Raw genomic sequence first — 72,089 nt, 5'->3', positions numbered from 1 at the left:
AGTGTAAAATGCATCTATATGAGAGTTATTTTGGGAATTTAATTGTAGCCGATTTTATCAAAAGGACCTATTGATTCAGGATGTGTATCACTTTTTAATCTACTGAGTGTTTAACGTTGTTTTTAAGCATTGGAAGATAAAACTTGATTTTTAACAATGTAGTCTGGTATTAAGAATATAATCCTTAAGAGAAAACCGGATCAGGAGCATCTTTGCTGTATTTATTCTGTAAGGATCAACTGAATGTTATGACATGGATAGAGAAGCAAACACAATAACCCACTCAATACACTCAGTTAAAGTGCTGTCCTTTCCCAGCAGCAAGGATTTTCATATCAGAACCAGACCAGATTTCATTATCAATCACATTCCTCTCTGGCTCCTGGACAATAGTCAGTTTTTTTGCCTAAGCCTATCCAGTGATTAAGATGAAACATGTTGCTGAAAGTTGATCCTTTGGCTGTTTGTATTTTTGTTACAGGCTTTGTTAAATCCTATTTCTGCTTCATGTGCTTTACCCTACTTACAGCAGGTCCCCAAGTGGAGGCTTATCGCTTTATTGCTGTTAATGTATTACTATGAGTTTGTAGCCCAGATAAATTGTTGATGTGCTATATTTTAGAGGCTGTTTGTCCCACCCTATTTTTCAGAGCGCAGTGTTCAGTCTCAGCTGTTTGAACTGACAGTGACTTTGCATGTGTGTCCACTGTGATTTGTTTGGAAGACAAAGCAGTGACCCTGAGTTCATACATACTGCATTGTCAGCTGAGTGTTATGCGGCAGAAAAATGTACTTTTCAACCTTGACCATAGTCCTTTTTTTGGACTTGAGTTAGTGATTTCATAATGTCAGGTGAGGCTGCAACACATTATTATTTTAATTATTGACTCAATCTGTCATTTTTCAAAAATTACCCGTTGACGTCAATAAAATAACAGTTGAAAACTGTTTATCAAGCACTGTTTGCTTTGTTGAACCAACACTGTAAAAAAAAAACATTGATATTCAATTTCCAAAGATGTAGAAAAGCAGCAAATCATCACATTTTTGATGATGTAACCAGTAAATCTTTTAATTTTTCCTTGATAAACTACTTAAACCATGAATTATTAATAAACATGCTCAGTAATATTCCTGTTGATCATATAACTGATGAATGGAGGTATTGTTTGAGCATTGTTGACAGGCAGGTAATGTCATTTTCTCTATAGTTACAGTACCTGTAAACCTGAAACACTGAAATAAGTGGAAAATCAATTGTTGATTGACAGAATATAAATGCATTATATTATATTTTACATTATATTCTAATATGTTATAAGAATATAATATTATGAGGATTTGCTGCATTTGAAGTTTTAGACTGACTAGGCTTTGGGTTTTAGACTGTTGTTGAAGATGTTGCCTTGGGTTATTTTCCACACTTTTCCAACATTTAAAGGACAAACAATCAGTCAGTAGTTTAGAACAGGTAAACTGTATATTTTAAAACCAGTTCCTTCATCAGAAATGTATCGCATACTAATCCGGATCTCACTACTGCCCCCTCCAGGTGGGTTTGCGTCAGCAGGACATGTCCCTGCTGTGCCAGCTTTGGTCGCTCCACGAGTCCATCCAGGAGTACAAGGGCAGCTGCCAGGACCTGAGCGCAGCCTCCAGCCTCAGCATGATGGAGAACGGCTACTTTGACGAGGATGACGAGTTTTACCCCGAGCCGGGCGCCACTCCCACCGGGGAACAGCCAGACGGGGAAGTTGGAGACGGGACGGCAGCAATGGCAGGAGCCAAGAACGGGAGCGGCAAGGACGACAGCTGGGACTCCTTTCACGTCACCATCTGAGGCCTCGTTCCCAACATTTCCTCTGTACACAGATGCATATTATGAGGGTAAAAGACCGAGTTAAGCTGGAGGAAGAAATGACTGGCTCCGTATACTTTTTGGACCCTGAGAAGGGAGTGGTTGGTTAGAGATAGCAGCTTATGGTGTCTCGTTACTGTAATCGACTATACATTTAAATCTCCAGCTTAACTCCAACTCCTCCTCAGGTGAAACATATACCTGCTTGTGCTGCAGAATGTTTTTTTTTCTTTTTTGCAGCGTAATCAGGAGCTTCATTAGACTGCGGGGGCGTTTTTTTGACAAATGGCGTCCTTAACACCCTGTGAAACACTCAGGAGTTGAGATGGATTGTACTCAAAGACTCCAAGACTCTGTATACTCAAAATTTGGCAATATATTAGTTCTTTTTATTACCAGCTCTGCTGCTGCTTCTATATCCAGTGGTTTTGCTAGCCAGTCACCCCTTTTTGGCAGAACTTTTCTACATATTGATGAACAAAGTTTTATTATTTATTATATAATATAAAAAACATGATCTTTGCTTTCCTTTTTCTCTATGGAAGTTTTGTACTGCAACTCTACCCAGGTACAAGGGTACAGCATTTACGGGTTAGAAGTCCAAGGAATTTGAAAGAAGGCGGGATTTCTGAACTCTGCAGGACGATCGACTTTTGTGGACGTGTTGACGGAGATGATGTGAGCATTTCTTCTAAGCATAAATTGTGACTGTTTAGAGAGAAGTAGAAGAGATAACCTCAAGAAAGGAGAAGTCGGTGAAGTGCTCACACCTGAATCCAGTGTAAAAATGTTTGAACGCAGAGATCGACCACTTTTCCGCCTTTTTTCAAGAGAGCAGACATTTGCTCTGAAAATGTGAAATGTTCAAAAATGCTGGAGACAGTTTTCAGCTGTCTGCATAGAATTGAAACCTGGAAGTCCAGTGTACTCGGCTGCAGATAGTCTACTTTAATTAAGCTGACTGCGATGGCGCATCCCAGGCAACTTGGATGTGTCACTGTTTCCTGACTTGTTGGTGTAAAAGGCCCTGATAGCATCCATGTAATGGTTTGAAACTATATAGTTTGTTTCATGTTTTAGTATTGCCTTTTAATTACGATGCATCTACAGAGAAGTTCAAGGATAATTCTTCTTAATTACAACTTGGATCTTATTAGAATTGCTTTGGCCATCACATATTGATAATAACATATACGTGCTTTTTGAAATCTGGAAATATCGATCTCAGCAATATTACCATATTATATTACCATATCCAATAGAAATGACAGCAGTTCCAATAAGTGAGAAATATCCTTTGACGTAGTCGGGTAACAAGTGCTAACCAGCCAGCATAAATAGAAAACAGGAAAAAAACCTGGGTGAAATGAGCTTTATAAAGAGCTTATTATTCAGCCCATTGCTGCAGCCAGCCATTCACCATATTACCAGCTTTTAGACTTTTTATTCTTATAAGTGTTGCAAACAGTTGAGCAACAGTGATCAGCTGTGATCAACTCACACAATTTGCACTTGCTAGTTTGAATGTTCGTTTAATTATAAAGGTCACATTGAGAGAAAAACAACAACAATAAAACTGCATACATTTGATCAGCTGATGACGGTCATTGAGTTTAAAAGGTTCAGTTCTAAAGAGGTCTAACTAATTAGTTGAGTTCATCTAAGCAGCGTGGCCTTCAGATGTTGCTCATTGTGAGAACACGCAGCTGTAGCTCTAAACCTGGTAGCAATGATGAATTACACACAGGGTACTTTCTACTTTTTATTTTTACATGAATCGATCTCTTCCTAGCAACACATACTCTGCTGCATGAGGCGTTTAAACAGGCTAAAGGCCAGTCTGAACATTATGTAACACTGGTCAGGGGGATGTAGTATGTATTATGTCAGTGTTTCAATATACCTGCATACCTTGCAAAAACACATGGTTTTCAAAGTCTGAGACTGTGGGCCTCCCCTCAGACAAAGCTTTGAAAAAGGTGCCCCTTTCCTGGATGCCTCTAGGATCTTGATTGTTATTTGAGCCCATAGACGCTCAACAATTGAGCCAAGATAGCCTCATTTTGTTGTTTGAAATAACTTCAGACTTCACCAAATACATAAAAAGGTCTGTCTGAAGCATTTATTAGTTTCTGACTCTAAAATTCCCCCAAACTATTGTATCTCTGAAGTATTTCATTAATCAAATCACACACATTTAGGGTATTCTGTTTGATCTCTTTTCGATGACGAATATATTTTTTCACTTCCATTCACTGAGCCTCCCCTCAAAGTGTTTGGAGTCCCCCTTCGACCCCCAGGGAGGCCTGCCTCCCACTTTGAAAACCTCTGTTCTTCCAGGGGCTGTAGTTACGAGCTGTAGTAGGTGACCAGTTTTTATTACTCGTCAATACTCGTCACTAACAAGATTGTAGCGTTTTTTAATTCAGGAGAACTTGCCTTCATTATACGCCTGTGAACAAAATCTGGAAAAAAACTTTCTCCTGTACGCCAGTGAATATCTGCTCAATGTTTGAAGGGTGTTTTTTGGTTGAAACATTCGACAAAAACTCTTCTTAAAGGCAGCCTTACTTCCAGCTCTAGGTTGTCTCCGTTGTCCTGCAACAGGCAAAGACGTTTGGATGTGCAATACTCTTAACTTATACTACATATGCTTGGTCTTCTTTAATATCTAAACTTCAAAAACAACTTCAAAGGTCTCTGCTGAACTTGTAGCATGTAAATCCATTACTCTAAACTACAGATAACATTCTGCCAACACCTGCCGTCACTTTGAGAAGGTGTAGACACTTCAATTTCTTTCAGTAGCGTGTTGATTATTGTCTGTATACACCGCGTGACGCCATCTGTTTGTAGACTGCTCGGTGAATTGCGTGCTTGTGAAACACGAACCAAAGAAAGAACAGCACTCAACGAACGAAATGTGTTTGGTTTCAGGCGCCGATCTAAACGGCGTCCTAACCAATGTCTCTAGAATGATTACGTTTTTCGTAAAAGGTACAGCACCCGATGATATCTGATGTCTTGAAGAATGTCTTTACAAGTCAATGTGCAACTGATCAACAGAGTTGGACAGTGACTGTAAGCATATTTGTTCTGTCCTTTGAGGACTGACGGTTCATCGTTGCATTGATAACTACGCCTTTAGCACACTCAAAGAAACCAATGTTTTACAATGGAAAAAACAGTGTTTGATTTCTTATAGCGTTTTTTGTGAAAGTGATGTCAATGACTGACAAGTGAAAGTCTGTTTATTATAAAACACATCTGCAAAATGTTCTGAAGTCACAAGTATAGGAACAGTAGCTATACAAAACCAGTAATTACATGAGGTTGTACAGCAGTGTAACATTAAAGGAATAGTTTGACATTTTGTTCGTTCTTGTTCAGCTGGTTAGCTTAACTCGATTAGCATAAATACTTTTCGGGTGTTTATGCAGGACAAGACGAAATCGACAACACACGAAAGAAGTAGAGCTTTTTCCCCGAAAATGTCAAATTATTCCTTTTTAATCATTTCTTTCCAAAATGTGAGGTAAAATGAATACCTCAAGTGTTCTTGCTTCCCTTTCCCCTCAGTTCAAGTTCTGATCAGTTGCAAGAGGTATTTTACCTTTCACACCTCTCTCAAAAACATAACACACCACTACATTCTGTAATCTCTGCATATCTGTAATGTATTTTTTAGCCTCTAAATAGAACCAGAAAATGACTTGGAGGCATTGTAAAAATATGATGGTATTCGCTCCATCGTCAAATATGTTGAATGTTTGTTATTTACACATTGTTTTGATGAGCCACAACTGATTTGTCTGTACAGTAAACCTGAATCTGAATATTTGTATTTCCGTTATATGGCTGCATCCAATCAACCTGTCCCAAGCTTAAAGCACGTTCAATTGAACCGTTTGCTAATCGATGCCGATAAAAACACACCAGTAAAAACTTTTCATTGGATGTCTTCACAGTTAGTGCCTTTTGTAAAAACTGTCAGCTCGCAGATCTATGGCGTGCTGTTCAAAGATGGGAGAATTTGTTCATAACCGTCGATCATTTGACTTGCTTGACATCGCACTAGGTTTTTAAAGCTGCTACAAGTAGACTTTGAAAGCTGACGACTTTAGCAACCTCCTAAATCCTTTAGTGGTTCAATCAATGCCCCATGTAGCAACTACAAAACCAGAAGTGTCCCAGAAAGATTGGTTCCAGATTTGGATAAATCTAAAACGATTTCTCCTCATGGTTTTATACTCATTCAAAGACTCTTCATTCTCTTGGTTTGATGTCCTCCAGGAACAGCATGCATCAAACATTATCTATAAAGACTCATTTGAGACCAGCATCGTCAGGTACATCTACAAGTAGCAGCTTTGAATTCCAAAACTTGTACCAGCCTTAACATCAGTCATATCGTTTGCAAAATAAGCAACATGGTGCATTCCTCACTTGTACAAACATTCCAAGTGTTCCAGTGATACGTTTGCACTTGTTTGAGGCTGTTCTGTGTGGAAACCTCCCCAAAACTAGCAACTACCTGCTCCTCTTTGAGTTGGTACAATAGTGATACTACTGTAACTGTAAGTCCAGCACAGTTAGAAGATGGTGGAGCTTAAAATCAAAACACCAGCAAATTGTTCCCGAAAAATCCTACATTTCTTACTTATACAATCTAAAAAGATTCCCCTTTTTTCATGTGGTTAGTGGAAATGTAATGTGATGATATCACCTCAGAGGATACTTGGAAAAAGTTCCGTCTTGTGTTGTTCCCTCCTGGTCAGAAAATATCGAGATAAATACACATATGAGGGGAAAGAAATATGCTAAAACGTTTGAACATAGTTATACTTGTAATGTGTAGTTTGGTGGGTTTTTTGTTCATCCATCACATGATATTATGCCTACATACTTCCAGCGACAACAATGGATTTCATGTAAATCAGAAATGTCATGTTTTGGTGCACGTCTCTCCAATTAAAGGGCTTTTCTTTCTGGACCCGCCACTTTGCACCACTGTTGAACAATCACATAGAGAAATCTGTCATTCAGAACAGCAGAGAGACCAATTTTTCAGTTCAAGTGGCCTCAATAGACCGGCTTGCATTGCAACCACAAAAATTTGATGTGTTTTGACTTAAGTGAAGGGTATCTCTGCTATCACGGTCACGCCTCAGCATTTGCACCCATGCTTAAGTGGTTGTTAAAAAGCATTCTGGCATACGTGGGACATATTTGGAAGAGGGTGCACCAAAAAGGCAAATGATAACACTTGATGATATTTAATGATGCGGTTCAGAGGAAAAACTTTCCATATAACATGCTGTGAAATGAACCCACATTTCTGCTACCTAAAACTATCTTTGCTCCCGAAAAACTGAAAAAATGTATAAACACATAAAATGTCATTCTAAGACAAGGATGTTGACCTGTGTTCATACTTGGGTTTTGTCAGTTGAATTTTAGCACATTAATCTGTCATGAAAACAGCCAGTTATTAGTGTTGACATATTGAATATATGTTCAGATTATAATCCACCTTTTCTCGTTACTGGCTTTAGCCGTTTAATTGGTTTGATATCGAAAAAGTGAAATGTCTTAACTTCATATTTATTCTGTATATCATTGATCATAATCATTCATTAAATCACAATTATAGTGGACAGAAGGTTTTAATGTGTTTTGTGTTGCATAGACAAAATGAGAGTTTTCACAGAGAAGATGTGAAGGCTGTCGTTACCGTCCACCATTCCTCCTGTTATTTAATCCGTGAATGACCATACTACTGTTTGTTTGGACAATAGTCTCCATGATCTCTTATCATAGTTACTATACTGATATGAATTTAATAAAGTGATTCCATACATTTCAGGTTTGGACTGAACTTTTTTCATTCTTCTATATGAAGCACAGTTTGGAGAATTGACCTTTGACGAATCACCTCATACAAACCATAACTTAGGCTGGTGGGAATGTTGTTTATTAGTTTTGTATTGGATTTGGACACATTTAGGTTTTGAGCTTATGATGCTACACCAGATGAAAAGTTACAGAATCACAAAAGTTTTTACAATTTAACCTGATAGGAACATGAATGTGTGTACAACTTTCATGGAGATCCAACCAAGAGTAGACGAAGTATTTCACTCAAAACCACAAACGACAACTTCATAGTTACACTAGAAGGAAATTCAGGAGGTCAGCAAGTTATTAGGATGTATCCTCAGTTAACCATGAATGTCCAACAGTTCTCAAGATATTTAACTGAAAACCACATATGTGACCCTCATAGTGACACCAGAGAAAAATTCAGGAGGTCACCAAGTTACTAAGAGGTGCTCTCTGGGACCCATGAATGCTGATCCATCCAACAGTTGTTGAGATATTTCACTCAAAACCTCATATGTGACTCTACAGGAAATTTCAGGAGGTCAGCAATTAGAATATATCCTCAGGGAACCATGAACCATGTCTGTACTACATTTTTGCCATCCTTAGAGCCATCCTACTACTGTGGCTTCTTCTCCCAAAATCCCAACCAACCCCTGTAACCAAACCAGAGTGCAGTCTTGTTCTTCTTCCTCCTCTGTTAAGAATAAAGTGCTGCCCTACTTTATTCTTCTTCCTGAATGCATCCCACTCTGACCTGCATTTCAATGCACCGATCTGCATTTTGGTCTCCGGTTAGCCGCCACGCTGCTGCCTTTTAATTAATCATCACGATGCAGCACGATGTGAAGGCTTTGATGTAGAGGCTTCTCATGCTGCGAGGTTCAGACAAATTACCGATGATGATAACACGGTTTATATTTCCCATATTCACAGACTCCAAAAATGTCTCACAAAAAAGAAAACACCCTGAAAGACTGTAGAAATGGGTCATGCTACTATCACTTCAGCTCCATATGTGCTGCATGTTCTCTGATGGTGTGTTATCACTGTCATGTGTTTTTTGTACAGAAAGATACCTCTTAAATTAAGATACTGTATACTGAACATTGTTACAGCCTGTTGTAATTAAACAATGATGTTTGAAGTATTTCCATTTTGTGCTACTTCATACTCCTATGTACTTTTTACTCGATTACATTTATTGTTGCTAATCACTTTATAGTATATAAATAGTGCATAAAATAGGTAGAATTAGTTCCACCTCAACCAGCTATAACATTAAACGTGTCAATATGAGTCATGGGTCAATAATGGTAATAATATAATACTTCATTATAATAATGTATCATAATAATGTAACCATGAGAGGCCATTTTTCATGCATAATGGAATAAAAGTGCATTTCTCTAATAATACCTAAATTTAAGTCAACTTTTAATGCCGTGCTACTTTTACTTAATTAAAACATTGTGAATATCTAAACACCTCTCCCACTCCTGTAGCCTAATTAATCCACTGTCACCATGGTAACCCTTACATACAGTATGTGGCAGTATTTTTTTATGATGATAATGAGAAAATCCTTCATTAAGTCAGCAAAAACAAATGAAATGTGGGCTTCTTTGTCTCTTTCATTGTTTTTTACTGTACTGCTCGGTGTCTTATTTGTGTCCCTGCAGCACCAGCCAATAAGCTTCAGCCTCAAACTGCCTGCAGCAGCAAATGAAAAGAACAAAAGCAGCCCTTTATATCAGAAAACAAGCATTCATTTAAAAGCTTTCTGAAAAGGGTTTTTTTGAAGTTGATGGCCTTCTGTACAGACAGTTGTGCATCATTTGAAGCTCGTTTGGCTTTTCTCTCTCTCTCTCTCTCTCTCTCTCTGCTATGTGCTCGGGGTCTGTGTTTCCTGTTTGAGCGTCCGTTGGGAGATTAGAGCAGATTAACATAATCTTGACTGAGAGAGCAAATCCAAGGTGCACATCACTCTCTCCACAGGAAGGGAGGGATTGGGACACAGTGCGGCACCCAAAGGCTTGTTTTTCGCAATAACACAGACATGCATGAAAGCTGCGCTGCTGTTGATTTAAGTACAACTCTGATATCTGATTTATGATCTTTTGGCAATAAACTCTCCTGTTGTCTTCCTGTCAACCGTGCAACCCTTGGTTTGACTTTTTATAGAGCATAAAGTATAAATCATCACCCAATTCTGTTAGAACTTTGTAGGGAGCTTCATTCCAACTTACTACCACAGATTTTACTCATATTTTTAGAAATTATACTCAATAGGCCTCATTTAAATCAAATTATACCTCACTTTAGAGTCCTCCTGGGTCAAAATTGACCAGAGGACAACATTAAACGAGTCATGTGTTCCTCTGTCTCATATAGAGGTAGTCACCTAGAAAGACTACTCCTTTAACATGAAGCTTATTGGATTTTCACATTGAATGCCAAGTGTGCCGCTTAATCTAAATGAGGAATGTGACCTGCCTCCTCTCGTCTAACAACACTTTTTGCAACTGTTTTATCAGAGACTGCAGCGATTCATGAAGGATTCCCCTATGTTTATTCATTATCTAGTTATTTTGTGGTTTATGGTGGTAGGAAGTTGTTTTGGTATTGCCCATATGACCCACATTAAGATCTGTATGATTGCAAAGTTGGGTACAGTTTCTTTAAATGTATTAATTTGGGGGGGGGGGGGGACTGTGTTGCCCTGTGATTTTTAGTGAGGCTGCTCTATAATTACAAGCAGCCACTTGCTACACCTGTTGGTAATTGATTGATGCTCATTATTGGTTTAAAGATGAAGTGACCTAACCATGAAATAAAGGGACGACTGCACACTGAAGAAGGCATGAATGATTCCTCCCTGTGCTCAAGTTTGATTAAAGAAGGAAAAAAGGAACAATTTTGGGTGTCCAAAATTTTAACTTTTTTAATTCATATAAAAACCACCAATAAAACAAAAGCATTTCCACTGTGACAGTCGTTCACACAGTAAATCCAACACAAAGCCGAGTTATTTAAACCTACTAATAAAGTGCTGTTTGTGCTGTTTACAACATGCATTATCAACTTTTGAGTGTAGATAATGGAGGATTGATAGATGACACATGGCACCAACTATAACTGCCAGTCTGTACTCACTTGGTAAAACGACGTTCAGTACGAACACAAATGTGTTGAGATGTGTTATACAGGGTTTGCGCAATCTATTAAAATAAAATAGCTGATTTGCACCAGCAGGTTAAACTGACCCTCCGGCCTGCTGCACTCCTCCTTTTCCCGCACTCTAGTCTTCATGGATGTGAGGCGACTGCTGTTACAGTAATCTGATTAGTCAGATTAAACTTCTGCATGCCAGAGTAATTGACCAACACTTTCCAGAAACTGCATTTAGAAAGTCTCTCAGGAGGTTTGTTCACAAAGGTTTGGTCTAGGAGGGAGGGGGGGTGGGGGGGGGGGGTCGGTGGGAACAAGACACACCAGTGTATGTCATAAATGTTGGTTTTGTGCATCGATTTAAGGAGTCTGGAAAAAACTGTGACTAATACAGGAGCTAATAAAATGAATCAGGGATGAGACATGAAAGACAACATCAGTACAAAGCTTGTTGTTTTTCATGCACGTCCACTGACATCATGCAGTAGATCCATAAAAACATTAATGAACCTCGTTCAGGACAGGATCGCTGTTATGTTTTTGGCGGAGTTGGAATTTTAAAAAGTATCCAGACTGCGTTTATCTCCACAGAGACTGAAACAGAGATCCACCCAGTGTAACAACACCTAACAAAACATTCCACACGCGTGAGCTGTCTCCTCTGCTATTCACTCCCCTGCACATACAAATCATTACATACAAATCTGAGCCTTTTAAAAATAAATAGCATTTTATTTTCTCCTCTTTTTCATCCCTCTGTGTGACAGGAAGCTTCAGAGCGTACATGACAGCAATTATCAACAGTGTTTCTCTTGCACTTTGTGTCTCTTCAAGCTTGCTTTACATTATTTATCACACAAAGCTCGTCTGTAATGGAACAACCACATATGATTCAACATTACTGCTTTGACATTTACAACAACAAAAGGCACGTTTAAGACCGTACAAAGGTATGATTCACTTTTAAAAACCGCAGACTATTCATGATCTTCTCCTCAAGAGTCAGAGACAACAAAGCAACAAATATGTGGGCGAGCTACTGGGAGCTTTTCTATCCTAGTAGCTGCTCCTTAAGAGTAGCAGTATAGTATAGTATACTTACACCTGCAACTTATGTCCTGCTGGGTCAACACTGACCCTGTTCTGTTTGACTGGTTATAAAGCCTAAAGTATAAATTAACACCCAATTATATGTGTGTTCTTCATTCCAACAGGTTTTACACATATTTATGGTCAATTATGATCAATAGGCCTCATTTAAATGAAACTATACATCATTTTGTAGTTAGAATCTGTTGTTCTCCTGGGTCAATTTTAAGAAAATATACATATCTTGAATGATAACTTTTTTTAAAACACCCAAAAGAAAGGAGATGGAGCACAATTTTTTAGAAGTAAAAACACTAAGGCAATAACAGTGACATCAGATAGAATAAAACATATGTTTTTGCTGATGAAACCAGTGTCTCACTATTCATTTAGATAATATATTGATGCTCCATGCAGCAGTGAATGTCAGTATCAGTGCTGCAGGGTGAGTTCTCACTCAGCAGATGGTTTTGTTCAGGAGGAATTCTGCCTGTTGTCACGTGCCCGGCTCTGCTCTGCTCTGCTACAGTTCATAATAATGTCACAACTCCTGCAAAGACTCCTGGGGGACCGAGGCTGGTTCAGCTGTGGTGAAAAAATCCACACACACACACACATACACACACACACTGTCTGTCTGCCGTTGGACGTTTGTTTAACTGATTGAACATTGCTCTGTTTACAGACGCGCTCCACATTCCAGAGACCGGCAGGGTTTATCAGCTGCAGTCTGTCAACATGTTGATTATGATAATAAATACCATAAATCATATCAGGTGTGGTTTCATGTAACACAGCTTGTGTTAAAACAGCAAGTAATAACTTCAGTGGTGACTTTCAGCATCCTGAGCTGCTCTAATTGTTATTGCAGCAGCTTCACAGTATCAAAAGTAAATAATGTTGGTACTTTGTAACTGGGCTGTCGTGAGAATGATGAAATCTGATTAGTTGAGATTAGTCAGAAATCGTCAATATAATTGTTTTAATCAATTAGGAAATGACATGTATTGGTTGCAGCTTTTTAAATATGAATATTTGGTCCTAGTTTCTGTTTTATATCAATATAAATTCAATATTCTGGAGTTTTGGACAATCGGTCACATAAAACATGAATCTGAAGCCATCACTTAGAGCTCTGTATGTGTGTGAGGAGCATTTTTCACTTTTTATGACATGTGACAGCCTAAATAATTAATTGACGATGAGAATAATTCAATTTGATAACCTGCAGCTCTAATAATACAAATATCAAAGTAAAATATTGGTCATTAACAACAGTTTTAACACCAGCTTCCTTACTTCTCTCTACCTCTTCTGTCTACGATTGGTCGATTAACTTATTTGTCACCCACTATTAGATAAATCCCCAACTACTGTGATAATTAACTATTAGTTTTGAGTCATCTTTTTAAGAGAAAATATGAAAATTCTGTGATTGCAGCTTCTCAAATGTGAATATTTTCTGGTTTCTTTTGTCTTCTATAACAGTTAACGTAATATCTTTGAGTTGGACAAAAGAAGGTATTTTGAGACAGACATCTTCCTCCTTTTTCTGACACTTTATGGATCAAACAACTAACGGATTAATCAAGACAATAATTTACACATTATTTGAAAATGAAAATAATAGCAAATCCCATTGGCACATACATCTTATAATCTGTTAGCATAGAAATAAAAACAAGGTGAAAAGTCAGTAGTGCTGCACTTATCTCTTCCACCATGTGTGTCTATGTTTATCTGTGTGTGCGTGTGTGTGTGTGTGTGTGTACGCGTGTGAATTAAGGTAAGAATGTGAGCGATGAGCAGAAGAATGCGGAGGGAGTGTTGGGCTGGCTCCTGTCTAAACAGAGAGGTGGTTATTGTCAAATTACGACCTCGGGGTCCGTGTTTGTGTCGTTTTTCTTGGGAGAGCGCGGACGCTGGAATTAGAGCATGTTTAACAGTCATTTAGATCAGCAGATGTTCCCATGGCTGTAGTTGCTCCTCTCTGGGGCTTTCTGTTAAAAAAAAGAAAGTAAGTTCTGCTTTGGAATCTCAGCTCAGGAGCTTGTTTTCCATATTAAAAACCAAAAATATGAAGAAAAAAAAAAAGAAAAAGGACGAGGGCCACTGGCAATTCCTCTGTGTCCTTCCAAACAACAGATGGGATATTTTCTCTTTTCTCTGCTACACAATCTTGTCTTCCTTTCCATGAGTCTTGCAAGTTAACAGAAGAATGTCTAACAATTCTCTTAAGAATAAATATTTGTCATGTCATGAGGCTCCTCAAAAGTTGGTTTCAGCATCCTTCATCATCCTCTTATTTGTCCCTGAGATAATTGACGCGTCTCAATCCGATAAATTGGGACGTTCAGTCAGATGTCAGCATGTCCTGGATGCTCCATGGAAGCCTGGTGATGGCCTGAGCCATGCAGGTCTCCGACAGCAGGCCCACGCACACGGCCGTCAGCGACAGACGCCTGCTGCTGTTCAAAATCACTGGAGAAGAGACGGAGGGGAGAGAAAAACGACAAAATGTGTCACTTTTCATTGGTCGAGCACGCTGATTTGCCAAGACATGAAGCAGGAAATTTTAAACATTCACACGCTCCTCCAGCACACTTGGCATCAGACACTCTCTCTAATTTGTTCTTTATTAAAAATGACGCAGAGAAACTCCTCAGGAGAGCATCAGACCAGAAAATCACTCAACAGCCTCTCATTGTTTGCTGGTTCTCAGGCTAGCTGCCAGACGCGACGAGAGGAGCACATTTATGTTCCTGCTCTCAATTCAAAAGAGTGAAACAGTGAGAAGAAACGTGGAGCTGAAGCTTTTTTGTTATGTAATGCCTTTTATCTTCAATGTGTGTGGGTTCACTGTAGTCTGGAGCAGAGGAGCAAAGAGATGTTGGAACAAAAAAGAAAGGGGGGTTTCACTGCCACCTACTGGTGATTGAAAAGATTGTTTAGAAGAAAGGATAACATTCCTGATGTCTCAACATATATAATGACATATTTGAAATATGTGATGGAAGGTTCATAACAAAAAAGACAGACTGTGGCACTAAGAAGACTACCTTTGAGATATATACACTTGATTTGACCAGTTTGCACAGCTCAAGATTCACAATATTCTCTTAAGACATTTAAAAAATTGCCAAGCAAAAAGAGGGGACACTACATGGAGCCGGTGTCAGGATAAATCCTATATCTGCACAGCACGGTAATCTCAAGTGTAGGTTAAGTACAATGGACAAAATTTCCTACACAGGTATTAATTTAACGCTCCAAAGAAGAACAAACCAGAAACTATTTACTTAAATCAGGTCGGTTGAATCAGTGAAGTCCCCTCTTAAAACATACTTTTATTGGACGGCCTTCCCTAATTATATTTGAGTTATCTCAGTTTGTCTATGCTCAAATTGTTTTTTATTTGTTCTATTTTGAAACGTAATTATTTTAGGATTTGTGTATTGTGCTGCCTTGAGAAGCACTTTGTTACTTGGATTTTGAAAAGTGCTCTATAAATTAAGTTTATTATTATTACTATCATTATTATCATTATTATCATTATTATTATTATTATTATTATTAGAAAGCCTGCCCTCACTCCACCTGCTCAGCCTTCACACCACTGTAGCTGCATTCATTAAACCAGCCAATAGGTGGCAGTAGCACATCTGGGAATACAAACTGCATTAATATTACAACATGTATAGATCAATCAATTCTGAACTTGAATTTCCGAGGTTCCAATTATAGTTCCAGCCTTTCTAACATCATATTTTAAATTATTATTATATTTGTTATGGGGACGTCCAATCAGTTTTCACTTTTTGCCCATTGATGACTTAAGGGAGATCAGTGAGACCTCCTTCACACCTTCAGAGGTGACTGCTGAGTGGTTGAAGAATCTCCAGAGAATTTCCCGGGAACATTGAAAGAGGTTTTGTTGGTGGTAATCATTCCTCCTGTTCATACTGACCAATGGGAGATACACTCCAAATGTGCTTACAGTATTAATGATGTTGGACATAATCCACAGAGCTCTCTTGGGAAAAACTATATCTAAAACTTTATCTGAAGATAATATGAGGCTTCTGCAGTTAGAGTTAGTCAAATCAAATGGATATCTTCCAACTTAAAGTCATTTTACACACAGTGTAACACTCAGTTTCTCAATAGAAAGTAGTCCCAAAGTCAACTGTTCAAAGTGAGCTCATGGATTATCCAGAGTGAGGCAGACTTTGTTTTAGGAAAATATTGAATATCTTAAATGTATTTAGTTGGGTGGACCAAAAACCAGAGCAAAGAAAACAAACAAGTAAAAAAAAGGTATGGGACATGTTCTCTTACCTCTGATAGCCTGTGAGTTTGAGGTGAGCACAAACAGCTTGATGAAGCCCAGGCAGAGCTGGGAGTAGTCATTCTCCCAGATGACTGCGGGGATGAGGAGGACCTTGCCGTAGCAGGACAGCAGCAGGGCTCTGAGGAGCAGGCTGAGCTCTACGGTCCTGCCCTGAAGACGACCCACCACCACCCAAAGGAACCACAGCACGCCGCAGCAGAACGCCGACAGCTCTGCAGGGACGAACACAAGACATTCCTAAAACTCACAAACCACATTAAACAACACAGAGCGATGTGTTCTGTACTGAATGTAAATTACTGGGTACTGCTAATAGAAAATGAATATATTCAAGTCAAATTAATTATAATCAATGAAGCTAATTACACAAGCAAAAATGCTGAGCTTATTCAGGCTCTGGGAACTTATAATTAGCAGTGACTGGAACAGGAGTTTTTAGAAAAATGACCATTATTTGGATTATTACTGCAGATTTAACAAAAAAGTATAAACTGACAAATTCTCTGACATCATCAGTTGTTTTACGGCTTCAATCGACAATTTTTTTTAATTAATTGATTAGTTGTTTGGTCCAGAATATGTCAGAAAATGGAGATAACAGTTTCCTAAAGCCCAATGTGACTTCAATATATTCAGTTTACTGTCATAAAGGACTAAAGAAATTAAAATATTGACATTTGAGACACTGGAATCACAACTTTGGACTTTTTTCTGAAAAAATGACTCAAAACTATTAATCGATAATCAAAATAGTCGGTGATTAATCTAATAATTGGCAACTAATCGAATAATCATCTACACGTTGAAGCTCTATATAGTTTTTCTGAGTAAAATTAAAGGAAATTGGAAATTGTTAAAAATCAATTGTTTTGATAGGCGAGTAAACACACATCTGTTAATGGTAATACTGTCACCACCCGTATGTTTGCATTTGATTGACAGCTCTGGTGCTCCATACAAACAGCAGTATGTCCGATTCTCTTACCGAGGGCGGCCAATCCAAACATGCCGTAGAAGTCCCATTCCTTGGTATACCTGATGATGTCAGCAGGGTCACTGCTCTGCTTCGAGCCATGAAGTGAAGACCACCTGAGGTAAGCCTCACACAGTAGGCAGAACACACACAACTTCCAGTGGATCTGAGGGGGCGGGGGAGAAGAAGTACAATCACAGCAAATGTGTGCGAGTGTGATGCAAACACTGATGGTAAAAGATGTTCTGTGCTTTAGAACACCACTGAGGAAACTTACATCCAAGCTTGTGTTGAACAAAATGTGTCTGAAAGCTTGCGTCTTGCACAAAATGGCATCAATCAGGATGATAACTGGATCATATTCAATGTACTTGTCCACTGGCTTCTGGCAAGACTCCTACAGAGATGAAAAAACACACAGGAGACATCGCTAACAACTCCATCTACTATCATTTTCCTGATTGCTGCTTTGAGATTACACTAGTAGCATTAAAGATATTCAATTATTATATGTCAGCGTACATAACAACACGTGTATTATGATAGAGTCTTCTAATGGTTCTTATGAACAGGGGGAATGATTATGGCAACCCTCATTTATTTGGGCTCCTGAGTGTTGCTATAAGACAGACTTGAAAAATTGTTAACTCGTCCTTTAACTAATGTTGTCAAAGTTGCTGTTTCCTGTAAAGCTACCAAATTTAAATACGCAATATTTTTACAGCCTGGTGACATATGTGAAGAATTTCGTGGGGCAATGTCTACATAAACTGACAAAACGATGCGGACATTAGCTAGTTATATGGGCACTTAGTCATTTAGTTTTAAAACAGGTTTAACAAGAGGTTTCGGCAGGTTGGGTACACGTTAGCTAGCATCACTATCATAAACAGCAACGTAAAACCAAGCAACTTAAACTCACACATATGGTTATCTTCAGGATCCCGTTACTGTAATCTCTGTGCAGCTCCGACGCCTTTTCATTACATTCAACACACCTATAAACTACTTTCCCCATTCTTCCCTCTGTTGACAGCTACGAAAAGCATGCTAACCATGCTAACCAGAGAGAGAGAGGATCGAACAGGAAGCAGAAGTCTACACAGTTCTACGTTCAAAATAAAAGCATAAAATGCTGAACGCTTGCTTCTTTTACTTCTTGCTTGATTTATTGCCAGTAAATATTTATTTGATTGTGTTTATTCATGGTCTCAGTCACTAGTTTCAAGTCTTCCTCCATACAGCATGATTTTCATTTTGTAGAAATATGGTCTTGTTAAGTTTAAATTCCAGGGCATGGCTACATTGTGGTTGACAAGTTGCTGTCATGGCAACCACGTTGATTCGATAACATAACAATGATATATCCCTTGATTCAGTATAACCATAGCCGTTGATATTTCAGTTCATGAAAATTAAATGTAACATTTTGGTCGCTTAAAAAAGTCTTGTTCCATGTTTGGTTGTGATAAAAGGCCCTCTAAGGAGTCTGTTGTTCAGTTTTTCTTGTACATTCTGAGTACATTTTATTTTTTATGGTTTTAGGCCTTTTCATAAGCAAATAGTATCATTAGCAGTAACATTATCACAGTTAACCACAGACTGTAAATGTACTAACCAAGCTAGCAGCTAGCACTAGACTAGGGTCAATTCTTCCCTCTCATCCAAATATGATCATTTCTGGCTCCAAAAGAACAAAATGGTGACGGTCAAATCGCTAAAGTCAAAGCTTCAAAACTGCAGTCCACAAACCAATGGGTGATGTCACAGTCCATTTTTTGACTCTTGAAATGGGATGTCACTGTCTATATTAGCACCAGCATTGATGTGTTTCATCTTTTTAGTGTGTTTTTTCCCTGTATGCTTTGAATGTTGTTTCTTTCTTGCATGCTCTCATTTTCGTTCATCTTTTGTGTTGTATAGCATTTTGTATAATGTTGTAGGTTTTTATAACTATACTGTTTTTCTTTATGGAACTCAGGAAGAGTAGCTATTGCCAAGCGGGATCCTAATAACAAAACAAAAATAAACAAACACTACAGTCATATTAGTTTATTACTCCGAAAACATGTTTTAGTGTGCAGTAACCTATCTCTGTACTGGTCTGTGATAGAGATACTGTATTAACCAAGGTGCGTTATTGGTATAAACATTCTGAATTTGGGACACTGACATGTTTTATTGTATGAGTAAATTCACTAGCCCTTGTGTTCTACTAATATTCATGTTTCACGTGACTGTTTCAATCATTGTTATATTTTGTTGTACACAAATGTGTCTTATCATTATTCAGAGTGAACACAAGAAGTGCTTCTGCCCGATCTCTAACTCCAGCACACTGGATGTTAAGAGCTTTTTTACCATTTGTCACTCTTTAGTTGCAATAGCTTTATTTACCCTCTTCTCCTGTGGTCACTCTGCTCTACTAAATTACACCTAATCAACAATAAATCACAGTGACTGAATCCACTTTAAACGTGATCTCTCAGAGTTGAGAACAATATGTGATGAATCCATCCTGTCATTTAGACACAAGGCCCTGCTGTCAGAGGATAGAGCTGTTTTCCACTGAATAACTCACAGCCTCTGACAGGTTCACACTCACATATGTCCTGTTGAATCCTGGTCAATTAAATAGTTCCACAACCAATTTATACCTTGATTATCAAATGATTTGAACTTTTTATTTATTACTATATTTATGGCTCCTATTTTGTCACTCACTTTGGGCTAGTTTATGATATATAAACACTGTTATGGAATTTCAGTCATAAAAGTGGATTCACAAAGAGTGGTTATCTTCAGTATTTTTATTGAACAGATACATGTATATTCAAACCCAGAGTCTCAATCAGACAATCAGAGCACACAGCTAAGCAGTCAGTCTTGCAGACACGCCCGTCACAGGATTCATCAGCTCATTCTGTTACACACTATATGACTGCACTCTAGTTTATCACATCAGTAACATCAAACCACAAGATTGAGAGTTTTATCCAAAGCACATTTGAGTACAAACCTTCTCACATCATTATACATACATTTAGTTACTCAACAAATGTATCACAAAGTCTTACCAGAGACATGCTGATTTTCCATAACAAGCACATACAGAACATACTTTATGTATGTGCTTTATGTGCTTGTAATGGAAAAATCAAGACATTAATGTTCAAAGGGTTAGAAGTATTGCATTTTGTCACATTTATAATGCGCAATATTGTCTCTGTCATGAAATACAAGTGTGTTTAAGCTGTTTCTATGATTGTAATGACACGCCTCTGTCAGTGCCTCAGGTAGTATAACTGAAACATGATACTTTCAGACACTTTTTTAAGTATCTGCATATCCACAGATAAATGCAACAATTTATTAATGCAGTTTTGAGTTGGCAAAATCTCCTTGCAATATTTTTCCAGAAATGATTATTTTGAATGCCAATCGGAACCAGCTGTAAAAGAAACCGTAAATGAAAGGATTTAGCATTGAATTTGACAATGCGAGCCACATAATTGCTTCAGTCACAGGAACAGAAAATGAATCATAACCAAAATAATGAAATATCAAGTAAGTAAAGAAAGGAGTCCAACAGATTGTAAAAACTCCCATAACAATTGCCAGAGTTCTTGTGGCCTTTCTCTCCATCTTCCTGACATCAGTTCCAGACTTTGTGGCCTGGATGCTGCGTGCCTGTCTCTGTGCAACAAGGAAAATCTTTAAGTAGATAAACAACATTACGATTAGTGGTAGGTAAAATGTTACAATAATTCCCAGTGTGCCATTGATGATTGCTAGTGTGACATCAATTAAACATTTTTCTTTGCATATATGTTGATTTGATCCTAACATTACAAAGACAACTGCAGTAATGACAGAAGCACCCCAGACCCCCAAAATCATAATCATGACAACACGATCATTTATCTTAGTTCTGTATGTCAGAGGCTGACACACTGCATGATATCTGTCAATAGAAATACAACATAAATGCAGAATGGAAGCTGCGGTCAGTGATATCTCAAAGCCATCTCGTAGCCTACAAAATAAACCTCCACTGTACAAACACAAGCTAAAGGATATTGTCATGCTGAGAGGAAAGACTAAAGCACCGACAAGCATGTCCACCACAGCCAGAGAGAGGATGAGGTAGTTAGTCGATGTGTGGAGCTGTTTGAAGTAAATGATGGAGATTATTACAAGAAGGTTTCCACATATTGTGACAACTGATAATAAGCTGCAGAAAACATAGAACAAAACACACATTGTGGAAGGGTTGCTGGTCAGTATATAAGAAACATTATCTATTTCATAGCAGAGATGTACATCATCAACATAAATCCTGTAGACAGTAGATTCAAGTTTCATACTCTGAAGATCCTGAAAATGAAATCAATATAAGTTCAGCAGTATTGTAAAAATACAGACATGATATTTGTTAAGATATAAACAATGATTTTGCTCATGTCAACTCTCCAAAAGGGTTTTTATGGTACCTTGTCCAACCTCAAGATGGTCTGAGTTGCCAATGTGTCTCAATAGGAGCTATGGCACTACAGAATGTAGCCATGACATTTATCAGCACTTTTTACATTACTATGATTAAGACAAACTTTAGTCATCCAATCAGATGTGAGGAAATTGCAGCATGGCAGTAGATTAATAAAGAAGGATGGGTTTTTAAAAGAGATGATGTAAGATTTAATGTACGCACTGCAGTGTGTGCTGTAGTTCAGTACTTTTGTTTGTTTTACACAAACAATATTTGACAATGTCATAATTGCTAGATCATTTTCTGCAAGACATTAGAGGCCTACATGTATATGTACATATGGGGTTTGATTTTGAGCCTGAATTCAAATGAACATGGAAAATAAAGTCAGAACATAGGTTTTGCATAAACACTAAGTCACCACTCGGTGGTGCTAATGTAACAAACTTAAAGGATGTAGGAATAATATCATGTAATTTCCCATTGTGTTATGCTACCCAACAGTAGCTTATAAAAAGTAGCGACGTAGCTCCACTTTGACCAGCCACAAGAGTAAAATGTTGTTTGTGCAAATTATAAGTTAGTTTAACACCCGTCTTTGTATCCTCCTGAGGATGCTTCTCTTCCCTAACTGTAAAGTTTGATTGTCGTCAGGTTTTGTTGTCACACTCTTAAAATCTTTTAGCTCTTCCTACTCTTCCAACATTCAGCATTTTTATACATGTATGTGTGTGTATGTGGGTATTATATATGTATGTATTCTTCTAAGTTAAGTATGCCATATTAAATAGGCACAGTTTCATTTTAAGCCACTTTTGTACTAACTCAAGTACCACACCTAAAGTTATGCTTTTCTGGTTTATGGACCAAATACAGTGTCATCTATGAGTCTTATTGGATACTCCCCTTGCCTCCCTGCCTGTCTGGGATAATGATTGGACTGAGGTCATGTGATTATATACCCAACCCATTTTGCTAGATACCCCATTGGCTGATACAGTCTGGACACAAATAATTGATTATTTTTGGTGTTTTCTCTTACCTTTTTGACATTGTTCTTACCTTTTTAACTAACCCATTTAAATTCTGTTTGTAATGTGTTTTATGATCATCCTGATGATGGCAACAAGCCGAAATGCTTTGGTCTAACAATAACGTTGTTCTATATATTTCAAATGTTCGTGAAGCTTTTGGGATTTTTTTTTCTTCTGCGTGCACCTTGGAAGTAGGGTGTAATTGTGCCAGAAACCTCAACCTGTTCACACAGTCGAAATGATGTGCCCTGCTGTGTGAACTTTATTTTTGTATTAATGTGACACTGGAATGCAGTAAAGCAGGAATATTTATTCCCCAAGTTCTAATTATATTTTACAAGAGTACATATGTTCTTTGGGAGGAGACACTGCCATGACTAAATACAATGTAAAAGAGTCTCCTGTGCACAGTTAATATCACACACTGAAACATGATTGTCTGCAGTTTTTCTCTGTGCAGTGATGCATATCTATGGATATTTTCACTCAGGCATATAGTCTATTGTTCTACACAGAAGTGAGTTTTTTCATAGTACCTGTTTATAGCAACCACTTACAGACTCATCATCATGATTGTCTCTGTGTTGTTTGCGGTCTCTCATTCCTTTACATGTATCAGTTTGAGCCAGTATCAGGCAGTATTTAAATCACACTAACTAACCCTGGAATTAGGCCTATATCATAGTTGAAAGTGAGCTTCACTTTCCCTCAATTCCTATTGTTTCTCTGTTTTGCAATTCATTCAAAAAAAAGCAATAACATATACTTAACTGACTGAAATTGTACCACGCTGTCTCACCTGCATAAAAAAACACCTAAACTGTGTCACTTCACCAGCACAAGCAGGTTCATGAACTGGCTTTAAAGTGGCTTTATAACACACACTTGTGGTACATTGAGTGTGATTAGTTTGAATATCTGCCTTGGGTCAGAGGCCTTTACCATCTCTGCGGTTGCCCTCTGAATGACACAGCAATGGCAGCAATGCACCTAAAATGCTTTGGTGGAAAGTCCCACTCATTAGTGCCTTCCTTATTGCATCTGAACAAGACAGAAACCTGACTACAACAGGAACCCTCCTAACTTCCATGGTGATTTGTGAAAGAAATGTATCCGTGTATCGACCAAAGTAATTTATAGAGTAAAGGGAAGTTAGTGATGCCAGGATCTCACATACCTACATCTCACATGACACTCACAGCACGACAAGTAATAATTCACTCTATTATCTATTATCTAACATATAAACCTGAGACTACACTAGACTAGACTAGCATATAATAGACACACACACACACACACACACACACACACACACACACACACACACACACACACACACACACACAAGCATACAGTAGCATATACTAGACAGCCAGATGCTGCTTGTATTGCACTTGTGTAGCAGTAGATGTATATATGGATATTGCACTTCATAGTAAAAGATTGTCTATGATGCCTTAATTGCAGGATGTCTTTCTTATACAGGGGAAAGTGTAGATGTCATCCAGAGCAGTCAAGCTTGTGTTTGTTAGAGCCTTTTTGTCAGCTACAGAGCGACTGCCATACCAGACCAGGGTCTTGTGTGTCATTATACTCTCCATGGAGCAGGGGTAGAAAGACACCAGCAGCTGTTGAGACAGGTTTGCCTTTCTGAGTGTTCCCAGAAAGTATAGCTGCTGTTGTGCCCTCTTGACTAAGGAGTGTATATTGATGAACAATCTGAATGGGAGTGCCCAGGAATATAAAACTAGAAACTCTCTCCACTGTATCTCCATTTCAGTGCAATGGTGGGTGGTTATCCTGCTTTTTCCTGAAGTCAATAAGCATTTCTTTGTTTTTTTTTAGTGTTGAGAGCCAACCTATTTTCTGTACACCAATTTGTCAGCCTCTGTACGGCCTCTCTGTAAGCAGACTCATGGCCCTCACTCAGTGATCAGTCCCACCACTGTCGTGTCGTCTGCAAATTTTGTGATTGTATTTGTGTAATGGATTGGTGCACAGTCATGTGTGTACAGAGATTAGAGGAAGTGGCTCAGCACTGCCTTCGGCCGGTCCATCTTAAAGCAGACTAAGAGCAAATAGACTTTCTTCATTGTTTCTTCATGTTGTTGTGTGTGTGATGTCACTGTCAGAACTGTTTCTAACACTGCAGAGGTGTGGGGGGGAAAAACATAACAGAAAAAATACAACATGTACATTGTTTTCCTTTCTATGAAAAACCTCTTAGAGCATGTATAATACCACTCGCATTCAAAATGACAGCATTTCTGACAGACCCTACCTCCATTTAAGGTTCAATGGGTTATAGTAGCCGGCCTAACATGTACAGTAACAGCACCAATCTCAAATGACCTTTAGGCCAACATACTTTCATCAGTTATCAGTGTCACTTTATCAGTCATCTTTTACACTGGAACTCCAGTCAGTCATTACTAGAAGTGCCTTTTCCAGCTCAGCTTTGTAATACAAGGTGTTACTTCCTGCTTAACAACTTGACTGAAGCATTGTAGTGTTACAGCATTAAGAGCAGCAATGTGATTGCTAAGTAAGCTTCAAGACAACAAACCCACAGTGACTGCAAATCTGTGAACAGATCAATGTCACTTGAATCAGCAAAGTCATCCATCACCAGGCCTGAAAGTCTAAAGTAAACAAAAGTTAGCTTATTAAAATGACCCAATTGTTGTTTATTATTGAACTGGATCTGTATTGATATGTTATGACTTCACACTATACTTCTCTGACTATTATCACTGTAATAGTTGTTTTGCTTTATCATATATTTCTATATTGGTATTAAAAGCAATATGATTATGTAAAAATCAAAGTAATCTCATTACTTTTTAAAAAAATCAGAAGTTTAATGCACATCATTATGTCTCCAGTTGCAACAGCCTCCAATTAGAGGTGTGGATGTATGGTGTGATTGTTGGGTCCCTAGGCTATGTTTGTCACAAAAACATACAAACACACACACACACACCACACACACGCACACACGCACACACACACACACACACACACACACACACACACACACACACACACACACACACACACCTGCATTATCTCACCTCTTCAACCTGGGTCCTCATTGTTTTCTAGCAGTAACAAAACTAATAGAAGAAAACATATCCAAGTCAATTTAATGAAAAACAAAACACAATACACCCTTTGGTTAACACAGAGACTAATTTAACAAAAAAACAAGAATCAAACAATAAAATCTGAGAACAACAGTCACCAATTTCCACAATATCAGTCAACTTTGATAGTCCAGGTCATAGTTGTGAAAGTAAATGACTAAACTGATGCTGTCTAGTCACATTACAGCATCATTATCCTTTACTAACCAGCTGGCAGAGAAATGGAACTAGTGATAAATAAGAACTAATCAGAGAAACATGTCTATATACAGTAGAAGCCTGGGTTCAGATTGACATCAGCACTATTAAAAAACCCACATTTATTACAGTGAGACTACAGCTATTGTTTCTCTTTAGGTAGGGAATCTTGCCCTTGATTGAGGGTGTGTCTTCTGTAGTATGATTAACTATATTTGGATCAAGTATAAACTTATGTCAAGATTAAGTTCATGTATTGATATACATCTAACTATATCTCAGGAATCAACAATCAGATACAATTCCAAATGAAACTACAGCAGCCAACAAAAATGACCCATATTGTTGCTCCATCCATACCTCCAGCTTTAGATCTTCAGACCTACATAGCATCTATAATAATGTTGTCACAGATCATTTTTCAATGTGTTGAGTGTGTGTATGTAACTATAAACTACACATGCAATTATGTTTTTGCAGGATAGAATGAAAGGCCTTGACAAACAAGTTAAGCACATTTATAATTGATATTAGTATGATGTGAACCAAGAAAGCCCAGACTTTAGCACTATTTTTTATTACTAACAATTACAATACAAATACACCAGATAAGATCCCAAGTGTTTTCCATTAGTTGTCAAGAACAAACCTGCTATTGTGAAATCACTGAGTTATACGTGTGCAGAAGAACATTCCTGAAAGTTAGCCAGATTAGATTTTATCCTTTTCCTTGACTCTTAACTTGTAAGAGGGGAGTTGAATATTTGAATTTACTCTCTGACAACCTCAATGGTTAAAGTCTCAATGCTTAAAGTTTAGGAAACTCAAATTTCTTGGCGAAAAATTGCCTTCACGGCTATTGCCTTCACCAACTATTAGCTAAAGTTTAATGCCAAAACTGGTAAGGACTGCCCAGCTTTGGAATGTTAAACAAGTATTTGAAAAGGATTGTAGTGAGGGTGATAGAGTTTCGAAGGTAGGTAGGTTTTAACATGAAGTAAGTCCCTCCAGGATTGTGATTGTAATAACTAACACAAATTCAAGAGATTCTCACAACACATGTAAAGCTTAGACTTTTGCTAAATTACTGCAACTTTTCAGCATGACATGGGCAAATGAACAGACTACTTGTAATGTGGACTAGTTGTTGCACCTCATGTCATGGTAACTATCATAGACCAAGCAAAACAATGAGGTTTGCATTCAGTTAATCAGAAGATTACAAGATGATTTTATTCAGACAGCAAAGATGGACATAGTCTACCTCATTTTGGAAATGAAACTATCATTTTATGTTACATCACTTTGAGACAATAGTTGTCATGAAAGAAAGTACAAAAATGAAAAATTAGCACTGGAATACAGTTGTTTCTGTTATATGGAATATAGAAGTCATTACATATGATATGATTCTACATTGGTAGTCATTTATTTTTTTATTTTTTTAAAAAAAATCACATTATTTTCTTCTTTTCTATGTTTCCAAATTCCTGCTGTTTTACCCATACAACACTTCAAATTTCAAAATCAGTTTTGAGGAAAATCTCCTGAAAAAATCAGTAAACACAAAAAACTTGTTGAAATCCTGGAGGGACAGTAAAGTAAAGCTCCAAAGTAAGTTAGCATGACCAGCTAACTACCTAGCTTACTACCTACAGCGGTAAGCTACTACCGAGAAGCACGTCAATACATGTATGTAAAATATGTAATAATTGGTTAGTGGTTGAGTTGGAAAAAATAATGCAGTGGTTCCTCATTGTCTGGAAACAAGGAAGTTTTCAGAGTTATTGGTAAATTAGCAGCTGTTCCGCTCTTCATTAGACTTGAGGAAGCTTACCCTCGCTTACACTAACTAGCCAAACTCCATCACAGAAATAGTGTCAGACAGAAAAAAGCTCTATTTCACCATATACACAGCACAAACTGTATATAGGCAGAGCTGTCAACTTTTCAGAAAACCTTGGAGTGAGATTTGAGGGAAGTTGGGCGGGTTTCCAATTTTCTTTTTGCCCCTTTCATTGTCGCCACCATACATCAAAGACATTTTATTCCATTTGTAATTTAAGTAAAGAAATGTGACTATGTACAGCATGGGTGTATGAAGCAACTGAAATGTGGGTGGGACAATATAATGGGAGGGGGGTCCAGGGGTCTCCCCCAGAACGTTTTTACCATAGTAGTCGTCATTTCCTGTATTCTGATGCCTTTAAACAGGTGTTTTGACACTTTGATCTGACTATACTGTGAGAAAACTGATGGGTAGATTTTGTAATAACATCCAGAGGAAGTGTTTGGCCCCAGATCACATGTTAGAGAGACAGAACACACATCTGTGACATAGAGATTAGTTTAATAACTAGAATCATATACAGGTGAGATAGTCTGATTTTTTAGGTGGTCTATGCCTTTACAAATAAATGACAATGAATGTAAGGGTCCATTGTTGATTTACAGTTTGAAAGTGAGTAAAACACAAGATGGTTCACCAGGGAACGGTAGCAGCAGGCCAAAGATTGCTCCTCAAAAACTAGAATAATTGTCAGTTTTATGATCCAGTTTATAAATGAGGCAGCCAGGCTTTTATTAGTCAGCTCCTGTCCATCAGAGACTCAGGTGTAGTTAGCTGAAGTTAACTGATTATTACCAGTGATGACTTACTCTTGTTTATGTCCAAACATCAAATTAAGAGCATGTCAGCCAAAAACAGCCCAGTCCTCTCTATGGTAGCAACCAAATAAAAACCAACCACTCTTTTCATCTTTTCACTATTTACTAACGTAGCATTAGCGCTTCAGCTAACTCAACAGTCTGTGTAGAGACACATTTAATTAATTATTAACAGCAAGTTAATATTGTCCTTAACATGTTATTGTGACAGTGTTTGACCACCTTGAGCGTGCATCAAACGAGCATCAGCAGCACCGTGCGTGTACATGTGCGTTTGTGTGTGTGTGTGTGTGTGTGTGTGTGTGTCGCTATCAGTGAAAACATGGGGTGGACTTTCATTGATTTGGGTTTTCTCTCAATAATGAAGCACTGACACAGCACTCTGCAAACAGTGCTGAGTGGATAGACTAATGTACTGATTATAGACGTGGTAGAAGTGTGGGGGCCCACACTAATCACCTGTTAGCCTCTTTGAGGAACTCTGACTCATACATCTACAGTATACACAAAGAAGGTCATTGCATTCTGTAGTATTCAAGGATGCAATTGACCTGTATATCTGATGACAACAATCAGTTCACTCAACTTGCCAGACAGGTGTGTGACTCAGACCAAGAATACCAGGAAGTTGACTGTCTGACATATCTATTCAAAGCTTATGTTGTGAGACGTTCAGAACGATGTCTGTGCTGTCTTGACAAGAGCTCTTTTGGGAAGACAGAAGCCGTGAGAGGTAAATAAATGCAAATATATTTTACATTGACATTTGTGGGTACACCAGAATAACTGGATACATCATTTTTCAAATGTTCTTTATAAATAGAGAATGTCTTTATAGTAGATTTTGTAATAGAATCTTGAGCACATTTTATTTGAAGTAAAAAAAAAAAAAAGAATGTAGCAAAACACAAAAAATGTTTCTGCTATTGACTAATTGCTCTAGATAAATACAAACAAACATTCATCTGTAAATATGTGTTTTCATTAACTGCAAACAAGAGAACTTTCACTTTGTGCTGTGTTGACTGTAGCTAGGTTCAGTTCAACTCCTCATCCAAGGCCAGTTTAGCACACAAGCCATCAATTAGCATTAGGAGACTTTAGTCTTGAACAGATCTTTAAAGGTGGCTCTGAAACAGCTGCAATCATTTGGTTAAATTGCAGGAATAAAGCCATGAAAACAGTAAAAAAATACAAAAAAGGATTAAAGACTTATGGATGGATTCACAATGGCATGGTTTGTGTTGCCATAATATTTTTTTCTGTTCATACCAACTATTAGAAGATCATTGTAAGTGATTGTGGCAAAATCCACAGTCCGCCTTCTGTGCAAAAACGCATTTAAAAGTCTGAATCTTTCAATGTTACAGTGTTTTTAGTGCCAATGTTCCTCTTTTTGTTAGAATACTTGCATCGCAGCTCAACAGGGAAACACAAAAAAGGGAATTTGATGTCCACTTGATATTACTAACTCAGACTGCTCAAGCCTCATATCAGCTTCATATCTACTTTTACACACTGGATTTTGTCTTCCATCACTTTCACTGAAAACACATTTGAAGGAGATCTTTTAATAGTTAGTATGAACACGAGGAATGATTACAGCGAGGAAAACCTCTTTCACTGTTCATATGATCACCTGCACCTGAAATTTGTGAACCCATCCTTTAATGTGATCAGCAACACGCTCTCATATGCAACGCATTCTATTTTAAATGTTATATTTTCCAGGAACTTGCAAAAAGCAGTACAATATTAAAAGAAAATAATCAGATGGTAATAATTATCCTGTTTTAATGTGACAATTTTCAAAAAACAAAGTGCTTAACAAAAACCTACAATGTGGACAGAGATAAACATAAAACTGTAATCTAATAGAAATTAAATAAATAAAACACATTAAAATGGACAAAGAAAATAGGATATTGGAGGCAGTAAACAGGATTAGGATAAAAAGGGTCAAATATACAACTAAGTCTTATTTAGTCTAAACAAGATTTTAAATTATTAACAGAATCAACTATTCTATAATGATAACCTGTTCCAAGTTTAGGGATTACAATGGCTCTGTCCTCCTGTATAATTTAAGGGCAACAATTCTCAAACAAACTGGTGACTGTCTAGCATGAGAGTTTTAACCAGTTTGACTGGATCAGTTAGAGAAATAAGACCAGGAAAAAAGTAAATTTAGTCTAACCATGACGTGATTAAGACATGAATGAGTTAAAAGGAATTATGACCCAACTCAAGATCATAGGTTTCGTTTGTTTGGAACTTTTTCCATCAGACGGCTGAAATAAGAAACACAAATAAAGAGCCGGATTTCACAAAAAGTCTACTTTATTGAATATATATTTGCTGGCATACATATAAACAAATGTATTGAGATTTTGTCTATGATTTAAGCTGATATGTTACATTTTAATTTAATCATATAAATCTGAGTCTAAAATGAATATTTAAATTTGATATGATATGTTTTAAAATGTAACGACATGTGAGTATGTGCTCTGTTTGAACCGATTATCTGTTGTCAATCAAACACACATTGTAATTCGTGGCTAATTAAATTTATAAATAATGTCCACGTCATAATGATCAATTCAACAATAACTCCACTCATGGAAAAGAGGAAAGGATTGGTTTATATAAATATTTCTCCTAATAAGGTCAAAGAAGATTCAGATTCAGATAATTTTATTTTACCCTTAGGTAAATGTGGTTTACAGTAAGTGAGTCCTCTCATGTCATGTTGTTACGCCCACACACAGACAGCACAGGACAAGAACACGCTAGACAAACTGCTCAGACTAAAGATTGATGTTTGTAGCCTATCAATCACAGAATATTCTTAATTTAATCATATTTTTGCCCACAGTAATTCAATTGTTTAATAAAATGACATATAACAGTCACAATTCAAGCACACCTTAAGCATGACATTTAAATATAAAATCAATTGGGGCAATGCAGCACTTAATCTACTGTTCATACCCAAATCTTTACCTGCGACTGAAGCAGTTTTATGGTATGACTAAAACATCATCCAAACATATCAACATTTAACTTGGATGAAGTCAAGACCTCTGGACTATATAAAACACTGTCTTAATCTATTTTTTTAAATGAGTCTAGAAAGAGGTTTAATCTCAGCCTGCTAAAGCTGTTAGTCCATACACTGTAGACACAGATAAGATCAGTAATGTGATACACCCATGTTTAGCTATCTGCCATCTTTAATGAAAAGTTTCACATTATGTTAACATACACAGATCTAAAAAATAAACAAAAACAGGCACAAATGTCTCACAGAGATAAAGAAACAGTTCCTGGAACTGATAATGAGATTGAAAAATTGATACTATTGTATGCTAGATATCAAGCTAGCACCAGGTGAGGGTTAGCTTGGCATAAAGACTGGAAACAGGTGGACTCAGCTATCCTTGCTCTGTCCAAATGTAACAAAATCCACCTAACAACACATCCAAGTTCACTAATAAACCAGTTATTTATTCAATCTACACAAAAAAACTGTTTGCAGTCTTTATGTAATAAGCTAGCCAGCTGTTAGGGTTAGTTCCACATTTATCACACGGACATTAAAGTGAAAGCAAATTTGTTTCTATGCCGACATGCTAAACAACAAACATGGACAGTGGTAAATGGAATGCCAGCATTCCTTTAAACTTGACAAACAACTACGAGTTTCCACCCCAGTACCTAGGAACATACTATATGTCTTAAATTGCTGGCTTTGGGAGCATTTTGAACAAAGCTACACGCTAAACCTTATAACCTTGTAGATTCAATACATCAAGAAGCTGACCTATAAATCAAGATGTGTTACTATTAATACTACAAGGAACAAATGTATACATTCCCAGCTAGCAATTTTTTGTTCTAAAAATGTTCTGAGAATGTTACCTTTAATGTTCTTACAATGTTTTTAGCGGGTAGTTTTATTTAAGTTCTGAGAACGTTATGGAGGAACGTTCTCTAAAAACATTCTAAAAATGATTTGTGATAACATTCTTAAAATTGTTACAAATGAAAACATGACATCACCTTTCAATTTCAGGATTAATGTTTCCTGAGTGAGCACTGGTCAGTGGGATCACTGATAATTTACTTCAAAATAGAATTGGACTACAAACCCAAAAAATGTTTCACAACATGAATTTATTTATTTTCATGAATTTGAACTGGTGTTCAGCACTGGGAGCCTATGGACTGTGGGTGGGGATGAATGAAAACGAAATGGAGTTTCAGCTGAAAAAGCTGTTGAAGTCTCCCGAAGCTGTGAAAAAGCTGTACTGAACAATCACAGGGTGACAGGCATGGCGGGAAGAAACCGGGAATACGCGGATCCATCCGCAGGGAGACCAGGGAAAAAAAAAACGCTCCGACCTCTCTTCTCTCTCCACACGTCCTTTAAGCATATTAACCTGATTTAGACACAATACCACCGCTATTTCATGACAAATTAACGTGAAGACTGTTTTAACATTACATTACAGCTACAATAACGCTACGTTATCAAGCACATGTACATGATATGCTAAGCTAACTAGCAGGCCGCTAACTAACATCACATAATCATGTTTTTACCACTATAACTGTTAGTTACAGAACAGAATAAAAAGTATACACTTAATTACCTTCTTTCTGGTTATGAAACGAGTTATTATCAGGACCAACGGGTAGTCGACCTTCCAGATAAAACTCATAAAACTCTCCGTTACACTCTGCTCTTCTCTCCCTTCACCACAACAGTACATCTGCGCAGCAAAACACACTACCTTGACCTGCGCCACATGTCCCGCCCCTTTTTTTGGTGAAACGACTTAGATTGGCTGTTAATTTGATAATGACCCAATAACAACACAAAAACAGATTGATTGACATTAAGGTGGTGACAGGTTAGGTTGCACGGCTGATTTTAGATGCAAAAAAATAGCTTTTTTCTCCACAATGGATTTTAAAGGAACATAGCTCAATTCTTTTTAACAATATTTAACATTTTAAGCTGTACATATATTTATGCATTTTAACACATATTTTAACCAGTTTTTAATCTTATGAAATGTATTAATGCTACAACTATTTATGCTGTTATTTATTTTATGCACTGATTTTAGACAGGGCTACACGTGTATACCAAAACATTTGTAATTGCACCACTTCTGGGAGAAATGGTGAATTTTCTGGAGAAGTTCCAGGGGTGCCACTACTTTCATCCATGACTGTAGTTCTGCCTAAACACACAGATTCACTTTACATTTATGTTTGTATTGTATAATCATCAACTTACGAACTACAACTGGGTATAATTTCACGTCCATGAATTTTTTCCCCATAACCTGAAGTATCAACAACATCCTCAAAACATTTTTAGAATATTATTTTGAAAATGTTCTTTGTGTGACATCATATAATATTGTTGGAACATTTTATTGATAACATTCTGTAATCTGTTACCTACACTTTGTTCCTAAAATATCTTCAGAATGCCATAGATAAAATGTTCTTCCTATGTTTCTAAATGACAATCAATAACATTGTGAAAACACTTGTGAAATATTGCTTTAAGAATGTTCCTTCCTAATTTTTGTAGAACATTGTAAGAATGTTTTATAAATAACATATTGCAATCAGAGGCCCTAATAACATACTGAAAATGTTTTTCAATTTTTTTTTTGAGAATGTCTTTCCTTTGTTTTTGTGGAACATTGTGATAATGTTTTATAGGGGAACATTCAATAATTGTACAACACAATTGTAACACAAACATCCTCCAAACATCCCTAAAATGTTACATCTAAAACATTCTATCTTTGTTAACATTTAACAATACAGGAACATTATTTGAAATAATAAACATCATTATGATGTTCTTTGAATATTAGATAAAAACATTTTCTATAAAACATAAACAGAACCTGTAGGGAATGTTTGCCAATGGTGTGGGAATGTTCCCTGCTAGCTGGATTACACCTGATTGTTCTGATATGATATGAGATATTATTGTGTTGATTTCCCCTCTAGTCAGGATGGCGTTACTAAAGGCAGTAGGGTTCATGATTGTCCTTCTGGCTGTGTACTACAGTCTGGAAAAGCAGGGGTACCGAGAATCGCTTAATATGTTCTTTGAGGTAAGAATAAGAGTTTATACCATGAGATTTGACAGCATCACTAAACATATTAAAGACCTTTTGTAGTATGACTGATCAATAGTAAATTCATATATAGTTACAGTTGCTCTATGTAGGTGGCAATGGGCTTTACTGTGAAAATATTGTCTTTGATGAAGTTAATTATGACAAACTAAAATTTAACTAATCAGATACAATTATTTTTCCAGGAATGGATGGATACAAAACTGTCACACGCCAGAGAAAAAAGAGCGAGTGAGTAACATTTTGAAAGTATCAAAAGATAGTATGAACTTTATCAGTGAGTAGCTTATTGCTGAAGATCCCCTATTCACCTAATATGTTTTTGCACACTAAAACAAAATCAGAAAATGAATATGCAGAAAGAAGAATGTCAGACTCTGTGCATATATCATTCACAATGAAGCTTAAATTGATGAACAAGAAGCAACAAGAAGAATTTGTCCTTTTTTGCCACTGAAGTATGAACTATCCATTCATTATACTGAGTTTGTCTGTTTTATCTGTTCACAGCTATCATAAATCAGACTGACTTTGTAATCGAAGTTATTGTATATCTCTCTGACCCTGACCAACTCAAAACGGTTTTGGACACATTGAAACCTCCATTACAAATCAGTGGCTCATCTGTAATAACCAACATTACGGCCACAACAGGTAGGATGTCCTTCCACTTTGGTGCCATATTGCTTGCCACTATCAAATATATCTTATTCTTAATGGTAAACATGTCATTGAATATCAACGATGTGTGCTGCTGTTTGTTCGTACAGTGTGTTCACCAGAGGAAGGTGGATACCAGTGCAGATGTGAGGAGAACTTTGCTTGGTCATATGACAACTGCATTAGCCAAGAACACTGTGATGCCATCATTGGTAACACATGTGGATGCATTAAAAAACAACCAAATGATGGCCAGTACTGTCAGCTAAACACCAGTCAACCAGGTAGGCTTAAGCAGTGTTCTCAGCACAATCAGAAGAGATGATGACTCACTTTACATTTTTTTTATCATGCACTGGGTTAGGGTTAGGGTTAAGGAAAAAACATACATGTGGAATTCAGTGTTCATTCTTTGTGACATACTTTTTTTTGGTACTTTATACTTCTGCTACATACAACTGTAGTAATAGTTACTTACACATTCAGATACCTCCATTCCACCATTCATTATTTGTAATCCTGCTACAATAGAGTCTAACTCTATCAGCCAAAGAACTAACTCTATTTAGGTTGAGTTTAAATAGACCAACAATCATAATGACCATGATTTGTGTTATTTTAAAAATATTTTTCTGGATACTGTTAGTGGACTTAATGTTGCCTATAAATCAGGAACATTTATGAGTAAGTGTGTATTGTCTTCTATCAGGTATTTTAGGGCTATTGCCTCTTTTGGTCATCAAATCCCCTCCAATACTCTGTTTGTGTCTATTTCATCAAGGAAAAGCATTGTAGTGTGAAGATTTAGATTTATTTTTGCTTAAATAAGTGGCCTCCAGTGTTCCTCCATTCTTCCATTTTCAATCTTCCAATTTTTGGTAAGAGGGTGAAAGAGACGCTAACTGACTTTGGCGCTTACAGGCAAGGCATGGAAGTAATTGCTACTATAATCATGTAACAAGGAACCAGTGACAATCAAGTAAATACTCCCTCATGTTCTTTGGCATGAACTGTAATAGCTGCTTTTTGGTATGAGGAAAATCAAGTTTTGCCTTGCATGAATAAAGTACAAGAGATTTGTTAGCTGTAGTGTTAAAAAAAAAAGAACATATAAGAGACATTTAAAAACACCTACTGTTAAGTTCTGGGAGTTATTTTCTATAGAAAAACTGCATTTAATATCCTCCATGGTTTTGCAATTATATACTGTGTGTAATTGAAAATATAATAATGCTTTTTTTCTTTGTTTTTTTTACAGCACCAACATCCCCTACAACAACAATTGGTATGACATATGAACATATTGAAGATAATATTGTAGTATGACTGATCAATAGTAAATGCATATGTTGAGTTGTTCTATGTAGATGGCAATGGGGCTTACTGTGAAAACACTAGCAATGTGTTTGATGTGGCTAATTATGAAAAGTGGTGAAATCGAACTAATCCGATTTTTTTCTTTTCTTTTTTTCAGTGACAACAACACCCTCACTCCCTCCGCCAGGTATGACACATGAACTTTATAGCTATTTCAGTGGTTTGAAATATACACTTTGCTGAAGGCTCACACATCCTCCAGCCACAGATTGCACATAGACCATGGACATTTCCATTTCAAGCACCAACCAAAAAAGTTAACCAAAAAGTTACAATTCATGTCATAATGACTGCAGTTGATGAAAAAGTGTTGTGAATATGTTTCTATGATGATAACATACTTTCCTCTTCGCCCCACAGAACCTGTGGAATTAGATTTATCCCTTGAATTGCGCATCCCAGTCGCCAGTGTGCCATCAAATTTCATTGATCTGTTCAGGAACTTCCTAATAAATTTGGACTATCCACAACTCATCACTAAGTCTTTAAGTGTAATAAGCGTAAATTTTACCACAGGTAAGAATTACTGTACATTTGTATGGCTGATTCAGTGCTGTTTTATAGAATAGTGTATAATCTGACAACTTTCTTTAAAGGCTGCTATCCAAACTCCACCGGAGGACTGTTCTGTCAGTGTGAGGAGCAGTATGGTTGGTCATGTGACCAGTGTACCACCTACGGCACATGCAGCAATACCACCAGTGCAACCTGTAGCTGCATAAATAGCCTTCCTTCTAATGATCAGTTCTGTCAACCACTCACAAGTAAGGATAGAGAGTGTTCAGCTGTTCCTTTGAAAGTATTGAAAAGTGACAAATGAGGCTAAAACAGTATATAAGTATATCTGATGTTGATTATTATCTATATGATACAGTTTTATATGGAAAAAAGTGGTATCAAAATGGAATCTTCAATTTCTCCGCAGGTATCACGCCATGTCCACCACCTGATGGTATGGGAAAAAGTTTGCCTGTATTTTTTCTGGTAACAGAAGATACTTGAGGTCTGTTTCAGGAAGCAAGGAGTCTATCTCTGAACTCTGAGTTGATGAAGTTCTAGATGGGAAAATCTGAGTTTTAGGATCCAGAACAGCTAATCAGAGTCAGTTCAATCAACCCTGACTATGTTTACTGTGGGATAAAGGTGTGCATGGTGAATTAAAAAAACCCCATCATTAATAGCGTTTCATCACCACAATTCATTCATGTTACCTATGACTGTAACCTCACTATCTGATCCAGTAGCCTAACAATGAGTGCAGTTGTTTGCAGTTGAAGTTAGAACTGAGCGTACATCTTAAGTTTGCAGTATTTTAAATCCAGTATCTTGAGTCATCTTAGCTCCCCTGTTGTCTTCCTATCGACCATGCAACTTTTGTCCTCCGGGGTCAAAATTGACCCTGTTTGGTTTGACTGTTTATAAAACAAGGTATACATTTTTACCCAATTCTGTGTTAGACCTTTCTAGCCAACTTCATTCCAACTTATTACCACATGTTTTACACATATATGGAAATTAAAGTCAATTTGAGTTAATGCCTGTCGTCCTCCTGGGTTAAAATCCAACCAGGATAAATCTCCCTCATGATCTGCTAACTAATGCATTCCAAGTATGCACTTTAGTATTGACTCTAACAATGAAGGAAATGAAAGTGCTTGTTTGACAGCTGCGTCAGACTCTGTGGGATAGAGGAAGCAGATAGAAACTCAGAGTTTATCAAAGAATACTTATAATAATAATAAACTTCATGTTTATATAGCACTTAACAATTTTGAAAACAATTTTATCAATCAATCAACCTTCACAGAGAAAATACTCAGTTCAATACAAATTCAAAGTTTAATGCAATCAAGAAATAGAACCATAAAGGTAAGACTAAGAATAAAAGCATGAAACAAAAAGAAAAACACAATTTTTTTGAAAATTGAGTTTTTAGGTTGTCTGATTTACAATGAAAGATTATTCCACTATTGTGGAGTCCTTACAGCAAATGCCTTACTACCCCTTATCTTAAGCATTGGCCTGGGGTTTGAGAGCAGTGGCTGGTCGGCAGGTCAAAGAAAACCTGCCAGAGTTGAAATTATGTCTAAACCTGGAACGGATTCCCACATTCACTCAACTTGCTTTCTGGAATAGACCCGTGTTGGGAAAATAAAAAAGCATTCATTTACCTAAAAGAGCATTTAATGATTTCTATATTTTTATAGCAACAACAACACCAATGCCAACAACAACAACAATGCCAACAACACCAATGACAACAACACCAATGACAACAACAACAACAATGACAACAACACCAATGACAACAACAACAACAATGACAACAACACCAATGACAACAACACCAATGACAACAACACCAATGACAACAACAACACCAATGACAACAACACCAATGACAACAACAACACCAATGACAACAACACCAATGACAACAACAACACCAATGACAACAACACCAATGACAACAACAACACCAATGACAACAACACCAATGACCACCATGAAAACGACACCATTGATTACAACACCACCAATTATGACAACAACGCCAATGGACACAACAACAACAACAACAACAACAACAACAGCAACAACAACAACAACAACAACAACAACAGAGGGTATCACACATTACATGTAGAGTATCAAGTTGTGTATTTCTTGTGATGCTGCTTCTTTGTGATAACAACTGTCTCTGTTGTAGAGAGGAGCTTTTCATTCACCATGGACTTGGATTTTGTACCTGAATATAATGTTCCAACAAACCAAGTTAACATAAACATCAGAAAGGCTGTAAGTCTTAATGTGTCTTCTGTCTGTGTCATTCAGTTTTATCACAGCATTGATGCAATGAATGTATTTAATATTTGATTTAATTGTGCAGCCTATGTAAAGTAGACTATGTTCTGTCTCTAACAGGTTCAAGAACAATGTACTGAACACATTTCAGGTTTCAAATCAGTAACACGACTTAATTTAAGGTAAGCTGATTCTTTTGACTTTACTCTCCTTAAATCCATTTTGGGAATTACATAATTTTCTACTGACAGCTTGACAGTTTTTGAAGTTGGCAGTACACTATATTAGCATAGTGTCAAAGTAATCATTATTATTATTATTATTATTATTATTATTGATAAATAGGTAAAGATTTAGTAGATTTGCTTCACTCACCAACCAGAAAGACAATGGTAATCTATTGAGCGGCTGGTGGAATTTCAACATTCATAAGCCATTTGGTCACTGGACAAAAAAGTGAATTTAGAACCCCCATTTATTTTGAGTAACAGATCTTAACTGAACATAAACCAGTAATCATACAGTATTCAAAACTCGTCTGTATGTAAGTCGTTAACGTCATGTTTCCAGAGCATATATAATGTGGTCTTAAATGGATAACATGATACCTGCTGGTGGCTCACTGGGATTCATTTCTACATTACAGGAGTGGAAGCACCATCGTTGACTATACTGTCGCAGCATCTGCTTTTAATGATGCAGAAATTAATGCAGTAAAATCAGGGATCTTTGGAGATCTGAGAGAAACATACCCTATGATATTTGACAGTAAGACAATTTTACACATTGAAAATAAAAAAAAAATATATATATATATATATAGACGTATACACTAATGTGTAATAACTGTCCGACCTTTGTGTTCATTTTTTAAAGGCACAGAGCCCTTACGCTTTACACCAACTACAGTTATTTCTGGGGAACAGGTGATTGTGACGTGTGGCCCTCCACCAGAGAATCTCAATCTTTCCAGCTTGACTGCAGTGTGGACACGTGACGGCAACCCAATAACCGAAGATTCTTTACATACCTTTTCAATTAATAATGGAGAGGCCAAGCTAACTGTGTCAAAAGCCTTTGACACTGACAGTGGTAAGAAAAGCTTTGGATCTGTTTCACTGCAGTCAATGGGGGAGTTGTACATTATTTACACATTTACAATGCAAGTGCTGTCAAGGACACTTCCCCTAGTGCTCTAACCTGCATGAATGCAGAACTCTGATTGGCTTGAGGGCAAAATGTTATGGTGCAAAGTCAACACTGTCACTACTTTCAGTGTATAGCCTTACCTAACAATGCCAACAAAATGTATGTGCACATGGTATTTATCACATGATAATGCTGATACTGATAATAGGGAGTAAAACAATTCCTATATCAATATATCGACCACAATAGATCTCACAAATACAAATTATATACATAAACGTTGTTATTAAATGCTTGTGAAAAAGATATGTAATGGAGGCATGATATTTTACAGTTGAACTAACTTTACTGTATAAAATGACATCAGTACACTGAAACGGTAAACTTTACAAGAAATGAATCATTGTGAATAACTATGAATATGAATAAAAACAGAACAAAAACATATGTATGTATATATTAAACTTAAGAAAATGGAACAAATATACATAAAATGTTGTCTCTATAACTATATATTTTTTTTTTAATCAGCGCATATCAGACAACATACTTCAATATCAATATACATGTGATAGGCCAATATTGGCCAATAATATCGGCTGATCAATACATCAGTCAGGCTCTAATTGTGACCAGAAAGATATGGTTTTACTCCACCCAGCTACAGTGAAATATAATTCAGTCTCTCTGAATGAAACTGAAAATTAAAAGTGAAAACTTTAGGTGGCGAGAGGTAGAGAAATGATTTTTCTACTGACAGAAGCCTCATTGAATCATGCAGTGCAGCCTGGAGACTTTTGAACAGAGGGACCAATGACAACAAAAAAGTTTAGACACAAAATACGTACAAAATATTTTAAAGCATTTTCTCTCCACTATATAACAAATGATGTACTAACTGAGCTTGGCACCTAAGGCTGGTGTCATCTCATGTATTTTATACTTAAACTGATGATCACCTTTTATTTCAGGAGTTTATGAATGTAGGCTGAAACAAGGCCAAGTGGCTTTCCGACAGAAATCCAACGGACAATTTACTATCCAAGAAAGACCCTTGATCCAAGTGTCGCCGATCCGAAGCACTATTGAGTGTTCGGTTGGGAAACTGGTGACGGTGACAGTGACGTGCTCTGTCCAAAACCCCTACAGGGTTAAGATTATAGGCACACCTGCAGCAGGTAACCCTGAAAAAAAGCACCAAAAGGCAAATCAACAATTGTTAAATAATTTGTGAAATAATTTAGTTCTGTAATAACTATATGAAAAATTGAATGTATATAAATTATTAAACTATTTCTTCTAATTGGAGTGCTGTTTTATGTTTTTATGTTTAGGCTCAAATAGTGTAGTCCATTCGTTCCCAATCCAAAACTGTCCAAGCTCAGCAATCACATTCACTTGTGAAGAGGAAACCCATGGCCAATTTCAAGGCACTATAAACCTGAAGTTCGCAGAGTGTAAGTACTGATCCAGACATTACAAAACATTTGTTACATTTCACTTTTACATTTTTTTTCCTGTACTGTTTCTGAGATCATAATCTATTTCTTTCTATGCAGCCTTTGATTGTCGCAATGATCCAGTCTTTGGTAATGGAACTGATGGTGATGTGGCTGAAGTTCCCTGCCCCAAAGCAGATGAAGCGGGGGAACTGACAGCCGTTTGTAGTGGAACTGAGGGTAAATGGGTCAATCAACAAAACAACTGCATCCTAAAGGCAGTTCAGGATCTGCTCGATCAGTCTCAGGTGACCTGATTCTCCTGTTTCTGAAACAAAATGTTGGTTTTCTCCTGATCTTAAAAGCATTTAGGGATGAGAGAAATCACAAATTTGCGTGAAAATTATGTAAGATAATCATGATTATTTGTTCAAGGTCCACCTAGAAGTTTTTATTTGTCAGTTATTTTGAACTTTCACACTCAAAATTATTAAACAATAGTTTGTACATGATATATGTGAATCTTTGGTAAGGATGATCATGTTTAATAGTTGTAACATGTAACCATTATAATACATACTGCAAAACGCAAGGCTGTCCATTCAGAACAATTCAGTCAAGTTACTACAGATTTATTTATTAATTTATTACTTTGGCACCATCTAGTGGTAATTTCTGTGTATAATTTAAACATAGGTGGCCTGTGAGTGTCAGTAGGTAATCAAATCTCCCAACAATACGCCAGTCAGTCAGGGTCTAACAACAATTGACCTTCCAGTACACAATCAATAACATTGATTGATTGTAATATAAATTACTATGTTTTTGTAGACATTGACATTGTAGAGATCTATCATTCACTGTGTTTAGAAATGTCACTGTTTTCTGAATCATGAATGCACCTAAAGGATACTGTTCGCCAATGACAGCACATTTGGAGTGGCATAGAATATATTAACATTTGGGAGGATGGACAGTACCAGTCAAACATTTGGACAGATTTTCTGATTGTCCTGAATAACAAAGTGTATCCAAACTTTTGAATATTACTGTATATTTGTTTATATTTATTTCAAATGATTTGTCATTATTTAAACTTACCAGTTGATAATGTATTAGTCCTCATAATGAATTCCAAATTGCATCTGCCAATTACCTAATTTCAGCAGGATTGTTTCATTTTTCAACAACCAAAATCTCATGCTGTTTGAATACATTTAAAAAATAGGATAAATGAATAAAAAACATGCACATAGTAGCTTTAATTTGAACCTTTAATTATTGTGTAATTATAATGCTTTTCTTTTCAATCTCACAGGTCTTGACTAGCCAGTCACTGCCAGGATTCTTGAATCGACTTAGCAGTGTTACTCTCAACTCCACAACAGCTGTAGTTGAATCTGCCAATAACATTAACGCCATTGTTCAAGTACTCGACAATGTAGCAGCAGCGTTAGTATCATCACAAATCATAGTATCTCAAAATTCAATGACGGTATGTGTATTAGTCTGCTGAGATTAACACCTGTCCTAAACAATTCATCTTGATGAAAATATGAACTGCATTTCACAACGTCTAATATCTTCTTTCTTTTTAATTTAGGATGTCCTATTTGCTGTTGGTGTCCTCACCACAAATGAGGCAAAGAGTTCATGGGACGATCTAAACAATAACAGAACCAGTTCAGTAACAAGAAGTGGAGTTGAAAGTGCCAGCTCAACATTATTACGTTCTGTTGAGAATATAACAAACGCCCTTACCAGTGACTCTTTTACCATTAACACACCCTTTATTCTCTTGAACAAAACTGCAGTCACAGGGACGTTCAATGAAGACTTTAATTCTACAGTGGTGGTAGACATACCTGATGGTGGAAGCAATAACATCACAGTCATAACATTTGCCTCAATGGATAACGTACTCCCTCCAAGAGTTGAAAACAATTCAACCATCAAACTCATCAATGGGAGAGTGGTTCTTCTTCAGTCCAGTAACACCATCAATAACGTATCATTCACATTCGATATTATAAATGACACTCTGGGAAAACCTCAGTGTGTCTTCTGGAACTTCAGTCTCTTCGATGGTCTCGGAGGATGGGATGATGAGGGCTGTGAGTTGGTATCCAATGTTAACGAAACTGCCACCTGCAATTGCAACCATCTGACCTCATTCTCTATCCTAATGTCACCCAGCAGTCCAAAAGACCCTGTGTTAGATATTATATCCTACATTGGCGTTGGCATATCCATGGCTTCCTTGGTCATATGCCTCATCATTGAAGCTGTCATATGGAGAAAAATAAGAAGGAACAACACATCGTACTTACGCCACGTGTCTATTGTTAACATTGCAGTGTCTCTCCTGATTGCAAATATTTGGTTTATTATTGGGGCTGCCATTTCAGATGCAGACACAGAAAACCCACCAGCATGCACTGCAGCTACATTTTTTATCCATGTTTTCTACTTAGCCCTGTTCTTCTGGATGTTAGCCTCAGGTCTCCTGTTGTTTTACCGCACAGTCAATGTCTTTGACCACGGTTTGACTAAAAAGTCTATGTTGGCCATTGGATTCTCTCTAGGCTATGGAGCACCCTTAATTATTGCAACTATAACTATAGCTGTAACTGCATCCAAAGATGAATACATCAGAGGAGAGGGGGTCTGTTGGCTCAACTGGGACGAGTCCAAAGCTCTGCTGGCGTTCGTGATCCCTGCGCTGCTAATAGTAGTGATAAACTTCCTGATCTTGATCGTGGTGATTTACAAAATGTTGAGGAGAAGGGCAGTAACTGCACAAGCAGATGACAGGCACGTTCTACTGGTCATTATTAGGAGCTTGGCTGTCCTCACACCATTTTTTGGAATAACTTGGGGACTGGGAGTCGGAATCTTGACCAGCCCAAACAACAAAGGAATCCATATAGCATTTGCATTCTTCAATTCGCTGCAGGTACATACATATGATACAGTAATACAGTAGTTACTAATGTATGTTTTGTATGTTATAGTGTGGAACTTTCAATAATTCAATTGGCTTTTGAACTGTTAGTTTGCTTTGCTTACCTGATGTCACTCTGTGTGTCTTTATAAAGGGTTTCTTCATATTGGTTTTTGGAACGCTACTGGACAAAAAGGTATGTATGTCTATTATTATATAGCAAATGTTTGATATGTGAATTTGCTGATGAACAGCAGAAAGCCAGCAAAGAGTCTCCAGAGTGATAAATGAAACAAATCCTGTGACATTACAGCTACCATCATGATTTTACTGAGATATATATAGATTCTTCATTTAGTATCTCAAACAAAAGAGGTCAAATACAATCCAGAAAGACCATTTTGAATGATCCATTCATTTGTTTAAAGGTTTATCAGACACCAAAACATGATTTATAATTCTATGTCACAGGATTTTAAAAATGAACCATATAATAGCAACAAGCATTTAATCCTCAGGCTTGATGAGGGGAGATCAATAGTAGAATTAAGTGATCTACACATGTAATAGATTATCCAGTACAGTTCAAACTCAGCACACATTTTTTTAAACAAGAATGAAGTACAAGTGATCAATAACTGTACCAGTGTAAACTGCATTAATGTTTTTGTAGAACGCTCTCCTACCCAAGTCAATCTTTCACACCTTTCAGTCATAGTTTCCTGTAATAATCATAACCAGTAATAATAAAATGAAAATGTATTTGAACATGCCACTGTCAGAAGCTGGCTTGATAGCTTGAGTATTGGCATATGTTGCTTAGCCACTGCTTTTCTTTGCAAGACCTGTCCTACTCTACCTCTGATTGATTTACATTAATATTCTTACCTAATTCGGACCAACCTAACCAACCCAAATAATGAACAAAGAGCACTAGCCAATTAGAAGCAGTGTAGGGCAGGTCTTGCTATGAAAAGGAGTGGGACTGGGATCCATAATATTACCTCACTGGGCAATTGCTAATGAAAGTAAATTAGTGGCAGTGGCAGGTTTGGAACCCAAAACAATGGTAACAGTTCCTGCCTCAAATAAATAAAATCATACAAATTTAACCTCTTAAACATGTTTTCTTGAAAACAAATTTATTTATATTTTTGGTGAATTGACTTTTCAGGTGCGGTCAGAACTTACATTCAAGTCAGTAAGCTCCAGTGCAACAAAGGTAAGAACAGTTTTCTTATTCATGTAATTTTTTTGTAAGTAACTCACCAGTCCCTTTTCGAATATTATGGCAATTCATGTTTTCACTTTTATTCTTGATTTTAGACCACCAGTGCTGGAAACTCATCATCAAGTGGATTGGGCTTTTTCCGGAACTGGAGAAGAGGAGGAGGAAGAGGTATAACAACAGTTGAGAAAACAGACAAACAAAGAGGGAAATATCTCAACAATAAGTTGATGGCTTATCATTAAGTTTTGCACAGACATTCCTACATCACAGAGAACAAATTCCAACAACTTTGATAACCCTTTATGGTGTCACCATTTTCATAGGCCTCAGCTTTATGGTTAGTGCTAATCAGTGAATGCATGCTAACACACCAAATCAAACGAGCCCTGATTAAGCATTGTACTTCTGTGACATTATCAACCTCAGGATAGACAATTCTTTGAGAATCAGTGTCAAAACCTGGCACCAACAGTTCAGTTGGACATTTAGTTGTGTTGTTGCTATACTTGAGTTGCTAATGTAGCCTTTAGCCACTAGCCAAGGTCAGGTAACCTCACTGCTTCCATACAAGCGCTGTAAGCAGACTTTGGTCATCACAGTTACTCTGTCAATGCAGTCTGACCGTGCCATTTAAAAGCACAGCCTCTTCTTTTAATATCAGTTGTATTGTTTTGCCACAGACTGAATCATATTGTTTTGTCATTGTTTTTTTCAGATGGTTACAATTTGTCGTCCAATCTCTCCGATACGCCTCACTCCACCAGCACTTGATCTGAGCAGACAGCTCCTGTTCATCAGAATGACAACCAAGCAAAAGCAGGTGTTTCACAAACATAATTATTGCACTTTCTTCATCACCACTATCACAAGTTAAATGTGTGAAGGTGAGATCTAAAGGATATTGAAACACATGAGAAGAGACAGTCTTGATTTGGGACCGTCGGACAAAGCATCAATTCTGTCTTTCCAATACTTTATTTTGTTAAAGCACTGCTAATAACAACAGACAGATGTTTATGAATATTACATGCTGCATGTTTGATGTATAGTATTAGTTGTATTGTAGTAGTAATTGCACTTAACATGTAACTACTTTCTTTCTTTGTTTTTGTTTTTGGCAAAAGTCATGAAGAGCACATGCATAGTATAGTATCTGATGTTTATAGAAAAAAGTGAATGGAACCATGATTAATTACTTGTTTTGACATTTGATACATTGAACTGTATCATTTGCAGGTTTTGTAGTTTATGATATATGTGTGCATATCCACAGTGCCACTGTAAATACTTATTCATGCACTGTAAAACTGAATAAGTTCAACAGACTCAAAACCTTTGTTGTGACTGATTACCTAAAAATGTTTAGCTGTAATGATTTTAAGTAAATATTAAGTGAAAAATGATTTCAGTTTTAACTGTTTCTGTTTATTTTATTTTTAAAAAATATTTATCTGAACTTTTAACGTTTAATTTCTGCCTTCTACATTAAATTGATTTAGTGATGCTTGATGAAGTTCAATTCCACTGACTCATCCTTAACCCCACAGGCTACATTTAATATCACTCTGTCAAACTCTTCACAGCAGCAGCACCACCACACACACTACGTTGTCCTGAATATGATCCTGTCTGCCATCACACACAGATCCAGGATCCAGATTCAATGTGTGTTTGCATTACTACTCATATTTATATATTTATTATGATATGTGTCATGTCATTTAAGTTAGTAAAACAAATGGGGCAAACACTTTAGTCTGTTGAAATATAGAATGAATGTAAAAACATGTCACTGTGCCTAAGACATAACCACGTCAGTGTTTAAAAGAACACTAGCTGGCTGACATAGCTGTGTGTATCATTGTTTCTGTCCTCGTTAGTGTAGTGGACAGTATCTCTGCAGGATGGACTGTACCTATGTGGCACTTTACTAGTCTACCACACACAGGGCAGCCACTGGGAGAAATTTGGGGTTAAGTATCTTGCCCATGGACACTTTGACATGCAGACTGGAGGAAACTGGGTATTGAACCACTGACCTTTCAGTTAGTGGACAACCCGCTCTACCTCCTGAGCCACAGCCGCCCATTACATCAGCTACTTTAAGAGAGCTCTTCAGAGTGAGAGAGTCCCCCTTATCCAAAAAAGAGTCTGTGTGACTCAAAATAATTACATCTAACACTTATAATGAAAATGAAGTCAGATTTTTTTAGATGAATTATTTGGAAGCCTAAGATATTTCATCTCGTAGAATGAAAATAAAACCTTATAGAGAGAAAATACATAGGCTATAACAAACCATTCATTTAAAATGTAGTTATGTAAGTGGAATGACCTCCTCCCTCTTTTGTGACATCTGTGGATTCAATTCAGTCACACAGTGAGTGTGTTTCCTCACAACACAATATATAAAAATAGTAAGATTGGCAGCCATTTTACACCTCCTCAGTTACACCTAAAGTAATTAATAAACAGGGGGGAAAACTGTGGAAAGTCACATCAAGAGAACAGATGCAATAAAATGTTTCACTGTCCTGAATTCAAGTATGTTATCAGCAACCACAATAATCAGTACTTAAATAAATACTAAATGATTGACGTGTCTGATGAGTTATTGGTTCAATTCCTCGTTAGTATAGTGGACAGTATCTCCGCCTGTCACGCGGAAGACCGGGGTGAATCCCCAACGGGGAGAATTTGCTTTTCTACCAGCTGTTCATGATTTACCAACACTAACAAAACCAACATATCAACATCATGCATGAGCCTCGCTGTCAAATGCAGTGAATGATAAACCTTTATTATTCACAAGTAATGTTGCAAATATAAGTACTACTAGTATTACTCTAAATAAAATAATACAATTGTTCTAAATATTACATTTAATCTGAGGTATCATGTCAATTAGGAACCATTTACTTTTTTTAATTAAGTAATTATTAGTATAAGTCACTTAAATACACTGTAGGTGGATCAAATATTAGTTTGTGTCTGCATTGTATGAATTTCTACAAAGTTTATCAGCTGTAAGATTTTATCTATTGTACATAGAGAAAACAAGTTTGTTTCCGCCTGGTTTTGAACCGGGGACCTTTCGCGTGTGAGGCGAACGTGATAACCACTACGGAAACTCTTATAAATGACAAAAGAGCTACAGGACAATTTAGGCCATAAGTACATATGGTTTTATTAAATTCTTCGGGTGAGAACAGTGCCAGGCCATGTTTTTCAACCCAAAGCATAACTTGTATGTTAAGCTGTAAAATGCTACAGCAAAAGATATGCAAAATGACGGTGAGCAAACTGTGTGATGGGGGTCCTCTAACAGGTAGGAGGGGCCCTTTACATGTCTGTGACACGGCCCACTGTCAATCCCTCCATCATCATTATTACAGTCCTATGCTCACATGTGACTACATGGCTGGTCGAATAAAGTGATCGGCATTGGCAGATCACAGTTCTCCTCCTCAGATTAACAGTATATCAGAGAAATGTTCTCATCAGGTGTGTCGTCGCTTCAAAAAAGTTTCCAAAAACAGTTTTCAGTTCATTTGTTTTGACTTCATATCTTTATTTCAAGAAAAGTTTAAGTTATGTCACAGATCTACTAGAATTATGACTCAGTCACTGATACTGATATTAAAGCCAGTCTTATTGTGACATTATATAAGGAGATATATAATACCTGGTCTGCAGTACTAGTCCTGTACAAATTCTAATATTCAACTGTAATGTAACTGTAATGGATTCAATGAATGGAATCAGTACATTATTTTAGTCCTTTTTTATTTTATTTTAAGTTTAAACACATGCATACTTTTTAAGATATATAGTTTCCGTAGTGTAGTGGTTATCACGTTCGCCTAACACGCGAAAGGTCCCCGGTTCGAGACCGGTATTCAGTCAGAGTTAATATGAAAATTGATATGAAAATTAATATGAAATTGAGCAAATAGTCATCATTCATATGCAGCAGCGTGTGACGCTGGTTATACTACTTGAGGAAAAACCATAGACTGTATAAAAGAAAACAGGGCAAGAACACCACTGATCACCTGCTTGCACACAGCTGCACTGTGTGGGATCAAATAAGGGTCAAAAACATTCTGTACTTGTCCAATGATGTTCAAATGTGTAATAAAGTTTTGTGGTGGTAAAAAGATTTTGTGCCCGTGTAAAAACACTTTGTGCATGTGTAACACAGTTTTGAAGGTGTAACAATATTTTGTGCACGTGCACTCTACTACCCATGTGCCACCTACCATCCAATGAAAGAGCAGCCGCGATCTGAGCGCTTAACTTCAGTGGGCACACATCATAATAGTTCCATAGCACACATTATGTGGTAGTTAAGAATTTAAAAATAATTTGATTTTCCAGAAACATAATTTTATTCCTTTTCAGCGTTATGCATTGTGTTCCACTTCTTAACACATCATTTATTTAATTGTTATTTCAACTAGATTGCTAAGGTTATTACTGTGGCGAATATGCAGCCAGAGTGTAAATAATAAATAGGTAATGTGTGTTCTTTGTCTGGGTTGATTATGCGTCGATCTACTAGTAATGCCTCAGGGCTTCAGTAGGGGGAATCGCGCTACTTTTCCTCACTCAATACAGACGAGTGAAGGCAAGAGCAGAGTGTGTGTTTCTTCATCTCTCTTCCCTCACTATTTCCCTGTTTAAAGTAATTACCGTACACAAAGCACTATAAATCTAGTGACACACGTTGTTGATACTTGTCATTTTGACATGGTTGTTCATTGTGAGAGAAAGAGGTGAATTTTGTACTTTTATGTTGTCAAATAGTTTCTGGCTAACTTCGTCACCGTGTAAGCTAGCTACTGTTATTGTCTCGCTTTAGCGCCTGACTGTTCCGCCATTTTCTATATTTGAGCTTGTCACAGAGGTATTTTCTGTAAGATGCTTAAAAATGTTATTTTATTACTGTAACAAGTCAGTTCATGTGTCAGTTAAAAGACATAAGTTAAAAAGGTAAATGTATTTCATGTAAGTTGCAGTCTATGCTGGTTAAAAATATAATTTACATTATTTAGAAAACCATAGAGGATAACTTAGTTGTGGAAACTGTGGTCCTGAGACTGATTTTGTTCATACTGGGAAAATGTGTGAATTTGGTTGTACTGTATATAATTAAGACTCAATACAGACGAGTGAAGGCAAGAGCAGAGTGTGTGTGGTGTTTCTTCATCCCTCTTCCCTCACTACTTTCCCTGTTTAAGGGCACAGGTAAGTTCATTAGGGTAGGCATCTAGAGGTATTGGGTCGGCCATTTCGCGATATAGGGGAAGCAACAATTAAGGTGTTGTGTGAGACAAGAGTCAGTAAACCTGGAATTCCGTTAGCGCTTTTAGCACTTCCGGTCCCTCTTCTAAAACTCAGTACGTTTTTTAATGGGATTTTGATTTTTAAAAACGACGTATTAGTAACGTATTTCTAAAGTAGTGTAACAGTTATTAGCTTTCTGATGCTAACGTTAGCTAACTGCTAGTAGTTGAAAATTAACAAGCTGAACATAGTAGCCAAGTTAACAACTTCACTTTGATCATTTATGTTGGATTTTATGAGCACTGCTGGCAAACAGACATTTGGGGTTTTGTGCAATTGTAAAAATATTGACTAAGACGTGTGTTGCTAGTGTAATGTAGCCAGAGTCTGGTTCATCAACTGTCTCTAAGGTAGCTAATGCTAAGTTTGTTCCTTATAATTGTTGCTGCTCTCTTCATAACTGATAGTTTGATTGTATTAAGGGCAGCAGCATCATGTCTGCTGAGGCAGAGGAGCAGTACCAGTAGAGGAGCCGGTGTGAGCTGCTCAGATGAAGAGTAGGAGAGAAGACACAGAGGTTTGTATCCAGCGCTGCAGGTGTCAAACACAGTCACGGGGGAGAGATTTGGACTGGAGTATGTGGAGCCAGGCTGTCGTCCTGTTGTTTTAAATTGGGACAAGCACAAGACACAGGATAGCATCCCAGCTGCTGCAGCCATAGAGACACAGCTGCAGCCCTCTGGCCAGGAGGAAGTGCTTCAATGCCCTGCTGCTGCAGGGGCCCAGGGCACGGACTCTCAGGTAATCCAGACTGATCTCTCAGTGTCATTAACTCGCTGACCAATAGACTGACTCACTAAATCACTTTATTTGATTCTGTATTTCAGAAGAGCAGCGTCACTGTCCAGGACAGTCCACTTCAACCAGTGTTGATCCTGTCTTCCCAGCCGTGCTCTGCAGCAGTTTCACAGTCCCAGCCTCCCTTGACACCAGTGCCTGCCAAAGCCCAGTCTCAGGTCTTCATGAATCAGGTCACTCAAATTAAAGCCCATCTACCACCCCTCATACAAACTTCACAGTTTAAAACAGGCTTGGTCACTTTGGTTGGAATTAATATCATGATAATCATATTAATATTGTTTTCCATTATCAATATTTAAAACAATGTAGCTTGTGCACACACAATGTAAAATAATTTTAAAAAATCTTATTAATGTTCAATAAATTGAGTTAATATGTTATTTGAAACAACTCTTCACACTTGCCAATTATACAATGTGGAACTTGGAAGCTTTTAAATAAATCATCAAATTACTTTTCCTCTTAAATTCAACATTAAACACTATAATAATCATATGCTTTATTTTTCACACCTGCCAGATGTAGCACCGCTGCCTATTTCTTCTTCTCCTTGGGCCATCCGCACTGGACCCATCAAGACAGGGGGCCTTATTCAAGTGCTGGACCACAGCCGGTGGACAGATTCCATGAGAGCAGCCATCGATGGTCTTCTGATTACGCACCACGGATCTAAAGATCTTTTCAAGCGGGTGGATGCAGACTATGCTGCCATGGTGCAGAGGGCATGCACCGACCCCAACAGTCTCCTTCATCCCACCACATGCCAGCATATCTCCAGATATGTGAAGCATCTGGCAAAATTAAAAAACACCAGCTCTTCTCTGAACACCAGCCCAGAGAAAGTTTTGGAGACACAGCAGCTGTGGCAGAGTTTGACCTCAGGCAGCCATACAGTCAGTGTGCCTGTCACAACCCTCCCTCCTGCAGCTTTCAACCCTCCTGCTGTGGCTCCCCCTCAGGAGGAGTCACTGACCCGGGCCACAGTGGAGAAGATTGTGACAGAGATCCTGAGCAAACAGCAGCAACCACAGCAGCAACAACCACAGACAAAAAAAATGACCAGGAACTGTTTAGCCTGTGGTCAGCCCAAGTCTCGGTATCTGGGTGATGGCTCTTCCATTCATTTTTTTTTATCAAACTAAAACTGTTAAGTATTTTTACTGCTCCACAAAGGTTTTTAACACCTATGCAGTTGAAGGCCTCACAAACCCCAGGATGCCTTTTGATGAGTTTACTTCCTCTCCTTTTTTTGAGCGGGAGCTAGAGGCTGCCAGACAGAGGGGGGCAGAGTGGAAGAAGGTGGCAGAGGAGAGGGCAAAGAGGAAGTCAGAAGTGCAGCTGCCAACAGGCCGCCTGTGCAGGTCCTGTCACCAGTCACTGAAGCAGGGTCCCAACAGCCCACACATTCATACCAGCTTCCCCGGAGTGTCAAGGAAATATATCTACTGCCCTTCCAGAGTGTTGTCCCTATACAAAGCACAAGGCATGGTCAAGGAGATGACCTGGATGGGGTTCCAACAGTCTGCCTTTTATAAGGCTGAAAGGGACAGATGGGTTGCAGAGAGAGGGAAGTGACCACCCTCAACCCCACCCATTCACTCACCCACCCACACATACACACACACACACACACACACACACACACACACACACACACACACACACGTAGCACTGTACACTGTATAGTACTACAACTAACAATTGTTTGCACTGTCAATTTATCTGTCGATTGTTTTTTCATCTTAAAATGTCTTGTTTCGTCCACATTCCTGTGGTTGTCCCAATTTAAAACAACAGGACGACAGCCTGGCTCCACATACTCCAGTCCAAATCTCTCCCCCGTGTCTGTGCCTTGAAGAGGAGCACATCATTTGAATCCTTTGCCAGGTGGAAGTGATGTAGGACATCTTCAACCCTCTGCAGCAGTTCTCTGGGCTGTGGTATTTTTGTCCGACAATGTTCTCTGATGTGCTGCTTGGTGGGATTTGCCGGGGAGATTCCGCAGAAGGTGTATGCCTCTTTGAGCTTCTGCAGGTCACTCTGGTCCACAACAACGAAAGCTGCAGAGAGGAACTGGCAGAAGGAGCTGTAGAGAGGATGATGCTCAGAGACACACTCCCTGGTAAAGCGCTGCATGCAGTGGAACAAGTCTAACTTAACAGTTATGTCTCTGTTAAACTTGGTCCTTGAGGCACTGCTGTTAGCCAGGGATCCAGAGGTCGCCTTTGCCACGAGAGCCTCTGTGGTCTTCCAGCAGTCCCAGAAGAGGTGCTCCTGAGCCCCAGCGTCCAGGACCTTGAAGGCAGCACAGCAGTCCCTACAACATTAAAAAGAAATGATGTTACAGCCGGAAAATATCTTACTCACAACATATTTTGTACAAAATGAGACTTGTTGTATGAATTTGTAATTATTTAAAAAGTCTGTGACATGAAAACATTTAAACATTTAATTGAATTGAAACTTGTTATGTATACCTGTCCACCCACTGGTAGCCTGCCTTCTCTATCCCAGCAGCGGAGTACCGTCGAGCCAGACCCTCATACATGGGATGAAGAGACCGATCACACTCGGACTGCAGCATCACCCAGGACAGGATCATTCAGTTCTCGTTCATAATGGCATAAGATGACATGGTGCCGGACGACAAGACGACCTTCCTGGCCACTTTGCGAGTGTGATCCGATCTCAGGGCCTGACCGAAAGTCCCCTGCAGCAGCTGAGTCAGAAGCTGCTCCTGCCGCTTATATTCATGGATCAGACAGTCCACCAGGTAGTGTGAAGAAGTGGATACTCCATACCAGCCATCGGAGTATCCACCAAATGGAGCAGGGGTGTCTGTCTGTCTCAGGAGCCCAGTGATGGTTCTCTGGCCGTATAATCCTGCCTCAGCATCCCTGATGTTCTGCACACTGAGCAGGTAGGCCAGGTGAGCTCTCTCATATTTAAGGTGGAGGACCTCTGTCAGCTGCTTTGCCATGTCCTCAGGTGATCTGCCACTACGCCTCATTTCATCCATCACAGACTTGCAGATGGCCTTTTTATATGTGAGGAGAGCTGGCACAATGTTAGTAAATCTTGTCGGCAGCTTCTCCAGCCATTGGGGCTTGTCAGCATGCCAGTACTTTTTGCAAGCCTTGCAGGTGAGCTGAGAGGCTAAAATATAATACTGGCCGCTGGTGCCAATGACCACTCTGGGCCTTCCAACACCGGAAGAAGCTACCTGAGGGTTGGGACATCCATGGAGACAGGGCAGGATGTAATTGTTCCTCAGCCTCTCCATGACTGAGTGCTCTGGCTTCCAGATGAAAAATGGATGGAGCTGATAATATTTTACTGAAGGCAGCTCAGGGATGGTGTCTATGAGCTCTGGCTGAGGTGGATAACGCCACAGGGACAACATGTTCATGGGGTGGCGTACTGGACGGGACCCTGGCCATAGCCCTAGTGCCTCCAACTCAGTCTTCATCCAGATTTTCTGCTGTTGAGAGCAGTTCCACTGGGCAACATCATTATCATACCCGGGGACAGAGGCTGCAGGTTGCTCGACAGGAGGGACTGGACATGGCAGAGCTGCAAAACAAACAATACAACACAAGAAAACGACTCACAATGAAAAAAGACAGCTCCACATGAATGACAGACAACAAAAAACAAAGCCACAGAAATAAATACCTTCAACAAGGACTGTGTCTTCCTGTGCTTCCACAAAGGCAACAGTCTCAGATGATGCATCTAGGATGGTGAGATACAAACCAGAGAGGCATGTGAAATAAAGACATTACAGTAATGAACATTGCTTAACATAGTTTTTCTCATAGCGCTTAAGCAAATGAAACATCTACCTGCAGGAAGACATGGGGCTGCTGTTATCCCTGGCTCCACAGAAGAATAGTGGGAGACAAAAGTAAAAAATAAAATCAAGCAAATCAGAAAGCAGATATTACCATTACATCATTACATAGCATTACTTGTCAGGCGAGTAGTGTAGATAAAGCAATTAAAAATGGATTTGGGTTAGTCAGAATGTAACTGATGTTTATGTGCACTATGAGGTCTACTTATGTGAAAATGTCATACTTTGTCTCCACACATTGGGTGCTTGTTCCTCAATCCCAAGCTGTGGGGTTATGGCAAGCAGCTGAGGGGGGACCGGCAATGGGGCCTTCACTGTGGCTTTGGGATAAATAGATTTTTAAAATGAAACATAATACAGTTGGAACAGCATAAAAGATGGATTAAAGTGAGAATAAAGTAAATAAATAAATACCTTTCACAGAAGAAATGGTCACAGGGGGGTCCTCAGGCTCAGCAGGTCTGGAAACAGTAGCTGTAGGATTTGTCCTACGTGCTGTTGAAAACAAATCAGTGTCATTTTCCCTACACAAGTTTGTTATTCATATACTATATACATGTGTTTAGGCCTTATGCATCTGTCTTTACCTGTTGTCTCTGTGGCAGGAGTAGGGCAAATAGTAAAGGGTGAAATTACCCTGTTTTTATTTTTTATTTTGTGTCACTACTTATTTATAATAGAAAATCAGGTATTTAACCGCATTTAAAATCTTTAAAATAGGTAAAGCACAGACACAGTATCAATATAAAGTAAAAATACCAGCTGTCAATCAAAGATGTGGCATGTTAACCAATATCTAACCTAGTTTTTCTGAGCCACCATGGTTTTTACATGCCAAATCCTTGAACAACTTAAAAGCATGCAAAAAAGGAAAACACTTACCATCATCGCTGACAAGTTAATTCCTTAGGTTAGTGGGAGAACAAAAGAACACGAACATCAGAACAGGTCAGAACACGACCAAAATAACAAACTAGTTGACTGAGAACAGTAATGTCAGGTGAATTCTGGTGACAGAATCCTCCTTCCACACTGATGGAGAAAAACCTGCTGCTGGAGACACGGCTGTGGTTCTGGACACGGCTGCTGGAGACACATCTGTGGCTCTGGACACGGCTGCTGGAGACACATCTGTGGCTCTGGACACGGCTGCTGGTGGACCTGAAAGCACAGGTAACATTAGGCTTTTATCATGTACAGAAGAAAGAAATGTTTTTACAATTTCCTGTATTTATTACTATCAATTAGATCCACCTACGTTGTTCGGTGACAAATTTAGATGGAGACACATTTAACATCCCTCTCTCCAGCTCCTCATCCTCCTCCTCCTCCATCGCTATGAGATAACGCAACAATGACAACAATAACATTAATAATGTGTAAAGTACATTAAATGCATATTGTTGCATATTTTGTGAGCTCACCTAGAGTTCTACATGTAGGTGTGGAGGCAGCTGCTGTGGTGGAGGTTTCTGCAGCTGGTGGACAGGACTCAGGCATCTGTTGCTTGAGCAGGTACTGCTGCAGGTTGTGCATCTTGCTGTTTTTGACGCACTTAACACCTAAGATGAAGGCAGCGTAACCGTCTGCCCTGCTCTCCCAGATCTGCCTCCAGGTGTCCTTGGCCCTGGCTCCAAATCCAACAAGAGTGTCGGCCTCTGAGGCCACCGGTGCTGCAGGCTGCCTGGAGCGAAGAAATGTCCTCAGGTCTTCAATTTCTTTGAAGCCCCTGGCATATTCTAAAAAGGAGAGAAGGCTGTCCTTGCCGTGTCCCTGTGGGTGGAAGCCTCCATCTCTCTCCTCCTCGTCGACCTTGTTGATGAGGTAGATGGTGTAGCCAACATCGTTCTCCAGGAGCCAGCGGTAGGTTTTCCCCTTGTACTTGCCAAACTGAAGAACATACTCCCCCATCACCTCTTGTCGGTCAGACACATCCCCTCCCCGCTGAAGGACAACAGTGAGAGCCTCATTCCTCACCAAGTCATGTTTCTGAGGAGGAGACCTGTCCTGAAGTGCCCGATTGTTTTTGAGCCTCATGGCCTCATCAGAGGGGTCCTGTCGTAGATGGCCCGATGGACCCTTCCTGAAGGAGACCTTCATCCTTCCAGGGAAGAAGTTGACAGTCTTCTTCATAATTTCCTGTACACAACAAAACACCATGCATATTACATAGTAATAATTAAAATGACAGAATTACATTCATAATGACTAGGTAATATAATTGTGTACTAACAGTTATAGATATCTTTACATTACACAGACAGGCATACAGACAGATAGATAGATTGGAGGACACAATGTATTAATGTAACAGCTAATAACAGTAATAAAAGATTCATTTCGTCATAGCAATTAAACTTTGCAAACTCCCATCTAACATGTGCAGGATAGACATGCTGTAGTATCTGTTCATTCATTATACATCTTCACTATGCTTGTAGAAAGATATTCACAGAGAACTGATGAATATCAGCAATTATGGCATTAAAGGCTTCAGACTGATTATCAAAGGGACAAAGAAATAAATAAGGATGTTTATGGTGGTAGTGTCAGCAAAAGATACATTGACATCGCTTCCAGTTGTACAATACAAATTATTATTATTAATAATAATGCATTTTATTTGGAGTTCACAGACGCTTTGAACAAGTTAAAACAGCAGCACAGGTAACATCAGATAACACTAAAACACACTGAAAGCACAAGGTAGTACAATAATCACATATTCTAGTATGCATTTATAAAAAAATGTGAGTTTTTTACTTTTACGTGATATATACTCACCTAACGTTAACGTAACGTTACTACCTAACAACAAATAGAGTTAAAACCTGTCAAGGCGAAGACAACATGTAAACAAACATATAGCTAGTTTGCTCATACAGTAACTAAGGAGCTAAGGTTGAATTACAAATTAACGTTAATTTCATCGGCCAGACTTACGTTTAATAAGTTTGACGTTTTGTTGTTACTGTTGTTGTAAAAGATGTCGACCACTTGCTCGATGCTGCCGCTTCTCACTCTTCCCTCTGTAAACAGTTTCTTACTCTTACCCACAATGTGGAAACAGCGCCACCAAAATCCCGCTTGTGGCCAAAAATATATTACATCCGTAGTGATAAGAACTACCGGTACCATAGAGAATGAATGGAAAAAGTTAAGGGAGTTAAGGTCTACTATTCTCGGTCCAGGCCCGCGAAAGGTCCCCGGTTCGAGACCGGGCGGAAACACTTATTTGCTTGCACTCACTCTGAGTTAAGCTATAAAAAAGACCAACTAGTAATTTGTATACAAAAAAGTGTGAAACATTTCATTGATGGTGTTTTCTCTAACATTCATTATAGAATAAATAAAACCTCACAGCTGATAAACTTTGTTTAACCTCTTTAACACACGGTGTTCCGTCAACGGGACGGGACGGATGTTAGGAGGTAGCCACACGTTCTTCTAAATGTTTTAAACACCAACCCTTAAACATATATATTCATGCCCCACAATGTTGGAAAGCTTAGATTGTCCTGATTCATTCAAGACCACTCACGAATTATATGGTTGCTCACAGCCGTAATAGTATTAGCGATTAGCTCGGCTAGCCACTCAGCTAAGTGAGAAAAGCTATAATACTACATACCTTCAAAGTCTTCCCTTTATCCACAACGATCATCTTATGACTCAGGACTTTCTGTACAGCTCGCCAAATATCCATTCTTGTGAAATATGAAATCCGTTTCCATAAAACCGAAGTACCTCAATATGTCCATGTATTTAGTCCAACACGTAACGTAATAACACAAATAACAAACCACATACGGTCCGTTTACGTCATTTCCTGACCTGCACGTCCATCTCAGAGTACACGTGACTAGATGTTTACTTTTTCTTTTTTTTTTTTCTCCAAACACTTTACTTTCATCAACATTTCTTACAAATAAAAAATAAACTAATTAACACCCTCAGAACCATTTCTGGTTTCTGGTTTGTGGTCGGCCAGTAATATTCAAACATGAATGTCAGACGCTATGACGTCTCCATCTTGTAACCATGTTTTTCCAGCTCCGCTCTCAGCTGATTTGAGAAATCATCCTCTACATTGTCATCGTCCCAGTTGTCTTCCCAAACATGAGCATCCTCATCTTCATCCAGCCCCGTCCAATCCTCGGCTGGGAATTCTTCAAACTCGTCGTCCTCCTCCAGTAGACCGAGGTCCACAGTCTGTTTTTTGTCTGACATGTTAGCGACTCACCGTTGTATTGCTGTGTCAAGAAGATGACTACTTTTTTTTTTTTTTTTTTTTTTTTTTGACTAGATGTTTACGACCGTGAGCCTCTCCTGCTTCTGACGACACCACACACAAGCCAATCGGTTTTTAGGATTAGGCAGTACATGTCTCCAAAGCCAATGAGGACATGTGACCGACGACAATGACGACATGGCTTTGATTGACTGCTGTTCTAGCCTATGGAAATATTCGGTGAAATGAAGTTGATAACCTTTTAGCCAATAGTCAGAGGTTTCCAACGGTGTATGACACTAAGCTATCAGTTTGGCTGTCCATAAACAAACTCCAAGCGTAACCGGCGTGCGCCCTGTGCGTAAAAGAGTTGAACCATATATCATTACGCACTCGGCATTTTGGTACACGGTTGGTTCTTCTTCGACTTGACATATGACTTATAGATAGATAAACAGATAGATAGATAGATAGATAGATAGATAGATAGACAGTTAGTTAGTTAGTTAGTTAGTCAGATAGTCAGTCAGTCAGATAGATAGATAGATAGATAGATAGATAGATGGATAGATAGATAGATAGATAGATAGATAGATAGATAGATAGATAGTTAGTTAGTTAGTTAGTTAGTCAGATAGTCAGTCAGTCAGATAGATAGATAGATAGATAGATAGATAGATAGATAGATAGATGGATGGATAAATAGATGAATAGATAAATAGATAGATAGATATGGCCAAACAAAAAAAAGGCTATATATAATAATATAATATATAATAATTAGAATAATAATATGGTGTCAGCTTTCATTAGAGACCAAGATTTTGATTGTAGGCAAAGGGGTTGTAACGTTATAGGTGTTTGACTGCGATTTTACAGATTTGGTAACCAAGTGTCCATTTGGAGTCTCCAAAAAGGACCTAAGGAAAACGCATGGACATACCTGTTGAAAAATAACTCTGAAAAATTCATCTTTTGGTCTTTTGACTCCAAATTTGGACTGAATGAAGCCAAGACATGTGGCTGTGGCCTCATTGTGTCTATATCCTGCTGAGAGGTCCCTGAATGTCTGTACACATGTCATTGTAAAGGCAAACCTATGGGCGAGTAAACAACCCCATCATTGTAACCTCTGCCACTCTTTGTCAGTAAGTCACAGAATCACACAGACACTTTTACAAGAATCCTGAGAGTGTTTCCTTTCCAATGATACCAGACACATCTCTGAGTCTATGTGGGATCTGTGCTGCTCACAACTTGAGCATGTCATTTAGGCTAACAACATAAAAAATAGAGGCGTGTATTAAGTGGTTAAAACAATGCCTAATGCCTAATAAACTGCTTTATTCAAGCATTTAGTTTCTGTTTTTATTGATTTAAACCTCAATATATTTCTGTTGACAATGTACAACACTAATTAAACCTGCGTTTCATCCTTCATCCAAAATGTATGAAGGAGTGATATCACATTTCCTGCTTCCCTGCAGCTGTCAGACTATACAATCAGCATTGCTCCCTGTAAACCTCAATAAAAAAATCCTATTTAACACACACACACACACACACACACACACACACACACACACACACACATATATATATATATATATATAATTTTTTTGTTTGTTTTTTTAATTTACCATGACTTTATTTCTGTGTGTGAATGATACAGGTTTATATCCTGGCTGTATTTGACAGGGAGGATCATGCATGATGTTGTTAATGTGTTGGTTTTGTTAGTGTTGGTAAATAATGAACAGTGGGTAGAAAAGTAAATCCTCCCCGTCGGGGAATTGAACCCGTGACAGGCAGAGATACTGTCCACTATACTAACGAGGAATTGAACCATCAACCCCTATTAGCATTTATTTAAGTACTAATTATTATGGTTGCTGATAATATTTGAATTCAGGACAGTTCTTCATCCCTTGTATGAATTCTTTATGAATAATAATAATAATTATTATTATTATTATTGTTGTTGTTGTTATTGCTATTTTGTGTAGGTTTTGATGCTCCGTGGAAACACAGTGCTGTGATAGGCCCACTGATTTTTTTAAAAGTTATGAGATAAAATATGATAGACGTAATATTAGATTTTATGTTGAATAATTGACATGTTATGTTACTTTGTGATCTGATGAAAATGTCCTACAGTACAGTGAAGACTGTAAACTTCATTTAACTGGAGGAAATATGGAGTGGAGGGAAATCATATGTTTTAATGTCATTAATGTCTTCAGGGGTCAGTATCACATCTTCTTTTCTCTATGAATCATGTTTAGATATTATCACACACTTTCCTGAAAATACTTCTGTTCTGTACATACTAGCATTCAACTGACACATGTTTCTGTTGATGAACTTATTATTTCAATCAAAGAGTGTGTGAGTTCTCAGTCTTGTAATAAGTGTTTTGTGTCTGTAGTTTTATTAGACACATGCTGTAGATGATCATGGAGGTCTCTACACAGTGATGAGGACACATTCACAAACTCTTCACATTTTATTCAACTGTTATATAAAAGTTATGTTATTACATAGCTGCCCCCCCCCAGCTTTACATCACTGATATAGTTTTGTTGTGTGCTTTATTTCACTGCTTCATTCAGCTGCTGTCATCCTAAATGACTCTTACTATGTTCAGTTCACAAAGCTGATCTACAACCAGTGTTTTTTTATTTTTTTATTTTATTTTTTTAAAGTTGCAAGGACAGTAAAGAAAAAGGAAAATAAGATAATGAACAGACAAGACAAAGCAAGCTATGGAAGTATATCGCTGCCACGCCAGAAAAAGAAAAATCAGTATCAGTAAACATCCAAAGTTCATTGTTAGAATTATTATTATTATTATTACATTATTATTATTATCATTATTATTATCCATATTATTATCATTATTATTATCATTATCATTATTATTATAACAATATACTATTTATCTCTTTAATGCTGATCTGTTTCTCTTTTTCTGGTGTGGCAGCAATACGTTTCCATAGCAACAGAAAAATAAACTAGAAAAAGTAAAGAGAATATACAAAGACTGCAACTTCTTCTCCTCCTCCTCCTCTTCCACCTCCTCTTCCTAATTGTCTCTCGGCCTCTTTGAGCAAGCTGTTGTTGCTGCTTGTCTCCGACCTACTCCACACACTCCTCCTCCTCCTCTTCCTCTTCCTCCTCTTGCTTGTCCACGACCTACTCTACACATTCCTTCTCCTCCTCACAGGACAGCACATGACGCGTCTTAAAGTTCTCATACACCTCCTAAAAACTTCCCCACACATGTTGTTGTTGGCAGCAGCAGGAGGAGGAAGAGAAGAAGTCAAGTTTTTCTCTTCAACATCTGGCCTCTGTTCCTTTATGTCTCTATTTTCAAGGAGACCAGTGTCAATCTTTTGTGGGACACGATGAAGGGATGGTGATCGAACAGTGTCTAATGTTTTTCTCTGTCTTCTATTTGGTCCTCTCCTCCTCTTCATGCAAGTCCTCTTCTTCCACATACACCGCCTTCTTTTCTTCATCCTCCACTTCTTTCTCTCGCTCCTCCTCCTCGGTGGTCTGTGTGTTTGTTCCTCCTTCTCCTCACTGGACTCTTGGTCCCCAAAGCCGTCATCTGGCTCCTGTTCATAATAATAATCACTAAACTTACCTTCATAGTTAAACTCGTCATCGTCCTCTTCCTCCTCGTACTCCTCCACCAGTCTTGTTACAACGATCTGGTTGAAGGGGATTGGAGCCGACAGATGTTCAGGGCTGCCGTAAACCTGCAGTTTCAAAAGAAAAGCGTCAAAATGATGATTTTCTTGTTTGTATTTGATAGTGAGAAATGGATTTACAATGTCAAACAGCAGCTGGATTTAAAAAGTGTACCTCAGTGAATCGGTGGGCCACTGAGCAGAGGTACGGCAGCTTTACGGTTGGTTCCTGGTTCACCTGGTTCTCCTGGTCACCCTGGTTCTCTTGGTTCTCCTTGTCACCCTGGTTCTCCTGGTTCTCCTGGTCCTCCTGGTTCTCCCCGTCCTCCTGGCACTGCTGGGCTATGCTGGCTGTAGAAACCACAGCAACAACCATCATGCATTAAGTTAAAGAAAAGAGAAAATAGTGTGTGTGTGTGTGTGTGTGTGTGTGTGTGTGTGTGTGTGTGTGTGTGTGTGTGTGTGTGTTGGCACTTACAATTAAAATGACTGGTGTCCTCCTCAGTCCTCAGCTGGGGGATGAATGGAGGCTCTTCATCCATGAGGAATCTCCAGCAGACACCTTTAAAAAACAGGTGAGCTTTCACCTCTCCGGATCCTCCTGGAGAATAAGTGAGACAAACAAAATTATGAATGAGCTCCCATCCTGTCTCTATCCACGTCTTCATCATTAGTGAATGTGACACTAACCTGTCCCCAGACGTCGCTTGGCATTTTTCTCCAGGAGAAGGCTTATCAGGTCCTGTGCAACAGTTCCTTGGGCTGCTTCCCCCTCCGGCCAGATGATGTCATCTGAGAAAAAACAAAAAGCACATATCAGTAATCCAATAACAGAATTAAAAGTGTAACTTCATCATAAAAAACAACAACAACAAAAACACTGAATCTTAAAACAAGTTTAAAGTAAAAGAAACAAGAAATTCAACCACGTGTCAGTCTTACTTTTGGTAAAAAATGATGCAAATGTCATTTCAAATGACATAATACCAACTATTAAATGTACATTTGAACAAATCTGATGCTGCTTTTAAAACTATGTTGAAGACATTTTTGAACATCTCGACAACCCTTATTTGTCACTGAGCCAGAAAGAGATGAACTGAAGTAAAGATTCTTACCTTGAACCACGTGGTCACAAAGGTCATCAACGTCAGTCCCGTCAAATGGAGGTTCACCCACCAGAAACTCATACAGGATGATACCTAGGGCCCACCAGTCCACAGGTTTCCCGTACCCCACCTCTAGTATGGCCTCTGGGGCCATATAACAAGGAGTGCCCGCTGTCTGAAGGGAGGAAACACAAAATGATTAGAACAACGATCCAGGTTTCAGCTCAAATAGCACAGAAGAGAAAAATCAAAGACTTACTTCTTCGTCTGTGATTTCCTGCACGATCCTCATAATTGGTGCTTGCTCAACATCTTGCGCTATGTTGAGTCGACCTATCTTTGAGAGGCCAAAATCAGCCACCTTGATGTGGCCGGTTGAAGTGATCAACATGCTATAACAGAGAAAAGCAAAAAAACATGTCTCATGTTAGATTACATACCAAACTCTAACTCTACATGTCAGATTGATGGGACAGATTGATGACTCACTTTGCAGGTTTCAGGTCTCTGTGAATGATCCCATAGCTGTGGAGATATTCTAGGGCCATGGTGGTCTCTGCTATGTAGATCCTGCTCATCTTTGTGGAAAAGCGCTTCCGTTCCTCCAGCAAGGAGGCACAATCCCCACCTAGAAGGACAGGAGACATGTTCTCAGTGTGTGTTGGGTGGGTAGCATGGATGGGCTCCATAGATAATAGAGGAAAGTCAGTTTAAAGCTCATTTATCTGTTCTATCCCTGTCTAAACAAACAACCTTCTTACCTGCTACATACTCCATCACTATACGGAGGTCTCTGTTGGTCTCAAACGCGCAAAACATTGAGACAATGTACTCGTTTTCTGTGTAAGAGAGGATGGCTCTCTCCACCAACACCTGCCTAATGTCTTGCTCTCTCTTCAGGTTCCTCCAGTTGATGATTTTCATGGCAAAAGCTTTCCTGGTTGCTCTGTGGCGCACAAGGTTCACAGATCTGCACAAGAAGGAAAAGGAAACATGATCAGCTTCTACTACTGAACATCAGCTCTGATTTAACAAGAAACTAAAACATGTATGATGTTTCTTTGTGTTTGGACTGAACTCTGTGTGGAGTCCAAACAGTCTGTTAGAATGTAAAGAAGTCTTACTCACCCAAAGCTGCCACTGCTGAACTGCTTGATGATCTCAAAGTCACCCTCCTCTGGTTTTCTGGGTGGAGGGCAACACACTGAGCGGGTCTAAATCAAACACACAAAAGTTATAAATGAGTCAACTAAACACAATAAAGTATGCACTATAAACAAAGGGATGTGTGTGTTTCTTAAAATCAGTTTGGAAAAAAGAAACATGGTTGAAATTGAAACACATACTTCATGGAGGACTTTCTCAAGCTTGTCCTGGAGCTGGATGAAGAACTGAGGACAGATCAGTTGTCTCTGGACGGTGGACTCACAAAGCATTGAGAGGTCCACTAGCTGCCTCTGAATGAACTTTAAAGCATACGAAGCCTGGAGCAGACCGCTATCGCTGAACTCTGTTACTGTGTTCATTTTCACTGAGACTGATGGAAGGATGGAAGAATTTACAATCAGGATCATTATTACTGTTTTAAGCAGCAGTTAAAAATGAAAGACTGTAAAAGTTACATGAGACAATTTGAAAGGATGAAACCTTAAAAAGTCTGAAATTTGATATTGAAGGTCTAAAAATGTCTTAAAATGTCTGAAATCGTAGGAGTTAAAGTATTAAATCTGATTTGAGCGTAATTACATTTGTTCAGTTATTTACGTTATTTATCATTAATATCATTATTTTCTGATTATTTTACATAAAGAAAGAAAGAAAAAAATACTTACTACTGATAGCTGCTGCTGAAGTCTCAAGATAGATGTTTAACTCTCTAAAGTTAGTCTTTTTAGCTTTTAACTCACTGCTACTGAACACAAACCTGACTGTCTTCTGTGCTTCAATAACTGGAATGAACAATCTGTCATCTGCTTACTGAAAGTTCCAAGATTCTATGATGTCATGCATTGTACTGTGATGTCATAAAGCTCATTTACATATACCAGCCAGCTCATTAGCATATTTTAGAACACTCACACACGCATATATTTCTCCATAAACTCTGCACATGTGTGTTTATTGTTTAGTTTCACTTAATAAACATTATCTTTACTAACATTTTAACAGCAACACAGTTCTCCTCCTCAGATTAACAGTATCTCAGAGAAATGTTCTCATCAGGTGTGTCGTCGCTTCCAAAAAGTTTCCAAAAACAGTTTTCAGTTCATTTGTTTTGACTTCATATCTTCATTTCAAGAAAAGTTTAAGTTATGTCACAGATCTACTAGAATTATGACTCAGTCACTGATAATTCTGATTAATCAGACAAAACTTTGAGTTAGCACAAGATTGTATATATTAAAGCCAGTCTTATTGTGACATTATATAAGGAGATATATAATACCTGGTCTGCAGTACAAGTCCTGTACAAATTCTAATATTCAAATGAAAGCTCAATGAATGGAATCAGTACATCATTTTAGTCCTTTTTTCTTTTCTTTTATGTTTTATTACATGCATATAAATTATTGTGTATAGTTTCCGTAGTGTAGTGGTTATCACGTTCGCCTAACACGCGAAAGGTCCCCGGTTCGAGACCGGGCGGAAACACTATTTGTTGGTATTCAGTCAGAGTTAATATGAAATTGAACAAATAGTCATCATTCATATGCAGCAGCGTGTGACGCTGGTTATACTACTTGAGGAAAAACCATAGACTGTATTAAAGAAAAAGAACACCACTGATCACAAGATTCTGTACTTGTACAATGATGTTCAAATGTGTAATAAAGTTTTGTGGTTGTAAAAAGATTTTGTGCCCGTGTAAAAACACTTTGTGCATGTGTAACACAGTTTTGAAGGTGTAACAATATTTTGTGCACGTGCACTCTACTACCCATGTGCCACCTACCATCCAATGAAAGAGCAGCCGCGATCTGAGCGCTTAACTTCAGTGGGCACACATCATAATAGTTCCATAGCACACATTATGTGGTAGTTAAGAATTTAAAAATAATTTGATTTTCCAGAAACATAATTGTATTCCTTTTCAGCGTTATGCATTGTGTTCCACTTCTTAACACATCATTTCATTGTTATTTCAACTAGATTGCTAAGGTTATTACTGTGGCGAATATGCAGCCAGAGTGTAAATAATACAAATAGGTAATGTGTGTTCTTTGTCTGGGTTGATTATGCGTCGTTATGGTCTATGCTGGTTAAAAATATAATTTACATTATTTAGAAAACCATAGAGGATAACTTAGTTGTGGAAACTGTGGTCCTGAGACTGATTTTATTCATACTGGGAAAATGTGTGAATTTGGTTGTACTGTATGTAGCGTAAAATGGGTATATCTTAAAGATATTGAAAATAGCTCTCGTAATAAGGGGCACCACCTTCGTATGAAGGAAAAGATTTTCTTAATTGGTTGTTTGATTAGCCAATTAATAAATCAATAAATCATAATAATTAATAAATCAATACATTTCTGAATCAGTCAAATATCTAAAGTTCGTGGCTCTACGGTTCAATAGATCCCCTGTATCACTTCAAAGAATAGACATACACAATTGATTGAGTTTTATGGGTTTTATTAACTACACACTACTAATAAATGATGTATAAATAAATGTGATGATACAATGCAATATGAATTCAAGAGATTACTTGATATAGCAACATGAATGAAAGATGATGGTGAATGATGAATTTAAATGAAGGATATGTAATTATGTGGAAACTAAGAAACTTAGCCTATATAAGTTTTACTGAGCCTTACTCTTAAAGGAAATTTGAATTACTCGATCTGACATCAACCCTTGATTAATGCAATATTTGGATCCTACTTTCATCCGTGGAGGGTTTCTCAGCCGTCCGTCCTTCAGAACCACGCGTACGCACACCAAGTGGAAGATCTCAGACAGCGTCGCAGATTCGGGCGGGGTTCGATGTTCCGGGTCGGCTGGCCTCCGTCAGACTGCCTTTTTCCGGTCGTTGTCCGCTGGAAGACTGTTCCTCTCAGTTATGATGAGTCGTAGGGTTGACAGACGTTTGTCTGTTCAAAAGTTCTCTCAGGTTGATGAAAGATGGAGGAAACGTCTAATTTAACTATTTCTCTTTCTGGAGAAATCTAAGCGTCAAAATCATCAAAAATGTCAAAAACAGGCTGAATGCAAAACTTAATGACGTGTTCACTTAAAGGGCCTTTTTCTAGACGTTGCTGGTGAAAGTTACAAGATTACAAAACTTAAGAAAACTTAGATGAAGGATAACTAAAGATTAAGCTAAGAAGAAAAGAAAAGATGGACAGAGCAAGACCGCTGGTTCGGGTCATGCTGAGTCCGGTTCAGGTCATGCTAAGACCAAGAAGGGAAGAGGACAAGAGGGCAAGAGGCAAGAGGCAAGAGGCAAGAGACAGCGTGCAGCTGGGTTTTGTCCCTTGGGAGGGCTGTTGTGTCAGCCAATCAGATTCATCACAGCTACTCTGAGGATCTAATTTCCAGCTTTTACCATGTAACTTTTCATCATCATCATTCATTCAGTATTTAATCCTGATTATAAAATGCATACTATAGTCTATTAACACAGAACACAGGATGTATTATTCTGTTATTAATATGACATCAGCTTGACTCATCAAGCTGCCATTCATTAAAACCTGAAGAGGATTAATATTATCAAACATAACACATAGTTATTCTACTTATTCCATGATAGATAATTGATTATCACCAAACTGTAAGCATAACATCAGTGTAACACTTTCTCACATTAAACAACATTTTCATACCAAAATTTAGTAAGTAAGTAAACTAAAGTAAGTAAGAAAGTATAATCACAGTTCTTCAAATACACATTTATCTATGATCGCTGTAATAGCTGTTACAGTGGAGGTTTAGGTAGTTGATAAGGATAAAAGTAATTGGTATTGTTTAAACCATACTTTTCACTAAGATGTTCTTATTCAAGTATTTAACACTAATTTTCCCATTCTCATGCTCTGTGTGGCTTCAGGAGACACAGAGGGGGGGAGAAGTCAGGAATGTCTTGTAATTTACGACTGTTGTTCTGTGTGGCTCTTCTCTGAGGAGAAGGAGTCTCTTTGATAAATTATGACGTCCGAAGGAGACACCACGTCTGTTTTTTCGTTACTTTATGTAGTTCTGTTCACCCTTGGTTGCCCGTTGGAAGACTGGATGGCTTACAAGCTTCTCATGAGACCCCTCATAAGACCAGAGTCTCCGGGTTTGGGGTGAGAAAGGCCATCTTCCATGCCTCGGGTTAAACCTTATGACCGGAAGAATGGGAAGATGGGACAAACCGGCTCATTCTTACACGGTGAATTATCACTTAATGGTCCCTTTGCAATTAGCTCAAAGCCTTGATTCTGTCCCATGGAATGTTAATGGATCTTTGTTTGTCCAAGAGAAAGACCCTGTTTGTCTCGATCAGAACTGGTTCAATTTCCTCATCTGAGGGTCAAAGGTGACTCTGACCAGAGGATGTTCTGAGCCGTCCTGATGCTGTGTTCACTACATATCCCCCACTTGATACAAATCTCGCCTTCGATGGGGAGCTTTGAATCACCAAGTTGAGGACATCCAAGGCGGCGAAGCAGGTGGCACATGATGACATTGCTATAACCAGGGTTGATGTCTTGGCAAATTCAATTATTCAAAACTGTATAACTACAGAGAGGTACCTGGGTATCTAGTGGTTAGACATTAAGGTGAGAAAATGAAAAATAATAATAACAATAAATCACTCAAGCTACAATGATTAACTTTATCAGTAATAATCAATAGTTGCTAAGTAGCTTGAGGGTAGCTAAACTCTAGTGTCATTTGAAAGTGTTGTAATGGTTTAGTACTCAATAGGGAGACATGAGGTAAAAGATACACACTATATACACTTACACTTGTCAACATAAGACCCATCATATCACAGCATATCAGACAGTAACATTGCAACCAGTTGTGTGTGAGCATGATCAACCTGTAGTACAACATTAAAATATTCTACTGTGCCCAGAGCCTTGAGCAACATCTCACTCTGGGTGTTAAATACCAAGATTGTGCCTTACACATTTCTGGATGGTTTCTGATTATGATTTTCGCTTGATTATTTGTTCTCGGATCCCAGAGATTTTAAACTGTAACTCATTCATACGCTGTTTGATGGCGTAGATGTTTATGGCGTTGACTAGGGTAAATTTTAACAAAAAGAGGACAATACACAGTTGAGGCTGTGGTTAGCATAGCCCCAATTAGCGGTTTCTCTTTTGTAAGTGGTTGTTTAACCTGCTGAGGTGAGCTCATAATTTGAACTGATTTGAATATTCACCCCCACTTGTACTCAAT

At 38.1% G+C, this 72,089-nt stretch overlaps 5 protein-coding genes, 1 long non-coding RNA gene and 1 other non-coding gene across 9 annotated transcripts in view; 4 read left to right on the top strand and 3 right to left on the bottom strand.

Annotated features, from left to right (window-relative positions):
* The window catches only part of fam89a (family with sequence similarity 89 member A), an 8,589-nt gene extending 710 nt beyond the window's left edge, over window positions 1-7,879 (top strand). Inside the window, exon 2 of the mRNA XM_053337549.1 lies at window positions 1,553-7,879. Within this exon, the coding sequence (XP_053193524.1) occupies window positions 1,553-1,840 (288 nt within the window). The 3' untranslated portion in view covers window positions 1,841-7,879. The remainder of the gene's footprint in view (window positions 1-1,552) is intronic.
* Window positions 7,880-13,732: 5,853 nt separating this feature from the next.
* arv1 (ARV1 homolog, fatty acid homeostasis modulator) lies at window positions 13,733-18,386 on the bottom strand. 3 transcript variants are annotated; one of them, XM_053337546.1, is made up of 5 exons: window positions 18,248-18,386; window positions 17,603-17,722; window positions 17,338-17,491; window positions 16,340-16,589; window positions 13,733-14,482 (listed from the first exon to the last, which is right to left on the bottom strand). In XM_053337546.1, exons 2-5 carry the CDS (start codon window positions 17,659-17,661, stop codon window positions 14,355-14,357), a joined length of 591 nt encoding a protein of 196 aa, XP_053193521.1. In that variant the 5' UTR covers window positions 17,662-17,722; window positions 18,248-18,386; the 3' UTR covers window positions 13,733-14,354. The 3 variants fall into 3 exon arrangements, with proteins under 3 accessions (XP_053193521.1, XP_053193520.1, XP_053193523.1); XM_053337545.1 differs by having other exon boundaries at window positions 16,340-16,564; XM_053337548.1 differs by having other exon boundaries at window positions 18,324-18,371.
* A 2,311-nt stretch (window positions 18,387-20,697) lies between these two features.
* LOC128376877 (trace amine-associated receptor 1-like) lies at window positions 20,698-21,690 on the bottom strand. Its single transcript, XM_053336731.1, has one exon. It carries the CDS (start codon window positions 21,688-21,690, stop codon window positions 20,698-20,700), a length of 993 nt encoding a protein of 330 aa, XP_053192706.1.
* A 13,290-nt stretch (window positions 21,691-34,980) lies between these two features.
* On the top strand, window positions 34,981-35,613 carry LOC128377584 (uncharacterized). Its single transcript, XR_008323321.1, has 3 exons — window positions 34,981-35,014; window positions 35,224-35,269; window positions 35,549-35,613. It is a non-coding gene; the product is annotated as an uncharacterized LOC128377584 (long non-coding RNA).
* Window positions 35,614-37,404: 1,791 nt separating this feature from the next.
* Window positions 37,405-54,368, top strand: LOC128376875 (adhesion G protein-coupled receptor F5-like). The gene is made up of 14 exons (XM_053336730.1): window positions 37,405-37,591; window positions 37,672-37,839; window positions 38,001-38,027; window positions 40,757-40,972; window positions 42,001-42,207; window positions 42,364-42,486; window positions 42,589-42,776; window positions 43,787-43,963; window positions 44,072-45,424; window positions 45,567-45,608; window positions 46,587-46,634; window positions 46,739-46,811; window positions 53,313-53,788; window positions 53,967-54,368. Exons 1-14 carry the CDS (start codon window positions 37,405-37,407, stop codon window positions 54,366-54,368), a joined length of 3,687 nt encoding a protein of 1,228 aa, XP_053192705.1.
* A 6,294-nt stretch (window positions 54,369-60,662) lies between these two features.
* On the bottom strand, window positions 60,663-60,902 carry LOC128377156 (26S proteasome complex subunit SEM1). The gene has a single exon (XM_053337065.1). It carries the CDS (start codon window positions 60,877-60,879, stop codon window positions 60,667-60,669), a length of 213 nt encoding a protein of 70 aa, XP_053193040.1. The 5' UTR covers window positions 60,880-60,902; the 3' UTR covers window positions 60,663-60,666.
* Window positions 60,903-68,263: 7,361 nt separating this feature from the next.
* Window positions 68,264-68,336, top strand: trnav-aac (transfer RNA valine (anticodon AAC)). The gene has a single exon. It is a non-coding gene; the product is annotated as a tRNA-Val (tRNA).
* The last annotated feature ends 3,753 nt before the right edge of the window (window positions 68,337-72,089 follow it).

This window comes from Scomber japonicus, chromosome 17 (genome assembly GCF_027409825.1).
Source record: "Scomber japonicus isolate fScoJap1 chromosome 17, fScoJap1.pri, whole genome shotgun sequence".
NCBI lineage: Eukaryota > Metazoa > Chordata > Actinopteri > Scombriformes > Scombridae > Scomber > Scomber japonicus.
This window is presented reverse-complemented; position numbering and strand designations above follow the sequence as displayed.

Excerpts from the sequence above, each read along its gene's own strand:
- LOC128376875 (XM_053336730.1), top strand. The coding sequence starts at position 37,405 with ATGATAACATACTTTCCTCTTCGCCCCACAGAACCTGTGGAATTAGAT. Across the intron at positions 38,028-40,756 it reads GCCATGTCCACCACCTGATG|GCACAGAGCCCTTACGCTTT; the intron begins GTATGGGAAAAA and ends CATTTTTTAAAG. Across the intron at positions 46,635-46,738 it reads TAAGCTCCAGTGCAACAAAG|ACCACCAGTGCTGGAAACTC; the intron begins GTAAGAACAGTT and ends TCTTGATTTTAG.
- LOC128377156 (XM_053337065.1), bottom strand. The coding sequence starts at position 60,879 with ATGTCAGACAAAAAACAGACTGTGGACCTCGGTCTACTGGAGGAGGAC.
- LOC128376877 (XM_053336731.1), bottom strand. The coding sequence starts at position 21,690 with ATGAAACTTGAATCTACTGTCTACAGGATTTATGTTGATGATGTACAT.
- arv1 (XM_053337545.1), bottom strand. The coding sequence starts at position 18,343 with ATGGGGAAAGTAGTTTATAGGTGTGTTGAATGTAATGAAAAGGCGTCG. Across the intron at positions 17,492-17,602 it reads TGTTCAACACAAGCTTGGAT|ATCCACTGGAAGTTGTGTGT; the intron begins GTAAGTTTCCTC and ends CCGCCCCCTCAG. Across the intron at positions 16,565-17,337 it reads GTTTGGATTGGCCGCCCTCG|AGCTGTCGGCGTTCTGCTGC; the intron begins GTAAGAGAATCG and ends TCGTCCCTGCAG.